Source organism: Hemiscyllium ocellatum, chromosome 22 (assembly GCF_020745735.1).
Source record: "Hemiscyllium ocellatum isolate sHemOce1 chromosome 22, sHemOce1.pat.X.cur, whole genome shotgun sequence".
NCBI classification, from domain to species: Eukaryota; Metazoa; Chordata; class Chondrichthyes; order Orectolobiformes; family Hemiscylliidae; genus Hemiscyllium; species Hemiscyllium ocellatum.
Genome location: NC_083422.1, coordinates 32,144,515 through 32,216,603, shown reverse-complemented (window position 1 = coordinate 32,216,603; position 72,089 = coordinate 32,144,515).

Sequence of the window (72,089 nt, the reverse complement as noted above, 5' to 3'; positions counted from 1 at the left end):
TCCAAGGATGAGCAGGCGAGGTGAATTAGCTGTGGGAAATGCAGGGTTACAGGGATAGGGTAGCGGGATGGGTCTGGGTGGTTTTCTGTTCTGAGAGTTGGAGTGGAGTTGATGAACCAAATGGCCTGCTTCCAGTCTGTAGGGATTCTAATATCAAACATCTTGTGCTTCAAGCCTTGTAAGGATTGTGATTAAAGAGAGTCATGGGCAGTGTCAGATTAAACATATTGGTGGAAGGTAGCCTTACAGTATTTCCATCACCACTTTTTAGTCAACTTTCTTTCTAGAACTGCAAGAGATTTTCAAGACCATTCATTTGACATTGAATAGTTTGCTACAAGTAGAAATAAAAGCAATGAAGATTTATACAGTATCAGTTGAAAATATAACATATTAAGATGTTTTGCTGCTCTAAGAATTCTTCCCTGATTAGAAAAAGGTGGTGGAAAGTGAGGGAAATAATGTTACTCCTTTGTTTGTCAAGTTCTAACTATGAATTTGTACAGTTGCAATTAACTCCAGCATCAAATGAACGTTTCATGCTTTGCTCCTGGTTAAGGGCTGGCTGTAGTGAGTTTAAAGGGAAAATCTCAGCAGCACATAGCATCAGGAGTCATCTTCCCATAAGGATGGGTGTAGACATTATAAATGAGTACATCAAAGTGCAATAAGAACAGACCGTCACATAGGAATGCGAAGGAAACAGATGGTATACCATTCATCAGTCAATTAGTAAAACGTCAGCATCATTCACAATTCCTCAGATACTCAAGCAACTTGTGTCTGCAGTAAGACCTGAACAACATTCAGGTTAAACTGAAAATTAGCAACTAGGTAGAAGTGTTTACTACAGATGCTGGAGATTAAAGTCAAGATTAGAGTAGTGCTGGAAAAGCACAGCAGGAACCTGATAAAGGGCTTTTGCCTGAAATGTCGATTTTTCTGCTCCTCGGATGCTACCTGACCTGCTGTGCTTTTCCAGTACCACTCTGATCTTGACTGAAAAGTAGCAAGTCACATTCCTACCACACACATGCCAGGCAATCACCATCTGCAACAAGGGACAATCTAAATGTCTCCCCTTGACATTCATTTACAGTACCAATGCTTGAATCCCCTACTATCAATATCATGGAACTTATTATTGACCAGAAATTGAACTGAACTAACTATATAAATGCTGTGGCTACAAGCACCAATCGGAGGCTAAGAATTCTGTAGTAACTAACTTCCTAACTTCACCCTCTACAAAGCAAAAGTCAGAGTGTAATGGAACACTCTCCACTTGCCTGGATGAATGAAGCTTAACCAATGCTCAAGAAACTCAGAACTAAAGGAACAGGAGAACGTCAATTCTCCTGTTCCTTTGATGCTGCCTGACCTGCTGCGCTTTTCCAGCAACACATTTTTAAGCTCTGATCCCCAGCATCTGCAGTCCTCACTTTCTCCTAAACTCAGAACTATCCAAGACAAAGCAGCCTACTCAAGTGGTAACTCATCATCATCCCCAACATTCGTTCCCTCCACCACTGACATCCAGTGACAGCAGTGCACTGCATCAACTCAATGTGGCTCCTTTGACAGTCCCTTCAAGATCCATGGCCTCCAAGCCCTAGAAGGACAAGGGCAGCAGCTGCACAGGAACATCCCCACTTTCAAGCCACACACCATCCTGTCTTGGAACTATACTGCTGTTCCTTCACTGAAACTACCTTCCTAATCGCACTTTGATGTATTTAGTGGACAGTAACATGTTCAAGACGTCAGTGACACCCGTAAACAAAATAAAAGCAAGCTATACTTGCACTGAACTCACTCCTTACACTGTTTAGATCTTTATTGCACCAATAGGGGCTAGATCAGTGGTCATACAATAGCAGCTCATATTTCAGTAATACCGTTTAGTAAAAGAATCCAGACACTCTACAAGAATGTGGAAAAAATAAATAAGAGAAAATTGCAGCTGACTCAGTTAAGGTTGCAAAATCTGATTTGTCAGTCATTCTATTGTAATATCAAGGTTATTCTCAGTTAATGATAAATATTGATGTAAAAGGTATCAGCTTTCTTTATTCTTTCCAGGACTCAAGTTAGCAGAGGTTTCAGGGTTTGATAAGCAATATTCAGGTGTATTCAGCTTACTCTGTTTTCTGCAATCATTCAAATGAATAACAGTAATCTGGACAAATCTTGGACACTTTGACAGATACTGACCAGTGCCTTCAACTTTAAAGTCTAATATTTGTCTGTGCAAGTATTAGCAATGTTAACCACAGAGAGAACTTTAACAAGGAGAAATCCAAACAAAGTTTTTTGCAATGATAAGCCAAGTTCACAGCATTTACTGCTTGCCTTGTGATTATCATATCTGTGACCTTGATCAGTAAAAAGAATAGATACCATTTATAAAAACTTTAAAATGAAAACAAATGCAACTCATATTTCATGCAGCTGTTCCTGGATGTCTTTTCATATTTTGCTAATATCTCAACTCAATAAATTGTTCCCCCCGTCCCAAGAAACTCTGAAAGCAGACACTACATCGCACTTCTCAAAGATAGACACTCAATTTGACCTAAAGTTGTCGCTTTTCCCCCTAAACAAAAAAAAAGACAAGAACACAATGCTGTTTTTCTGATGGAGTGGAGTTCAGTTCCACCCAATTGCGGGAGGACTAACCTGTTGCAAGTTTTGGAGTCAGATTCATTCAAATATGGTTACAAACAGCTTTCGGGGAGCATTCAGGGAGACACTGTGCTGTTGAAGGATTTAAAGGATTGCAGCAGTTTAAAATGTATTAAAATAATTAAACTATCACATTTATCTTTGCTGTGCAAATTTGCTTCCAGAAAATAAAAGACAGATGCTCACATTTTCTTTGTTGCACATTTGGAGAGACAAAGAAAGAATGCTATGTTGAAATCATGAGCTTCAGACTCCCAGGAGGCACAATAAGCATGTGTTTATATAGCATATTTTGCATTTTTAAGACATTTCCAGCCAATGAATTTAACTTTGATTTAACTTCAATACTCTTATTTGAATTAGCAATGTAATACCCAGAAAACAACAAAAAAGTTGCTTATGGACAATCATGAATTGGGGTAGTTTGTGACTATTAGGTGAAAAGTTCCACATTTACCTACATAAAATGTTTAATAATCTAACCGGGTCAGCTAAATTCAGAAAATAACAGCCACACCTTCTAATAATGTAGTATGCTTAACATAAACACCAATTACAATACGTTGTTCCCTTCCCTGCAAATTTTGTGTGTGCCTTTAGAAAATCTTTCCTCTAAATACTGAGCATGTGTTATATACGAGCCATGGGGGAACTGGCCAAGTCATGAAGGGATCTCAAAGGGGAAGGCAGTGAGGATGGAGGTAGAATGTGGTGCTAGGCTGCTTAAAACTCATGTATAAAACTGGGCTGATGTCCCAGTGAATGGAGGCAGACCTTCCAACCAGTTCAGGTAAAAACAAAGACTGCAGATGCCGGAAACCAGATTAGAGTGGTGCTGGAAAAGCACAGCTGTTCAGGCAATATCCGAGGAGCAGGAAAATCGAAGTTTCAGGCAAATGGCCTTCATCAGGAATACAGGCAGAGAGCCTGAAGGGTGGAGAGATAAATGAGAGGAGGGTGGGAGTGGGGCGAAAGTAGCATAGAGTACAATTGGAGAATGGGGATGGGGATGAAGGTGATAGGTCAGAGAGGAGGGTGGAGTGGATAGGTGGCAAGGAAGATAGGCAGGTAGGATAAGTCATGGGGACAGTGCTGAGCTGGAAGTTTGGAACTGGGGTGAGGTGAGAGAAGGGGAAATGAGGAAACTGGTGAAGTCCACATTGATGCCCTGGGGTTGAAGTGTTCCGAGGTGGAAGATGAGGCGTTCTTCCTCCAGGCATCTGGTGGTGAGGGAGCGGCGATGAAGGAGGCCCAGGACCTCCATGTCCTCGGCAGAGTGGGAGGGGGAGTTGAAATGTTGGGCCACAGGGTGGTGGGATTTATTGGTGCGGGTGTCCCAGAGATGTTCCCTAAAGCATTCTGTTAGAAGGCGTCCAGTCTCCCCAATGTAGAGGAGACCGCATCGGGAGCAACGGATACAATAAATGATATTGGTGGATGTGCAGGCAAAACTCTGATGGATGTGGAAGGCTCCTTTGGGAAGCCTTCCAACCTGCTCAACATGGTACACTCACAACTCTGTTCCCACTTTAGCCTTGCTTTAGATGGGAACAGCCCTGACTCCAACTCATCTCTGCTACCTTACCAGGACAATAGCATTGGCAGTCACTGCCTTGCCCTGAGTGACATTTCACACTGGCTTCACCTCACTGTATCATAGTTGTATAGCAGTGGGAGATGCATTCACTCACTGAATCTGAAAAGGGCTCTTGATAATGGCAGCAGATAAGCCCAGGGTTACTAGCATTAATTGCTGACAGCTTTCACTATCTCTGGTATGGAATTGGCGGATCTCCCATAACCATCATAATAGAGAGGGGGACCATTTCTCACTAAGAGGCCGCTAGGAAACATTATTGAACTATAGCTAGTTAGCCTGGAATTTTGGGTCACCAAAGCAACTACCTGCCAAGTTCCCTGTCTGATCCTTAAAGTCTCAGTTGCAGCTTCCATTCTCTCCAGATGCTGCTCGACTGAAGTGGGACTCATCTGTATACCTCTCCTTGCCTGCCCCTTCCCCTTCATGCTTACAATGGCAATCACAGCCAGTGGCAGTGGAAACAAAGAATGTATGTACTTCCTCTTTGCACAAGATTTGGAGGCAGCCCAGACTTCAGACTGGGTGAATCTTCTAGGAGAAAGTGAGGACTGCAGATGCTGGAGATCAGAGCTGAAAATGTGTTGCTGAAAAAGCGCAGCAGGTCAGGCAGCATCCAAGGAGCAGGAGAATCAACGTTTCGGGCATGAGCCCTTCTTCAGGAATGAGGAGAGTGTGCCAAGCAGACTAAGATAAAAGGTAGGGAGGAGGGACTTGGGGGAGGGGCATTGGAGATGCGAAGGAGGTTAAGGTGAGGGTGATAGGCCGGAGTGGGGTGGGGGCGGAGAGGTCAGGAAGAAGATTGCAGGTTAGGAAGGCGGTGCTGAGTTCGAGGGTTGGGACTGAGACAAGGTGGGGGGGAGGGGAAATGAGGAAACTGGAGAAATCTGAGTTCATCCCTTGCGGTTGTAAGGTTCCAGGCGGAAGATGAGGCGCTCTTTCTCCAGCCGTCGTGTTACTATGGTCTGGTGATAGAGCAGTCCAAGGTCCTGCATGTCCTTGGTGGAGTGGGAGGGGGCAGTTGAAGTGTTGAGCCACGGGGTGGTTGGATTGACTAGTCCGGGTGCCCCAGAGGTGTTCTCTGAAACGTTCCACAAGTAGGCGGCCTGTCTCCCCAATATAGAGGAGGCCATTTTGGGTGCAGTGATACAGTAAATGATGTGTGTGGAGGTGCAGGTGAATTTGTGGTGGATATGGAAAGATCCCTTGGGGCCTTGGAGGGAAGTAATATCAATATTGTGTTACTGAGTTTCATAATTTCTTTATGATGCAGAAAAGAGTTTGTAACTAAGTGACCCAATTTCTAACAGTCTCATGAATTCTGCTGTTCTCTTTCTGTAACTATTTAATTGGCTAGTAGTTGCTGAATTTAATCATACACACATTTTAGAACAAGAGTGTAACTTTATAAATAAAGGTGTCACCCCTGCATTTAAAGAGGATTAGAAGATCTTTGGTAATTTCTTCATCAATTTTCACCTTTACTTCCTTAAGCATCCTCAGATGCAGCCTATTCATTTCTGGGGATCTACTAACTTTTAAGTAAAGTTAGCCTTTATAGATTAGATTCCCTCCAGTGTGGAAACAGGCCCTTCAGCCCAACAAGTCCACACCGACTCTCCAAAGAATAACCTGCCTAATGCACCTAACAACAAGGACAATTTAGCATAGCCAATTCACCTGGCCTGCATATCTTTGGAGTGTGGGAGGAAACCCACACAGACACAGGAGAATGTGCAAACTCCACATCAACAGTCGTCCAAGGCTAGAATCGAACCTGGGACCCTGGCACTGTGAGGTAGTAGTGCCAACCACTGAGCCACTGTGCTAGTTAACAGTCTAGTCAATGCTAACTCCCAGTATGGACATGGTGGAAGATTCAGTTACCACTGAATCTCAAGGAGACATGGTTAGTTTCTCACTTGTTCGAAAGACAATTGAGTTGAACCTGTATGAGCGGTGGATAGTACATACTTTTTTAAAAAATCAATTTCCAGCCAAACAGTGTCTCAGCTCCGTCACATTTTTTATGTCTTTGACAACACAAACTTCTTTGAAAAAAGAACAGATGCAAAATACTCGTTTAGTACCTCAACCATACCATCTGCCAACCATGGACAAAAAAACCTGACATCCCTCTGAAAATATGTCCAAATCTTCACATAAGCAAAAAGGCAATTTCCACCCCCATTGCAGCTTCAGCCTCTTTTTTTAAACTTGCTGGGCTGGAGTTTTGAAAGCTGCAGAAAACCTGATCTCCACTTTCTGTATATTCATCAATCAGGCAACAGCTTTTCCTAGTCCTCCAGACCTTGAATGTTTAAAGACCTAAAAGTGACCGCTTGATAAAATCAATTTTTTTCACATCTAAATCATGGAGAAGCATCAGAGATTCTGAGAGTTAAATTAAAGAAGTTTATAGACCAGATAGCTATCATTTTGGATCCATTTGCTCTGGAGTGGCAGACACCTTAAGATAGTTTGTCACAAATATTGCAATAATGTGTACAATCCCAGGTGTAAGGATTCAGATTAAATTAAGATCATTTGTCATCTTCAGCGTTTTGGCAGACCTCATTTACTTGCTAATACATCTTTATATTTGAGCTTGAACATAATCAGGAACTACCAAGGAGCGTGTTTTTGCTGATGACTAATTCACCATATTACATTTTTGACTTTTGTTAAATAAGTTACAATAGATACAGGCACTTTTCTTTTAAACTGACCTGAAGCATTGAGTCTCTATAATTTTTCAATGTATTCACAATCTACTTCATACTCTAATAGTTGCGATCAGTCAATTGGAAGGACTTCCTCACTCACTTGTAAAAAGAATTGCGTTCAATGCTTAATGGCAGGAAGAATAAAAAATGTAAATTGCTTTTCAAGAATTGTATCCTATTTAAATTGAAATTACAATTTCTAAGTGACATTAACTCAGCTGTTACACATCCATAACAAGATTAGTTTCACAAAGTTTGAACATAAAGATTGCATAGGGCCCCCCTGCTGAACAGCTTGTGGGTGTGAATGATAATGTGAGAAGTCTTTGGACCTCCAGGAGGGGAGATGGTGGCCTGCCTTCTCCAATAAAACACTTAAAGCCTCAAGAAAACCAGTTTACCTTCTGTCACAAGTTGTTGCAAATTGATCATTTTAATCAATAAGTCAGAGACTTTATCATTCATGATCTAGTTACTCAAAGCCTCCCAAGTGAGAAAACCTGAAGGAAAAGGTCAGAGAACTCAAAGATTCGGGATGTAAAAATGGTATACGGTATCAAATCCTAAAGATTGGCGCTATTGAACTGTTTCCACAGTGTTTTTTTTTGTTTGTGCTCCTACCATAATATCAATGTCTTTTTGTATGTTGCTGTTTGTTTCTCTGGTACAGCTTTATTTTGACATTTTGTAGATATTTACTGTGGTTGAAATCTATTAATTTGCAATAAATAATAGTTCTTGGGAGTACAGGAACCTAGTCTGTGTTTTCTGGGAACATTACATACTTTGATTTAATTTTTAACTTGTGTGAGCACTGGTAATAGCAGGGCTTGATTTTGAACCAGTTACCCCAGTGAGGCATGATAATGGGAGCACACTCCTGTTATGTGAGTATAAAATAACCTTGGATAACCTTGAATTTGGTTTCAGAATGATGTGAGGTGTGCTAGAATACACTTGCAGAAACTTCATATAAATTGGACCTCAAATGTTATTAATATAAAATTATCTTTAAAGTTATTAGGAATCAGAAATATACTTCACGAGTTAAGAGTCATAGGGTTCATACAGGATGTTGTCAGTAGCATCTGGGGGCTAATAATCCCTGTCCTCGGACACCAGTGGAGGAGTTCCTCAGGGCAGTGTCGTTGGTCCATCTTTCAACTGTTTCAAAGTCCTTCCAACCATCATCAGATCTGAAGAGGGAATATTTGCTACTGATTGCACAGTCATCAGTTCCATTTGTAACTTTTCAAATAGTAATGCAATTAGGTCTGCATGCAACAGGACCTAGATAACTTTGAAACTTGGGCTGATAAGTGACAATTCGCATTCGCATCACGTAAGTTTGAGGGAGAGACAGAGAAACAGACAATAATATGGCAGGTGTAAAAGCTGAATTTGTGCATTTTCACGGAATAAATCTTATAACTTCCAATGGTGAGTTTGTGAATGTGGGAAAAATATTTCATCAATATTATCATGACAAAATATTATACATTAATGGTGCGATTAGTTGGTGCATTATCACTAAATGCACAATGCAACATAAGCCTTAAGTAATCACAAAAGAATTTAAGCACACCGCCAAGAATTAACCACGACCGGTATGCATGCACTTTGTGGTGAGATCCAGCCTAACCATGAGAATAGTAGAAAACTACAATTGAAGTGTTTGATAAGGCTGTTGACTGTGTTTAGAGGCACACTGACTGCAGTCTTGAGGTTTTTGGCCAGACTACATCTCTGGACCAGTTAGATCAGTTTAACCATATCAGCATTGATGGCAACATGCATGCCCAGAGGCATGGTACATTGGGGAAACCGAGCAAAGACTACATACAACAACAGATGAATGGGCACCGCACAACAATCGACAGAGAGGAGGGTACCCTCCCAGTTGGGAAACACTTCAGTGGTCCAGGACATTCTGCCTCGGACCTTCGGGTGACCATCCTCCAAGGTGGGCTTCGGGACAGGCAGCAGAGGAAAGTGGCCAAGTAGAGGCTGACAGCTAAGTTCGGTACCCACAGGGAGGGCTTCAACCGGGACCTTGGGTTCATGTCACAATACAGGTGATCACCATTGCACTACACACACACACACACACACACACACACACACACACACTCTCACATACACACGGACACAGGTACACACAGACGCGCACACAGACACCCACACACACCCTTATAGACATACACGCTCCCACACTCACACATGCACCCCCTCACAGACTTAAGACACTCTGCACTCACTACATTCACACACTTTCTCACACTCACAACCCCCACCCAGACAGACAGACACACACACAGACAGACAAAGACCCACATGCACACATATATTTTGTGGGGTGAATTTGTACTTGCAGAGTTACATTGTACTTTGCTCAAAAACTGCATGCATTCATGTAGAACTCTGAGCTCAAACATTGCATGAATTTATGTAAAACTCTGTTATCTCACTTTTTAGATTAAAATCAATCTAAACATCATGGCATAGACAGAGAACACAGGGGGCCAACACCTTCAACATATTGTCGAGCTATCACCATTGTTAACAGCTAACCCGAGAATGCAACTTTAAAAACAAGGTTTTGTGATTTACACTTGAAAGAAGTGAAACTATCACTGTATTCTAACAGATGAAAGGCTTAACAGACAATCAATTTTTCAATGTATAATCTCAGTTACATCACACTGTAAATTTTTGCTATAAATTCTGTGTTACGATCAAGCCCTCCACTATCACCTGATGAAGGAGCATCACTTCAAAAGCTAGTGTGCTTCCAATTAAACCTGTTGGACTATAACTTGGTGTTGTGTTATTTTTAACTTTGTACACCCCAGTCCAAAAATCAGCATCTCCAAATCCTTCTTTCGAGACTGCAATTTCCTTCCCATGTGGTTAAAGATGCCCTCCAATGCATCTCCTCCACATCCCATACCTCCGCCCTCAGACCCCACCCCTCCAACCGTAACAAGGACAGAACGCCCCTGGTGCTCACCTTCCACCCTGCCAACCTTTGCATAAACCAAATCATCCACCGACATTTCCGCCACTTCTAAACAGACCCCACCACCAGGGATATATTTCCCTCCCCACCCCTTTCCGCCTTCCGCAAAGACCATTCCCTCCGTGACTACCTGGTCAGCTCCACGCCCCCCTACAACCCATTCTCCCATCCTGGCACCTTCCCCTGCCACCACAGGAAATGCAAAACCTGCGCCCACACCTCCTCCCTCACCTCCATCCAAGGCCCTCAAGGAGCCTTCCACATCCATCAAAGTTTTACCTGCACATCCACCAATATCATTTATTGTATCCGTTGCTCCCGATGCAGTCTTCTCTACATTAGGGAGACTGGACGCCTCCTAGCAGAGCACTTTAGGGAACATCTCCGGGACACCCGCACCAATCAACCACACCGCCCTGTGGCCCAACATTTCAACTCCCCCTCCCACTCTGCTGAGGACATGGAGGTCCTGGGCCTCCTTCACCGCCGCCCCCTCACTACCAGACGCCTGGAGGAAGAACGCCTCATCTTCCGCCTTGGAACACTTCAACCACGGGGCATCAATGTGGACTTCACCAGTTTCCTCATTTCCCCTTCCCCCACCTCACTCCAGTTCCAAACTTCCAGCTCAGCACTGTCCCCATGACCTGTCCTACCTGCCTATCTTCTTTTCCACCTATCCACTCCACCCTCCTCCCTGACCTATCACCTTCATCCCCATCCCCACTCACCTATTGTACTCTATGCTACTTTCTCCCCACTCCCACCCTCCTCTCACTTATCTCTCCACCCTTCAGGCTCTCTGCCTGCATTCCTGATGAAGAGCTTTTGCCCGAAACGTCGATTTTACTGCTCCTCGGATGCTGCCTGAACTGCTGTGCTCTTCCAGCACCACTAATCCAGAATCTGGTTTCCAGCATTTGCAGACATTGTTTTTACCTATACTATCACACATACCAATGCCTGCACCTAGGAAATTTTAGCCTTCAATTTTGACAAGTATTTCTCAATGTCCTGCTCCTTCGGCTTTACAAAAGCTTGTGATGAACTTCTTTGGGCATCAGCTTGCAACACTCACTACCGCAACTAGTGGGCGGCACGGTGGCACAGTGGTTAGCACTGCTGTCTCACAGCACCTGAGACCCGGGTTCAATTCCCGACTCAGGTGACTGACTGTGTGGAGTTTGCACGTTCTCCCCGTGTCTGCGTGGGTTTCCTCCGGGTGCTCCGGTTTCCTCCCACAGTCCAAAGATGTGCGGGTCAGGTGAATTGGCCATGCTAAATTGCCCGTAGTGTTAGGTAAGGGGTAAATGTAGGGGTATGGGTGGGTTTCGCTTCGGCGGGTCGGTGTGGACTTGTTGGGCCGAAGGCCCTGTTTCCACACTGTAAGTCTAATCTAAAAAAAACCTTTCTAACTCCTTGGTTAATGACAACAGTTACATGGGGACCTACCACCTGCAAACTCCCATCCAAGCCCCACACTATCCTGGCTTGGAAATATATCACAATTCCTTCACTGTCATGGGTTAAGATCCTGAATTCCCTTCCTAAAAGCACCAGCAAGTGTACCTTTATCCCAAGGATTGCTGTAGTTTGGAAAGGCCATTCACATCCACCTTCTCCAAAGTGGAAAATGCTGGTCAAGCCAGACAAACAAATACCTCAGAAGCAATTTTTTAGAAGAATAATCAGTCCTACCACTTGTATCTTCTTACAAATACAAAGACTGAGTGGTAAAATTGTGGTCAAAACTCAGGGGATTTATATTCAATACTCAATGCTGATCGATACAGAGCAAGTTGCCTTTAGCAGGATAATTCAGGATCACTGCCATCCAGAACACAAACAATCTGTTTGGGATAATAATATTTCTCATTGAAACAATATGTACACATCAGGAATTAGGTATAAATAACTGAATATGTATTACCAGCTACAAACCATATACTTATCATGACCTAGGGAAATTATTCTCCAGAAAAATTGATTTCCGATTAAGCTCTTCTTTTGTTTTTGCACTGAGAGTGTTTCTGGCAGCAAGGATTAGATTCTAGAGATGCACATTAAATATTCTCAAGTGATGTGGTGTGAAATCAAGCAAAAGAATGTAAAATATTTTCTCCAAGTATTTTTTTAATAATAAACATATTAAAATAAAGGAGTTATAAGAAATTTAATAAGAAACTGCATGGAGTATGATCTGAAGCAATTTAAAATGAAGGTCTCATAGATTACAATTCAGGATGCTACAGATAACAAAGGTCCTCAGCTCAATGCTGTCTGTATTGAGTTAACTGATCCAAGCCCAGACACACACTGGGACATCTATAATTTGCCTTACTACCTGGTGCTTGATAGAGAAAAAAAATCAAAATGTTTCCATGCCATACTCTCTCATTCAGCACTCCAACCTGAGCAATCCATAGGTTGCATAACCAACTGAGAGTTAATGAGAACACCTCCCTGCTCTCTAACAAGGTAAACAAATGATTCAGCAACCACCATTGAGGATTTTATTGATGTTTCTAGATTGTAATCCAATCATAGAGCTGAGGATGCATGTTGGATATGTGATCTGAATCCATACCGAAAGAGGTGGCAAGTTGTTTCTACATGCTGCATGAACATTGGAATATTAAGAGATGGAGTATCTGTGAGTCTGCTAAAAATGAGAAAAAAAACACTTTCATTCAATATATTATTAACATCCTAAGAGGAAATGAAATATTTAATTGATGTAAAGTTTGTTACTATAGTGGTAAAAATGAACAATCAATTTTTGACTTCCATTATTTGATTTTAATACATTGTAATTGTCATGGACTAAAATAGCTTTTAGAAAAATGGAAAGCACCAACTTAAGATGGCTGCAATGGTCACCTGATCAGGTTGCACCAAGCCCATTAAATCACTAAATTTGATGAGAAAGAAGTAGATGCCTTTTCCATCTCTATTGGGTGTTTGGCACAGCAGTTAAAGTAGCCAACCCAACAATGAACAGTGCTATTGTAGCACAGGCGAAGGGAAAGCTCATGAGGTAACTGACAAAGATAGAAGTCAGCATTCTCCATGACACTGGTGCCCACAGACCTTATTCTGCAAAGATTATTCCTTTGATGCAAGCTAAATTCCAGCATGCTAACAAAAGTGTTCACAGAAAGAGGTGTCACTGGTTAATATTTAGCTAGAGTGGGAACTTGTTATGAGCTTGGCAACACAGTGTGAGTAATCCCAAGCTTCCATTGCTAAGGATAGACATGTTATTGGGGACAACTTATCTGACAGGAAACGGTTACCCTCAACTACAAAAGACCAGTCCAGACAGACTGCAAAAGCTGGAAAAAGCCAGTAGCAAATGTCAAAAAAGACCAGGAACAGAGAGACATTCAGTCGTCTGAAAGGGGATAATAAAACCGTTACTTTTATTGGTAGAGGGATTGAGTTTCAGAACCATGAGGCCCTGCTGCAGCTGTACAAAACTCTGGTGAGGCTGCACTTGGAGTATTGCATACAGTTCTGGTCAGTGCATTATAGGAAGGATGTGGAAGCTTTGGAAAGGGTTCAGAGGAGATTTACAGTACAGGATGTTGCCTGGTATGGAGGGAAGGTGTTATGAGGAAAGGCTGAGTGACATGACGCTATTTTTGTTAGATGAGAAGAAGGTTAAGAGGTGACTTAATTGAGACATATAAGATAGTCTGAGGGTTAGATAGGCTCTCACTGTCCAACCTTTCTCCTTGGATGGTGATAGCTAGCACGAGGGGAAATAGCTTTAAAATGAGAGGTGATAGATATAGGACAGATGTCAGGCATAGTTTCTTCACTCAGAGAGTAGTAGGGGCATGGAACATGCTGCCTGCAATAGTAGTAGACTCGTCAACTTTAAGGGCATTTAAATAGTCATTGGACTAGAATGGAATAGCGTAAATTAGATGGGCTTCAGATTGGTTTCACAGATCGGCACAACATCGAGGTCCGAAGGACCTGTTCTGCGCTATAATGTTCTATGTTCTAATTAAGCAGGCTGAAGACAGTTCCACAGAATTAGAATGGAGTTAAAAGGGTTGGAGTTAGAGTTACAGAAATAAAAGAAGGCAAGAATATTGCACAGCAGGTGACAGAAGCTGGAAAGACAGAGCCTGATATCTGATAAACAAATATTTCCATAGACAATTTACAAGAGAGCAGAGAAGTTCCCAGATGGACCAGGAAGATGTGAAGGTGGATCTTCACTTGGGAAAGAGCCGCAGGGGAGCATAGCAAAGACTGAACATGCACCCAACAGCAGATATACTCCAAGAAAAGTGGAAGAGATTAAGGGAAAAACCTATTCCCAAAACAAAGAGAAAAATGAAGGGAACTTCAAGCATACACTAGCAGTGGTAAAAACAGAGTCACCAGTTGGTGGATCAAAGGAACAGAACTAAGGTTCAAACCTCTATCAATCCACCCAGGTGGATATAAAGTTCAATGAGAGAGAGAGAGAGAGAGAGAGGTGCAGGATCCAAGGCCAGACACTTAAAGGGAGCCAAACATCTGATCATCCCTCACCCTGAAATCATAGAAATCATATTTGTAAAAATGCTTGAATGCAGTGCATAAATTAAACAACTTGGCAGGGTCAAAACTTGGAAAGCTGAGGCACCCAGGAAAATTGTCTGGCTGCCAATCCCAAAGAAGATTCTGAGCCCAGATTAGGTCAAAAAGATGAAAGTGGAATGTATGCCTGTTTGTATCTCAATGTTTGTATTATTATTTCACACCAATGTTGGAACAGACAATAACTTTAAACAAAATAAAAAATATTGTTTGTGTTTGTTTTGTGCGGCGATAAGTGTTCCAACAATGGAAAAAACAGATAATTAATTTTCAACTTCTATTAACCTTCATAGATCAAAATGTTTTTTTTTAAAAGGTAAAACATTGGCTTAAGACAGTTGCAGAGATTTCCTGAGGTTGAGCTGAACTCATGAAACCATCAATACACAAGCACCACTCTGAGCTGAAATTAACATAATCACCAAAATAACTGAAACCAATCTTTGAGATTTCTAACTCCCATCTGATTTACCCTTTTTTGTTGGAAATATCATGTATTGAGATAAAACTCACCTGCAAACTAAAAAGCTTGAGAAAAACAATGAAGCCAGACAGAGAAATACATAGAGGAAATGTATTTCAAGCAATCACTTCTGACACAGAGCAGAGGGAATTAATTGCATTTGTAACAGTAGAACTGAAAGCTTGCTTTCTCACACTTGGTTCCTATCAGCTTCTTGAGAAACAAAACCCAGTGGTAAAATAAAAATGGTAAAACATTCACCACTTCTGAGGGCACAAGTAAATCTTTGCAATCTCAGGTTAAAACCCAACACCACAACGCTTCTAAGGGTTTTTTTAATGGGCAATCCTTGATCTTCATTTTGAACAAGACACCCTTCCCTTTTTAAAGGTTATGGTAATATTCATAGAACATTACAGCTCAGTACAGGCCCTTTGGTCCATATCACCTGTCATTATATTCTTTTCCTTTTCCTCGAGGAAATATAATTTTTACAGATACTATGTTCTAATTGATGTATGATATAGCTTTGCATTTAAAAAAGGTTAAAATCTTTACAGCAGCGAACCAAAGAGGGTTTGGGGTTCAAGGTGAGGGTGAGGGGGAAAGTTGTTACTCAAAAGAGAGTGTTTCCCTCATTCTCGCCTGGATTTACCAAAATAAGTTGTAAAAGATAAACGCAAATAGAGCATTCTACAGTTACATGATCCTTGTAACTACCAGGTTTGAATTCCATAACTGATTTCATATGTTCTATGCCTGTTCACAGCTGTTACAAGGCATTTGACCACAATATATGGCCTTTAAATTTCAGTAGTTATGGTTTTGGCACACCCACTTTCTCTATTCTGCAACCATTTTGGTCATTGTAAATTGAAAGGAAATATGATGAAACACTAATATGTACTGTACACTTATTTAATTGCTAATATTTTCATCCTCTATACTTTTAATTAATCCAATCTTTTCGCATGTTGTTTTGAACCTCTCTGGTCCAATTATTGGGTCTAGAAATGCATCTATGCCTTGTTAATAAAAGTCTCCAAAATCTCTAATACAACAAGTTGGAACTATACATTTCCTACATGCCTTAAGGGTGTACTCTATTGCTTCCCCAATGCTACTTGTCCCTCTACCTATCTTTGTATCATCTGCAAACTTTCAGCATGAGATGCCCACCTTAAATGGACATTAGGCCTTTTACATATGAAAATAAGGGTCTGCTGCTTGACTGGAATCTTTATTGCAACAATGACTTGCCACAAGGAAAACTAAGCCTCTATGAGGTCGAAAACTTATACGACCATAAGACCATAAGAAATAGGAGCAGAAAGTAGGCCATTCAGCCCATTGAGTCTACTCCACCATTCAATCATGGCTGATATGTTTCTCAACCCCATTCTCCAGCTTTCTCCCTGTAACCCTTGACCCACTTTACAATCAAGAACCTATTTATCTCAATCTTAAATATACTCAGTGACCAAGCCTCCACAGCCTTCTATGGCAGTGAATTCTACAGATTCACTACTCTCTAGCTGAAGAATTTTCTCTTTATCCCCATTCTAAAAGGTCTTCCCTTTACTCTAAGACTTGGGTCCTAGTCTCTCCCACTAATGGAAACATTTTTCCAACATCCACTCTGTCCAGGCCATTCTGTGTTCTGTAAGTTTCAATTAGATCTCTTCTCATCTTTCTAAACTCCATCGAGTATAGATTCAGGGTCCTCAAATATTCCTCACATGTTAAGATTTTCATTCCTGGGATCGTTCTTGTGAATCTTCTGTGAACACACCGCAGGGCCAGTACTTCGTTCCTGAGATATGGAGCCCAAAACTGTGCACAATACTCCAAATGTGGCCTGACCAGAGCCTTATAGAGTCTCAGAACTACATCCCTGCTTTTATATTCAAATCCTCTCAAAATAAATGCCATCATTGTATTTGCCTTCCTAACTATTGACTCAACCTGCAAGTTTACCTTGAGAGAATCCAGGACTAGAACTCCCAAATCTCTTTGCACTTCAGACTTCTGACTTTTCTCCCCATTTAGAAAATAGTCCATGTCACTATTCTTCCTACCAAAAAGCATGACCTCACATTTTCCCACATTGTACTCCATCTGCCACTTCTTTGCCCACTCTCCTAACCTATCCATAACCTTCTATAGCCTCCCTGCCTCCCCAATACTACTTGTCCCTCTACCTATCTTTGTATCATCCACAAACTTAGCCAGAAAGCCCTCAGTTGCTTCATCTAGATTGTTAATGTATAAAATGAAAAGTTGTGGTCCCAACACTGAACCTTGTGGAACATCACCTGTAACTGGCTGCCACCCCGAGAAGGATTCTTTTATCCCCACTCTCTGCTTTCTGCCAGGCTTCTATCCATGCTAGCACCTTGCCTCTGACATCATGAGCCCTTACTTTACTCAATGTGGCACTTTGTCAAAGGTATTCTTGAAATCCAGGTAGATTGGTTCTCCTTGGTCTAATCTGCTCGTTACTTCCTCAAAGAAATCTAGCAGATTTGTCAGGCATGACCTACCCTTGATGAAATCATGCTGACTCTGCTCTAGTTGACCATACACTCCCAAGTATTCAGAAATTGTGCAATTCACAATGGATTCTTGGATTGTACCCAAGACCGAGGCTAGGCTAATCGATCTGTAATTTTCTGTTTTCAGCATTATTTCCTTTTTAAACGGTGGTGTTATGTTAATGATTTTCTAGTCCTCTGGGACCCTCTCTGATTCTAGTAACTCCTGAAAGATTGCCACTAATGCCTCCACTATCTCTTCAGCTATGTCCCTTAGAACTTATGGGCGGCATGGTGACACAGTGGTTAGCACTGCTGCCTCACAGCGCCAGAGACCCGAGTTCAATTTCCGCCTTAGGGAACTGTCTGTGTGGAGTTTGCACATTCTCCCCATGTCTGAGTGGGTTTCCTCTGGATGCTCCGGTTTCCTCCCACAGTTCAAAAATGCGCAGGTTAGGTGAATTGCCCAAGGTAAACTACCTATAGTGATAGGTGAAGGGGTAAATGTAGGGGAATAGGTCTGGGTGGGATGCTCTTCGGAGGGTTGGTGTGGACTTGTTGAGCCAAAGGGCCTGTTTCCACACTGTAAGTAATCTAATCTAATCTAATCTAATCAAAAAAACCCTGCGGTGTAGTCCATCTGGTCCAGGTGATATATCCACCTTCAAGCCATTCAGTTTTTCTAGCACCATCTCCTTGGTGATGGCCTCAATACTCAGCTCTGCACCCCCCCCCCCCATTCTCTTGAATTTTTGTGAAATTCCTAGTGTCTTCCACTGTGAAGACTGACAAATTAATTATTCAGTTCCCCAACCATTACATTGTTCTTCACTACTATCTCTCCTGCATCATTTTTCAGCCTAATGTCCACTTTTGCCTCTCTTTTGCCCTTTTATATACCTAAAGAAAGTCTTACAGTCTTCCTTTATATTGTTGGCTAGCTTACCCTCATAGAGGTAAAAACAATGACTGCAGATGCTGGAAACCAGATTCTGGATTAGTGGTGCTGGAAGAGCACAGCAGTTCAGGCAACATCCAACGTGCAGCAAAATCAATGTTTCATAGAACATAGAACATAGAAAAATACAGCGCAGTACAGGCCCTTCGGCCCTCAATGTTGCGCCGACCGAATCCTACCTAACCTACACTAGCCCAATAACTTTCAGGCAAAAGCCCTTCATCGGGAATTCCTGATGAAGCTTACCCTCATAATTAATCTTGTTTCTTTTTTTTTGTTGCCCTCTGCTGGTCTTTGTAAGATTCCCAATCCTCTGGTTTCCGATTGCCCTTCGCTACTTTGTATGCTTTCTCTTTTGCTTTTATGCTATCCCTGACTTCCCTAGTTAGCCATGGTTGCCTTCATCCTCCCTGTACCATGCTTCTTTTTCCTCAGGATGATTCTCTACTGTGTCTCCTGAATTAGACAATAGACAATAGGTGCAGGAGTAGGCCATGCTGTCCATTACTCCCAGAAACTCCTGCCATTGCCGTTCCACTGTCTTTCATGTTCGGCTTCTCTCTCAGTCAATTCTACCCAGCTCCCCCCTCATGCCTCTGTAGTTGCCTTTATTCAGCTTTAATAGTTACCACTGATTCTATCTTCTCTCTCTCAAATTGCAGAGTAAATTCGATCATGTTATGATCACTACCTCCAAAGGGTTACTTCACCTTAAGCTCCCTTATCAAATCTGCTTCATTGCACAACACTAAACCCAAAATTGTGGTGGCCTCCACCACAAACTGCTCCAAAAAGCCATCTCGGACACATTCCACAAATTCCTTTTCTTGTAATCCACTACCAACCTGATTTCCACACACCACCTGCTTATCAAAATTCCCCATGATCACTGCAACTTCACCTCTCCCACACATCTTTTCCATCTTCTGGTGTATCTTGTGCCCCAGCTCCTGACTACAGTTTGGAGGTCTGTACATAACTCCAACTATGTTTTCTTTTTACCTTTGCGATTCCTCAATTCTACCAACACAGATTCTACACCATCTGGCCCTGCCTCGTTTCTTACTATTGATTTAATTTCATTTCTTACTAATAGGGCAACCCCATTCTCTGTGCCCACCCGCCTATCTTTTTGATAGTATGTCTATCCTTGAATATTCAGCTCCCAATCCTGATCCCCATGCAGCCATGTCTCCACGATGCACACCAAGTCATACCTGCCAATTTTGACCTGCGCCTCAAGCTCATTTACCTTATTCCTTATACTGCGTGCATTCAGATATAACCCCTTCAATCCTGTATTAACCATCCCTCTTCTCATTGTCATTTGTTTGTTCAGTGTACTTGAAGTTTGACTGCTAACCCTTTCCTATTTGTGCTGGAGAGTTTAATAACCTGTCCTGAGATCTGCACTCTTACCTCCTCTTTTAATTCAGTTTTTCTAATTTCTCCTATAAGTGAACTCTCCTCCTTGTCTCTCCACAACCGCCCCACCCCAACCCCCTAATTTAGTTTAAAGCCCAGTCTGCATCCCTGGTTATGGGCTTTGCAAGGTCTCTGATCCAACACGGTTTAGATGAAGACTGTCCCATTGGAACAGGTCCCTCCTCCCCCAGTACTGGTGCCTTTGTCCCATGGATTCAAATCCATTTCTCCCATACCAATCTTTGAGCCACACATTTACCTGCTTAATCTTATTGATCCTGTGCCAATTAGTTCATGGCTCAGTAGTAATCCAGAGATTATTACCTTTTCAGTTCTGCTTTATAATTAAGCTTCTAGCTGTTCATACTTCCTTTGCAGAACCTCTGCCCACATTCTATCTATGTCATTGGAACCTATGTGGACCACAACCACTGGATCTTTACTCCTACTCCAAGTTTCTCTGCAGCCCAGGTGAGATATCTGAGCACAAGGCAGACAACCTTCAGGACCTCAATCCTGGTCACAGAGAACAGTCTATGCCCCTAAACTATATTATCCCCATTTACAACAACATTTCACTTCTCTCACCCAACTTGAATGGCTCCCTACACCATAGTGCTGTGGTCAGTGGCTCATCCTCCTTGCAGTCTCCATTCCCATCCACACAGGGAACAATACTCTTGAACATGTTGAACAAGCATAAGGGCTGAGGCTCCTGCAACCATACCTCTGGATGCCTCTACCTACCTCACTCACAGCCATACCGTCCCATCCCTGACTACTGGCTGAATTTGAGTTAGTTAATCTAAGGGGTGTGAATGTCTTCTGAAACACAGCATCCAGGTAACTCTCCCCTCCCTGATGAACCACAATGTTTGAAGCTCAGATTCCAGCTCATTGACTCTGAGCCAGAGTTCTTCCAGCAACCAACATTTATTCCAGACATGGTCTCTGGGAACTACAATGGGGTCCACCAGCTCCCACGTCATGCAGAAACAACGCATCACCTGACAGTCCATCCTTATTTTATTTTATTACTTCTGAATTTAAAAAAAATAACTGTTTTTGTTTCTCTGCTTATGCAAGATGTAACCAATAAATTAATAGGATTCAATTCGCACAGATTCAAATCAACCAGATCCCTTATTAGCCAACCAAATCACAGCCTTCTGTGACATTACCTCTCAGTTTCCCACTTAGATTCAAACAGAATCACCCAACTTCCCAGACTGCTCTTTGCTCAGCTCCTCTCATGAAGTAAAGGCCCCATGTCCACGCAGCACATTTTTGTACCTCTCACATTCCCAGACTGCTCTCCACTCAGCTCCTCTCCTAAAGTGAAGGTCCAAAGTCTGCACAGTAAGATTTTATAACCCTCACCTCCTTATACTGCTGGCATTATTGGTATTAAATTACTTGAGACTTCATTTCAGCCTGCACTGCTTTGGAGATTGCTGAGCTAACAGCACCTTTGCTGCCACAGACATCCTATCCCTCTGACAGACATGTGTACACTTACTGACCTTCCAGATGGTTCCATCTTCCAGAAAGAACTGGTTTCTTATCACTGCTCCTTGGATGCTGCCTGGCCTGCTGTGTTTTTCCAGCATCACATTTTCCAACTCTGCAGTCCTCACTTTCTCCTGGTTTCTTATCGCTGTCTCCTCTCTCATAGGACACCTTGGTGCTAGACTCTTTGCCTTCTAGAGCATTGAACCTTAATATTTTCTTATGTTTTGATGTATTAGATGCTTGTTATGTAGTGTATTGTCTGTGTTCATTTTAGTCTGTTTGTGACAATTAAAGCCTTAACACAAGAAATCTTGTTCACTAGTTTATTTCCAATGGGCATTTGGAAATTAATTTCTTTAAAACTGTTCAACGTCACTCTAGGGACAATAACAGAAGCAATAAGAGCAAAGGCCAAGCAAGTTCCTTCATCTCCTGTTACTGGGTTGCCCATCCCACCATTAGCTGCTAAAGTGTATGGGCTACATTCCAATTTTCACAAGTCATTGTGAATCAGATCAGCTGACCCTAGAAACCTTGCATATATCGCATGTCAAGTCAAAGCAGTCAACACAGAAATTCAAGACCCTTATTTTCCATTTATAGTTCACAACTTATTTAAAACAAAGTAAATTATGTTGTTGTTGAGAATATTAAAACGGTGATGTGATATGTTGTGAAATGATAGATGATGGATCTGTGCCATTGAATCACGACAGTATTTGTCTCTAATCTCAGTACTGTCGCCATGGTGATATACAACTAACAGTTAGGTGTTTATCCAGTGCAATATGTAAAAATCAATAGTTACTTGCCAATGCTGAGATCAATCAGTACATCAAATTGTTTTGTGATATTTACTGGACAAGGTCTCCTATACTTCTCTTGAAATGTGAGGGAAAAGGAAGGGGCCAAGATGAGAAAGTAACTTAAATGTATTGTCTTATTTTTAAAATGAACTGGAATTACACATTGAATTCAGAACCAAAACCTTTCCCTTCAACCTTCAGGGCTGCTATATTTCAATATTTCTTCAAGCATTTCTTTGATATTGACACCAACAGGAATGGTACGAGAGAGATTTTTGAATTGTTGAAATTCACCATTGTCAGCCAGTGATTTTTCTACTGTTATAGATGACTGAGCCTGGCACTGCATGTAGTAATACAGCGGAGGCTAGGTGAGAGGATGCAGAGGCAATTTGAGGTTCTAACAATTGCCCCATTCGTATCTTGGAGTCAGGGAGCCTTACACACCATCATGGAGGAGCTATATCAGCTAACAGCCTGAGGGACATCACCTCAGTGGACAATAAGTTTGAAATGCCACTCATCAACCCATGTGCCAATGCATGCAGTAAGTGAGGCCAAGGAGGGAGCATTTGCACTGTGTAAGACACGCAGCAACCCAATGGATTCCAAACCTTAGACCACCTGACAACAGCCACCATAACTAACTCATGCAATATGGCTCTGCAGTAAGCAGCCTGCTGCACCACTGATAAGCAGGTCAGTGTCACACCACAACACAGTGTAAGGTGTTATGAAAGCACAAATGTGGCACTTAATGAATTCCAATGTAATGTGTCAGTAATTTATTTCAATTATTTTATTTGTATGTGGTGATTGGCCAGGTTATTGAACTTCTGAAAACACTGATGGTTTGTAAGTACTTATTTATTTTCTAAGCATTTATTGTGTACCTGGCAATCATTGGTGATTAAGAGGAATTAATAATGTCTCATTTATTGGGCTGACAAGGATGTAGTGGCTTGCCTGTGCACATTGTCAAATGGTAATCATTTCATTTCTCAAGCTTTATTATTTCACTGGATTATCACTGGGAAGTCAGCATATTGGAATCCTCTGTTATTTCACCAGAGCAGATGTTGTCACAACAGAATCTGCTCTGTTACACATTGCTATGAACCCAATCCTGAAAATATCAGCTTTTTGTTATGATCTGGTTTGATAAACCATAATTGTCTGAAAAACAAAATACATGGAAAACTCATGCACAAGAAAATATGCACCAGGATTCCAGGATTAAACAAACACTGAAAGACTCTTTACTACACAAACTGAAACAAAATAAACATAAGCAATAATGATGACCAAGTAGACTGGGCAAGTAAGAAAATGATTCTAAACTATATACAGGTTGGCTTGAATCATACGTTTTTGGGCAAAGTGAGAGTTGTGTTGGCTTCTTTTGGAAAAATTTTCACTTCAAGACCTTTCTCTCCATATTTCTCTCCATAACATATCAAGCATGTCTCAGTAACAAATACAGAGTGTGCAGGAGAAACACAGCAGGCAGCATCTAAAGAAAGAAAGACATAGTCAACATTTTGAGTCCAGTGACTCTTTGACAGAACTGGAAATAGCTGGGATAAGGTGGCATTTATGGCGGGATGTGAATGGAGAATATGGAGATAGGACTCAGAAAGGAAGTGAGAGAAAAACGGGACAGACAAACAAAGAGATAACTGATGATAAACTGAAAGAGAGACAAATACTAAGTGGGGTGCTAACAAGAAGTGTGAACAGTTGAAAATGGGTTGGCCATGCAGGGAGAACCCTTACACAATAGCACCCTAAGGATGTGGGGTGAGTAACAAAGAGGAGGTCATCACATCTTGAAATTGTTAAACTCCATTTTGAGTCCTGAAATTTGTAAGATACATAGATGGAATATGAGTTGTTGTTCCTCCAACTTGCATTGAACTTTGCTGGAGCACTGCAGCAAGCCTGAGATAGAGAGGTTGGCACAGGAATACAGTGGTGTGTTGAAATGACAGGCAACAGGAAGCTCAGGATCATTTTACAGACCAAACATAGGTATTCAGCAAAGCGATCATCAATCTGTTTTCCATCTGTCTAATGTAAAGGAGTCCACATTATGAGCTGTGAATACTGTAGACTAGATTGAATGAAGTGCAGTTAAATCACTGATTCATCTGCGAAGGTGTGCCTAGGGCCTTGGATATTGAGAAGGGAGAAGGTGAACAGGCACATTGCATGGGAAGATCCCATTGGGGTGTAGGGAGATCTTGGGAGTGGAGGAGGAGTGGACCACAGTGTCCTAGAGGAAATGGTCCCTGCTGATTGCTAACAAGGGAAGGGAGGGCAACATATGTCTGATATTGACATCCCACTGCAGATGACAGAAATGACAATATATGAAGCATCCATTTTCAATTATTCACACTTTTCATTAACATCCTGCCCAGAATTTAGCATTCTCTCAGCTTTTCATTAGTTATCTCTTTGCTTTCCTGTCCCTTTTTTTTAAACTCTGTCTCTGGACTCCATTTCCATGTGCTGTATTCATCCCACCCCCATCCCATCACCAACATAAATGCCACTCTTTCCCAGCTACAATCAGGTCTGATGAAGAGTCACTGGACTCAAAATGTTAACTGATTATCTCTCTGCAGATGCTGATGCACCTGCTGTGCTCCCTATCACTCTCTGGTTATGTTTCAGATTTCCAGTATCACCTGTTCTATGTTTATTTATCCCTCATTAACTACTTGCTCTGGCCCAATGGCATGCCTCATATTTGATTGTATCTTGACATATTGTACCATTCCTGAAACAAACCATCTCTCACTGAATATCTGCCAAAAGACCTCAAAGAGAAAGAAAATCTCAGAGTAAGATTTCTTGCAAAGATTCATATTTCTCAAATAATGGTCATCGACAAAAGCACAGAAGTGGGCTTCCACCCCCAGCCTGTTGCCCACAAAATGGAGCCAAGGAAATTAAAATAATAAGCAGTACTCCCAAAAGTTTCCTATTCAATTTGACATGAATTAAATATATTGTCATTGTTACATACAAACATTTTGCAACATTTAAAACCCCTAATTCACACCAGTTGCAGAGTTTAACTTACAAGGTGTACCATTCATAACTCCCACATCAACAAATCAAATTGAACAAAATGACATTGATGCAATTAATATTTAAATAGGTATTGTAAAGCAAGTCTCTTTTAATTTTCTCTGGCTCGAACTTTATTATTAAAATGTTGAACCTAATGTATAAGTTATTCCCTATCTCAAATAGCTTTGCCTTACACACAGCCATTCTGGCTGGTATTCTTCACAGAACTATAACGTAAATGAATGTTCATTAGGACCAAGTAATTTATTTTATTTCCTCATCACTCACTTCACATTTTCATTTGCAGCTCATTCACAATAATTTGAATACTGTCCTTGCTTTGTCCGTGACCGGAGATTGAAATGTGGGAGTAGGGTGGAACTTGCACTTCCTGTTTCGAACACAGAATATAGTTTAAATTTAGAATGAACGACTAGACTGACTTTTAAATGTAAATCACAATAAATTCAATTCAATATTAATTAATATTTTTTTCTGAAAGAGAGTATGATGCAAGTGGAACTATATTTAACAAGTGACTGAATACAATTGTACCACCCTCTTTGGTTTTTGCAATTTGACTCAGTCTGTAATCCCAAATGAGAGAAATCACTGTATGCAGCTTTTTTAAAAATACATGTAATACCTTTTTACTGACTTTAGGTCTACAAAGTATAATTCAAACTGAGTTTTTCATATTTTTCCCACATTATATAGGGTTCTTGTAACATGGCATTCTGAAAGGCTGCTCTGTAAGTGATTTGTTCAGGCTGTCCTGACATCTAGCTTCTGGACTAATATGGAGTTTACCTGACGACTGATAATACTGTTTTTACTTCATTAGGTGTATTTACAGAAAGTAAGTCAATTTCTGAACTGTATCCCGACTACTTTAAAGAAAGCATTATTTGTACATTTTTTGTTCATATTCAGAAGTAGTTTTAAAATAATCAGTATGAAAGCACAAATAAACCTTGTTACAACATGGCAGTGAACCCCTCTGTTAATTAAACCAAACATCCAGAAAAGCTCACCTCACCTCATAATCTGTTAAATATGAATGGTAGAGAACTCCCAAATTGCACTATTTAAAGGAAATAGTATCAATTTATTCTTTAACTCTAAAAGTGAACTCTTAAACAACACTACTCACTACTCTAAGCCCTCCTTTCTCGTAACTGCTTATTACCTGCCTCCAACTCTAAACAATATGCTTTCCAATAAGACACTTATTAAAATTGCATTAACTTAATTTAAAAACTACACAGCAGCTGTCATCGTTGGTGTCTATCTTCTTCCACTGAAGATCTCCCTGGGTCATCTTCTTTCTTTTTACTACTGATATCTTTCATATGAAGAGAGAATATTTCCTAATTTCTTGGATCTATGGCAGTTGCTCTGCCTGCAATTTCCAAGATGTCTGGCTTTTTATATCCTCCACATCAGATCATCTCATTTGTTCGATATTGGTAAAAAACAATAAATTCAAATTTGATTGGGTTTTGGTATCCTAGGGCATAATTTAAACTGATTGGTTAAGTTGTTGTCAAAACAGCAACCACCTTAGGAATCCATTTCACAGCCTAATGTTACTTACTTTCAATTTTCTAGTATACTCTGAGATTGCCATCTAGTCATATCTCATAGATGCTTGTAATCTCCCAGTTCACAACAGCATTCACTCTCTCTTAAAGATAAACTACACACCTTCAACTTCATAACAATCTGACCAAAGCCCAAACAAACAGGAAAGTGTTACATTCCATAAAATCATCTTCTATTTCCAGGTTTTACATTTGGTTATTATTCCAAGCATTTTCAATGCATTTTTCTTTCAACACTTTATTGTTTTAAATTGTCATGAACAGTAGGAGACCATGTTTTGATTATTGCAGGTTTTGGATTCACCATTACAGAAATTGAGTTCTTCAAGTTTAATATTGTCAGATTCCAATTGACTCCAACAGATCAGTTGAATGACTCATGATCAGAGTTGACCATTTTATCTTAACCAGAGCCTGTTAGATTGATGGAAGGGAGGTGGGGCTGCTTTGACACAACCTATTCAAAAATGGATTCATCAATATGAGCCAAGAATTCAATAGTCAAAATAAGGATGCCTAGACTTGATCAATCAGCTCATTTGTTTCTAATATTGACTGTTCCACCAATACCTTACACTATTCTGACCACTGTTTGTCATGTGATCACTTTAACAAGCAAATTAGGCGGGTAGTGAGACTACTCCAATTGCTGCAACAGCACTAGGTTAGTTAGAGAGAAGGTGGAAATCTACATCTCTAATCACCATCTTGGAAATGACAATGCATGCAAGTTTGGGGATATAGTGTGGGCCATGTTAGAGGTGTCCACTACAGAGAGAAGCTAATCTCTAAAATACATATGCAAAGAACCATTTGGACAAGGCACCAAAGAGTCAGCTTTTTCACAAGAGCTAAACCATAAAATAAGTTGTGTTTCTAACAAGATATAAATACACACATATACACATTCAGACACACCACACCCACTCTTGCCTGCAAAAGTCACCACATAATTGCTGTGTTTACAGGAGCCCCACTCAGCGGAATTTTCTTTATGAGCAGTAGCTAGTGCCAACCCATGACAATGTTCTTAAAGTTGCACTCAATTTATGTTTCCATGCATATGTATGTAGTTTTAAATGAATTCAGTTCTCAAAAATATACGAACTTACATTTTTTTATCATTATCACATCCTATTTCAGCCAAGAACTATTATACACAAATAAAAGAATTTGCTTGTCTTAATAAGCCTATTAATCTTTCAGTGTCAGCTAAACTGCCATTGTGATAACAGGAAGACGATAGATAACAAAGAACTTCTTTTCCCTATACCCTGCAGAGACTGTCTCTATCAGTGATAATGAACTCAAAATGAACTGTTAACAATGTTCTAACACATCAGTATCTATTCTAACATTTGGCATTCTACCAAACTGAGAAGTGATTTAGTTGAAACGATTATCTATATTCTTGTTTTTAAAATGGCATAAATAAAACGCACAGATGAGTCTTTGCTGTTAGAAGGTAGAGCTGAACATCTGTGTGAGCAAACAGTACAGTAGTTGTAATTGAGAAATTTTCCAATGAGTTTCTCTTAGCTGGGCGGAGTTTAAATATACCAGGAGTATTTCATGAAATATTAACTCTTTACAGATTTGAGCAGTTTGTAACTAAACTGCTGGAGTTAGCATGAGAGCCTTATAAAAGATCATTGCTTTATCCACCATCCTGAGCTAAGTTCTTCAATTAGTTAATTGTTCTAACTCAGCCAAAAAATGAGAAGAGTCAAGATTAGAGTGGTGCTGGAAATGCACAGCAGGTCAGGCAGCATCCAAGTCTTCACATTCAATAGATGCAGCCACATTTAATAATCAGATTGAGATATTAACTAAGAGATGGAAGTAAACTCATTCTGATTTTCATGATAAACAAATATTGGATAATATCTGTTGAGTAAATTAACACGCTGGCCTCTTTAGTTGGAAGCATAGGACTAAAGAGCCGATAACCACCATCAATGCTATCTCGCTCTGCCAGCTAGCAGGTCTGACTGAGTATTGTAGAAAATTGTACCCATGTCTTCAACATTGTCTGCCCATTTAGCTACTTATTTTTTAACATTAAAGCATGGGTTAGCACGGCGTTTATCCATCTCCTCCACACAAAGTAGTAATGTATTGAAATTCTATTAACAATAATCCGACTATAAGAATGTCTCTTTGTCTTTCTCTTCCTTGACTTTGCCTCATGTATAAAGGTGGCACGGTGGCCAGTGGTCAGCACTGCTGTCTCACAGCATCAGGGACCTGGGTTCAATTTCAATCTCGGGTGACTGTGTGGAGTTTGCACATTTTCCCCATGTCTGCGTGGGTTTTCTCTAGATGGTCCAGTTTACTCCCACAATCCAAAGATGTGTAGGTTAGGTGAATTGGCAATCGTGTTCTGGGGTGTGTAGTTTAGGTGTATTAATCAGGGGAAATGTAAAGTTATAGAGTAGGTGAATAGGTCTGGGTGAGGTGCTCTTTGGAGGGTTGGTGTGAACTTGTTGGGCCAGTGTTTTTGCACTGTCGGGATTCTGTTATGATTTTTGTCACTAGCTGATTTCTAATTGGCTGAAGGTTAAGAGGGAATGATGGTGTATAGGTAATGTCACTAGGTTAAATATCCAAGTGTAAAAAGTTAAATGTTTCAGGAATGTGAGTTTGACTCCCACTATGCCAACCGGTGAATTTAAATTCAAATATTAAAATCTGGAATTGAAAATTTGCTGCAGTGGCTATGATAATATCAACTGTTGTTTAAAAAAAAAGCTGCTCTACTTCATTATTGCCCTTTAGGAAAGCAAACATGCCATCTTTACCTGGTCAACGTGTGATTCCATACTCACAGCAATGTGATGTTACTTCTCTACTTTCTGAAATGGTCTAACAAGCCACTTTGTTCAAAGACAATGATCAATGATCATCAAATGCAGGTCTCGTCAACCATGTCTACATCTCATGAAAGAATGAAGGAGGTTAAAAGGATTAAAGAAAAATGAAATATCCGCCATTACTTACTCAAATTTGTATGGAATTTCTTTTGTATTAAATTATTTTAATTGCCAATTCTGTAAACTAACTATTACAAGTAACAGGTTGAAAGCATGTAGAGAGGCAGGACCAATGGAGATAGGAAGAGAAAAGAAAAAGTGGAGATCTGAAAGAAGTAAGGAGAAATTAAATGGCAAATGAGGTGATGGTGCAAAACAAAGAGGATGGTGATTGCACAGAAAAGAATAAACAGTGGATTTTTTCAAGAGATGGATACAACAGATTCATTACTGACAGCTGCTATTTAGAAAATGGGGCTGAGGTTATGATCTGAAACTGATGAACCCAGTATTGAGTCTGAAATGTCTCATTAAAAAGTGAGGTGTCAGCCCTCAAGCTTATGTAGATTTTCATGGGAACAATAGAGGAGGTCAAAGACAGGGAGGTCAGAGTTGGGCAGATTCAATTAATTGACAACCAGAAACCCTGGAAAGTTTCAAACTACTGTTCATCCAAACTGGGTTTGTGCTTCCAATGCAAAGTGAAGACTATATCATGGACAGTGAATACAATATTGTACAGGAAATTAAGTACAAGTAAATCACTATTCAAATGTAATATAAAACTCTAAATATCCCGAGATTTAGAGGAACTAGTTCTGAAGTATCTTCCTGCTGTGCACTGCTGTCACCCTCCTCCTTCTCTAGCATCAAGTCCTGGTCTGCATAACCTCTTTATATTCCCTTAGGCTACTTTTGTTTGGACGCATGTATATATTGTCAATTGTCATTGTTTTTTAACTTAAGAGAAACAGGCATGTTCGAGGCCAATTTCAATTATTTCTTTGTTATGGAGCTACTGAGCGACCACTGAATGGCTAAAAACCTGTAGCCCGTCCAAATAAACCATTACAGCCTGATTTGCATACATATAGAAGGGGTTTGTTGCTTTTTGCATAATTCTTACTTATGAGTATATTAAAATTTCACCTTGCAGGAAGCCAACAAGATTGAAAAGCGTAAGTTACTGCAGCAATTTAATCACCTTGTTTCACTGAACTAAAGTCTTTGCTGCAATCTGCAAAATTGATGCTAAACACTATGTTAAATAATCTGTCACATAGATATTTCACATTTGTTGATATGTACAAGTACCACGATTTTAAATATTCTATCAATAATTGTCTTTTATTTTTCTATTTTGTCGCAATTTCAAATATAAAGGAAACCCTGTTGACTCCAAACAGTAGGGGGAAAAGAAAATCAGTTTTATAATGGCATAGATGGTATAAAATCAAACTTCTAAATAATTACATGGTATTCTAATATTCAGAAACAGAGCATACAGAGGCTTATTGCTTCTACAGATTGAGATAAAAGCCTCATCACGTTTTTATAGCAGCTCAACTAAACTAGCAGACTAACATCAGATATGTTGGTCAAACAGAAACTTAACCAACACAATACTCAGAGACAATTACTGCTGTGAAATGTAGTAAAGAAATCATTTACAATGCTGCTTCCAAAATGATTTTCCTTTAACATGCCGATCCTTTTGGCTGTGTGTGCCAGCACTGAAATTACTTGGCATGAATCAGATTGAAAAGTATTGATGAGTATATCAAAATCAGCACAGAGCTGCCTGCTCAGACAGTAGTCTGTCTTTTTCAATTTGCTTTGGCATTAATCTCTACTTGAACTCTCTAAACACTATGTTCTGGAGCATTTGCTTAACACTCATCATATGATGGAATGTTAGCAAGAAACAAAAAAAGAGGAGAAATTATCACAAGATACTTAAGAAACACAAATATAGAAGAAATAGACCTTTAAAAAAAATTGAATTATCCTCCAATGCAAGACATTAAAATCAGCAGATTGATGATTTATGCTGGCTGTAGAAGCAATGACTGCAATAAATGAATGTCATTATTAAGCTAAGGTAAAATGAAATCTTGAAATGAAAGTGGGTGGGAACCTAGTAATGTAATGAATTAGAATAATGGCTTAACCGGAGTTAGATAAAGCAGTCAACTGGGCTTTTGAACACTGATCCGTATAATTCACTCAGAGGTATTATGATGATTCAGGAAACAATGCATTAAGGATACTCCATGACTAGATTTAATTTCTTGTTGCCATGGCAATTTAAAGAACTCTACCTGCCATTTAACACATGCTTCAGCCAATTTGGAGCACACAATAGTTAATGTTTGTACAAATGTTTACTTGTAACTTCTGAGATCCTATTACTCCAATTACATGCCTACCTAATACGAATTCAGTAGAGTAGGATTATTTTTCTTAATAAAGTGTAAAGTAGAGTGCATAGCCAAAAATTGTTATTCCTCTGGTATTTCACAACTAATTGTGAATTTCTACAAGTTTTTGGAAGAACTTATTCCAGACAATGTACACATAATTTTCTGCTAGTTCTATATGGCACAAAATTGTGAAAACCGTGTAAATAATAATGAGTAAGCAGTGATTACATAAATACTAGAAAAGTCAGAAACTTGGCAGAATTCTGTTCCCATCTCACATTGCTGCTGTTTATTGGTGGCAAAAGGAACCAAGTTATTGGCTGTGCAGAAGAATTTGTCTGTGACCTCCTTTATTTAGCTGTCGGGTGCAAAGTGGCAACCAATGAATTAGCAAAACAGTGGCACAGGCAAGCGGAGGCAGGCCATTCAGCCCTAAAACCTACTGCTCTATTCAAGTAACTTGTGGTTGATTTGTCACTCAATATCAGTTCCCATAATTAGACCCATATCTCAATATACTTGTCAACTGAAAATCTGCCCACCAAAATCTTAAACATTTCATTCAACCATTCTCTCAACATAGCTTTGAAGATCTTTATTCTTCAACCTGATATATTTTCCAGATTTTTGCTCCTACTATTTTTTAAATCACTTGTTACCTGTTTTTACATCTTTTTATTGTTGTTATTTATCTCTCTTTCAATCAGCTGGATTCCAAGTTCTTTTGCATTTGTGTAAAACGTGTCTTTTATTTAATACTGTCTCTTTCTTCATTTGTTGACTACGCCACATTAGTGTACCTGTTTCTTTTAAATCTATAGATAAGATTTGTATCGTACAGAAAACATCCTTCAAAACTTAATATTGTTCACCTATACATTTGTTAGCTTTGAGAAAATGGTACCAGTACAACTTAACATTACAAACACCAATGCCCTACTGCGACCTTTTTCCATGACTCAAATAATAACAGAACATTAATTAAAGTCCTCATTGTTGTGAATTTTTGACTAAGTAATTGATTGAAACCTTGATGCAGGTGAAAATCTTATCCATTAACGTACATTTGTACATGTTGAAGAATAAGAAGAGCATAATGTGCATCACGAGTAAAGTGTGAAGGGAGTAACATTGTGAGTTCCTAAATTACAAGCAGTATTTCCCAAATAAATACAGTCCAGGATGAAATTCATCAAAGGATGTCAACAAAACAAAAGCAGATAGAAGTCGCGTTTGTTATCTACCCATTTTCATTATTACTGAGCAACTGAACCACTTCTATATAATATAGAACACTCAAGCCAAAGCATGCAGTGAGAACGTAAGGCAGGAAATGTACTGGACTGGAAGCATAGATTCACAGGGCTGAATTGTGCGCCTTTTTTTGCTGAATATGAGTTGTTTAGTGTTTTTATTATGAGGGATATCGCCACAAGGGCTGGCAAGATTTCTCATTGGATCTTGCCAAATGCAACTCATTAACAACCTACCCTGCCCTTATGGCATCTCTCATGTCCAAGTCCAGCCCATTTTATCACCAACTTTTCCTGGAACAATTTACTATTCAGCAGATATCCACTGAACTATCCACCTTTCCACCCATGCCACCTTTAAAAGGCTGTGTACCTAGCAGGTGAGCAGCAGTTGCACGAGTCAAGGACATTTTCTGAAGATATTGGAGAAGATGAAGCCAACATTGCAATTCTCTGACAGACCCCTGGAGGATTTGTTTGAGGGGGTAGTGCAGAGGGAGGGCTTCGTTTCCACGTATGGACCCAATGGACTGACCATGCACACTAACCACACAGACTGATGCCTGTACATCTCCAAGATCATGTTTGCCTCACTACTTGGACTACATGACTGTGACCCGCTATCAGATGACAGAGATACAGACCAGGAGAAACTGAGGTCTGCAGATGCTGGAGATCAAAGCTGAAAATGTGTTGCTGGAAAAGTGCAGCAGGTCAGGCAGCATCCAAGGAGCAGGAGATTCGGCATTTCGGGCATAAGCCCTTCTTCAGGAGGGCTTTCCTGAAGAAGGGCTTATGCCCGAAACATCGAATCTCCTGCTCCTTGGATGCTGCCTGACCTGCTGCGCTTTTCCAGCAACACATTTTCAGCAGAGATACAAACCACCTGACCTTGAACACCCAGAGGAAATCCTGACCATAGCCAAACCCCTATTGGAGGCTGCCCCTGACTCATTGTGCCAGGACCCCATGACTGACGGAGGCCTCCACAGACTTTGGTGCTGAATGCTATCTAAAACATTGAGGCAAGATTTCTTACTAGCTGTACTAGCTACAAGATCATGGTGCAGATGTGATTTTGATGTAGTACACTGGCCAGATGTACACCCTCTGACTAAAGACTGTTGACCAGCAATACAAGATGTCTTATCCTGTGACTGTATTAATTGATATGGTCTGCAAGGCATGGATGGCAGAGCACGCAGATAGATATGAGGTTTGCAAGCAAGACAATAGCTAGCATGCAGCTTTTCCAATATCTGAGCTGGGTCCTTGCTCATACACACAATGTGTTTTTAGAGCAACCTTTCAATGCCAGTTCCGAATGCCAGACATAATCTGCTATTGTCTGAGAGGTGTCATGATGGTTGTGAGGTGCTGGCTAATGTTGGATGCCAACATCCATGGAAGAGAGCTGTGTGTGGCTGGTGCCGTGACTCATGCCCGGAGATGCTCTTTGATCCCAAGAAACATGCAGACCCTTCGGAGCAAGAGATAAGCTGAAGTGTTATGGGCCAGATCAAAGCCCCTCAAAATATTCAGAAATGGGCTAGACCATACCTTTTCTGATTTTAAAGGTAAAGGTAAGGTATTGTGTTCTAGATGAAATTTGATTGGCAAACCACCGGATTAAAAGCAAAATGCACTTTATTCATCCACTATAGTTAAAATACAACAAAAGAAAGAAGGAGTTGGAATAACTTCAGTCTATTGGAAAATTTAACAGAATAATAGATACAGTAATTGTTACTAATTAACTGTTCCAATACAGTAACATTCCAAAATCCATTGGCTAAAGGCAAATTCAAAGCAGATTGTCCTCACATACAACTCTCATGGCAGTCAGAGATCCCCAGATTTTGGTTGTCATCAAGAGAGGGAAAAAATAGCTTCCACTTTTTCAAGCCCCCAACAGGAACTGTTGAAAGCTAATCTAAAGATCCTGGTTCTGTGATAGTTTGGCCACACCCAGTCAGGCTGCTTCTATTGCTGTAACTTTAAAAAAAGCACCAAGGCCTCACAAGCTCTTTACTATAGTGGTTCTGGTAGACTGATCACTACCTCTGTCTTAAAACCTCTCTTCAAAAAAAAACAAAATAGCCTCTTGAAGCCACGGCATCGCAGAAGTCAAGAGGTATCTGCTCTGCTTTCCATGTACAGCTTTCTCAAGGTTCTTCAGAATGTTTAGTACAGTAGGAATATGAATACTAATGAGATGAATTGTGTCATGACTAGCACAATGTTCAATTAGCAATAAATCCCCTTAATTAGAGCACGCTCTGCCTGGCAAGAAGCTGGCATTTCACTTGTGAAAAATAAAGTAGATGGAGTGTTCCAGACGTCAAGATAAGCATTGCTGGATTTCTCAATGGATTCTGCCACAAATCTTGCCATAGGCTATGCCATTCAATGGAGAGTGCAGGAGGACATGGCAAGAACAGCACCAGGCATACCAGAAGATGAGGCATCAAACATGGCGAAGCTACCAAACAGGGATACTTGCATGCCAAACATCACAAGGAGCAAGTGATAACAGATCACATCTGCACCTTGAGCTAATGGCACTAACACACTGTATAGTCAGTAAGAAACCATGCCTCTGTGATTTAGATAGTATTGAGCCCCGAAGTCCATGGAGGCATCCATCAGTCATGGGGTCCTGGCACAATGAGTCAGGGCCAGCCTCCAATACTATTTAAGGGGTTTGGCCATGGCCATGGTCAGGATTTTCTCTGGGTGTTCCGGGTCAGGTGGTCTGTATCTCTATCATTTGACAGTGGGTCACAACAATCCCACAATCAACGGATCTAACCTAAGCTCCAAAGTCCTGCCATATCCAGTCGTAAATGGCACCTAACCCTGCAACTGCTGAAGGTGTAACACCTGCCCATTAACTTCCTCCCTCCTCAGTATCCAAGGACCCAAACATACCTTCCAGGTGAAGCAGCGCTTTACCTACACTTCACACAATCTATTCTACTGCATTCACTGCTCACAGTGTGGTCTCTTCTACACTGGGAAAATGAAGTATAGACTGGGTGACTGCTTCGCAGAACATCTACATTCTGCCCGCAAAAAAGACCCTGAGTTTCCAGTTGCCTGCCACTTTAACACATTACCCTGCTGCCTGGCCAACATCTCTGTCTCAGGCTTGCTGCAGTGTTCCAGTGAAGCTCAGCGTAAGCTAGAAGAACAGCAACCCATTTTCTGCTTGGTAACCCTACAGCTCTCTGTACTCAATATCAAGTTTAATAATTTTTGGGTCTGAATTCTCCGATGTCAGACCCCCTTACCACATACACCAGGCCTTGTTATCACACAGTCTGCTATTACGCACTACCTATGGTTAGCCACTAACAGTCTTCATTTACAGCTATTCACCCTCCCAGTCAAATGGTTATCAACACCTTCACCTGTCCAACTGTTCTTCTCTCTCTTAAGGCTCAATCCCTAACTATCATTTACTCCTTACCCATTCCCCACCTCATGTTCTGCATAGAAACCGACATTTTCCTAACTACTATCAGTTCTGAGGAAGGGTCACCGGACCTGAAACATTAAATTTGATTCTCTTCATAGATGCTGCCAGACTTGCTGAGCTTTTCCGGCAACTTCTGTTTTTTGGTTCTGATTTACAGCTTCCGCAGTTCTTTCGGTTTTTATGTACGATCTACAATTGCGCTGCAGAAATCCTTCAAAGGTCCTTATACTGTACACTACTTTCCAAACTCATAACCACTTCCATCTAAGGGCAGCAGAAATAAAATAACAATCAAAAGCTAGTATACTAAGAGAACATAATATTCAGGGTACACTGTGCTTCAGGGCATGTTCTATTTAGTTATTCCAAAATATTAATTAGATGTAATTCTGTCTGGAAATAGTGGTGAAGCTGGTTAGAAGGTTTTCAACAAGAGAGACAGACAGACAGACAGACAGAAAGAGACAGATTGATAGCAACTCCATGTTAGACTGCTTTTGGCTGTACTGCTGGGAAGTCAATTAAACTGTGTGCTGTGCAGAGAACTCTGAGAATTACCAAAGGTAGTTGGAAATCTCTATGCTATTAAAACTCAGGTGCAGGTTCTAAAGTTAGTGGGTAGCTAAGTATTCGAGTCAAGGCTATAGAAAATCTGGGAGTTGTAGAGGCTCAGGAGAAGCGGTGCACCATTAATAATTCAGTCCAGTTGGGATAGTTCTAGCTTAGTGAGCCTAGCTGTCTGTAAAAAGCTAGAGTTGTGCCAGTGAGTATGAACTAGATTATGGAGTCCAGGAAAGTGTAAGCCCAGGATAAGAGGAAAGGTAATTGATTGGAACAGGAGCAGTCATTGTGGCAATCAAGGGTTGGTTGGATCAGTTGGCTGGATAGCTGATTTGTGACAGAGAGCGATTCCAAAAGCAGGTAATCAATTCCCACACAGCCTGAGGTTTCTATCTCAAACTGTCCCCTCACCTAAGATGTGGTGACCCTCAGGTTAAAACATTACCAGTTATCTCTTTCTAGTGAGAGAACAGACCTATGGACAAGTCAAACAATGGTAAATTTGCAACTGCTTTACCATGACAGAGTGACTCCTGAGAGGAATTTTCAATGCCAGATTGGCAAAAGTGAAGATGTATAATCGTTTGTGAAGTTTAATAAGATTGATAACCCAGTATGTCATTAACACTCAAGGGAAAAGTGCTGAGAAATCTGTGGGGCCTGCTTTGATTGCATTTGATATTTAACGTGCAGCATGTGATGTCTAATCACAGTCTATTTTCACGTATTAATTCTAGGTGTTAGTATGTATGTTGTATATAAATTGTAGATTGTATTACTGCTCTAATGGTGTGTTGTAACATATATTGTTCAATTCAAAACCATGCAATCTGCAGCTTTGTTCTCATCATATGTCCCCTCGATCTCACACTTTGACAATTTAAAAGCAAAATTACTGGTCCCTACCCAGAATTTAACCAAACACATGGTCTGAGACCACAACAACACCTGCACACATCTCTACCTCTGTGTACTCAGCTGATATGTTGCTAAATCCATCAAATACAAACACCTTCAGATACCAACACTTCCATGTTATTCTTGCAGGCATCCCCATCCTCTATCTAGACAAACTTAAGTTCATTCAAAACATTACCATTGAAAACTATTCTGAACTAAATCCCATTCACCTATCACCTATCCTCTCTAAATCTTGAAATCCCAAATCCTAATATTTTAAATTCAAGCCCTTATGTAGTTCAATTGCACTTGAACTGACAATTGGCTGCCGTACCTTCAGTCACCTGGTTTTCACTCTTTCTGGAAATCCTTCCCTAAAACATTCTCCTACCCTAAGACGGATTCCCTTAAACCCTATTCAACAAAACTTTATGTTTCCATTGTAATCTATTTCTCTCCTCTGTGAAATGCCTGTGCCATTTTGCTACATTGAAAGCATGTAGTTGTGATAGTTGTTTTGATGTGCTGTCTACCTGGCTCAGGTGGGACAACCCACTACAATGGTAATTCTTAGAACAACCATGCTCTGGACTTGAAACTGTAGCTCACTAATCAGAGGCTTAAAGTGAAGAGTCCCTTATGGAGAAAATAATAGTGCTGGTCCAGTTTGTCACATAAACTGAATGCTAAGCACACCCAGCATTCTTCTCTTTAATCTCAGAAGAGAGATTGGATTCCCAACAACTCGGTTAAAAATGACCAATTTTAATGAGAAATCCTGGACAATTTGTTTTACTATGAATTCATAGCCACTGGAATGAGACTAAAAATAGAAGCTGTTTCCCAAGCAACAACTGCTGTGACTTTGACATATGTATCATTTCAAAAGCTTATTTTTTTTTGGTATATATAGAGACTGTTGATTAGAAAAAATTGCTATGGATCTGTGAGCTGGGCTCTAAGCCAACTGAGACATATGTGATTAAACTCACCCTGCCTGATAGCGAAAAGCCCTCAGCTTAATTAGTTTGAAAACGTTCAATCCAATTCCCAGGAAAGTGCAGGACTGCTGTTACATGTCACATTGGCTGCCACCCTAAAAACACACAGATTAAGAGTCAACAAATAAAAATTCCTGCAATGGGAGGGAAAAGCCCTTCAATATGTACTACTCTGCAAATGCTGTTGATTGTTTCAATAATGTTCATCCTGGCCCATAATGAACTCAGGTAACAATTTGTATTTGTCACACACATACAATGCTTGGAAACGGTAATTGTGTGATATTTTAACAAAGGTAGTCCGAACATATTTGGAATGGTGAGGAGGAAATAGGGAGGTCAGTAGTCCCACTAGGAGAGAAAGTCAGAATTCTGGACAATGCAGAGATCCAATTGAATTTAATGGAAGAACCAGGTTTCTATTCTTTCCTCTGTTTCCCATCGGTCAGCCAGACTGAGAAGCTGGTTAACTGGAGATGAAGCAAGAAGGATTCAGATTGTGTGGTGGGGGGTAGCATTGCAAGGCAGTGAAATTGCCCGGGAAGATCTTTCGAATATAGGTTGGCTTCAGATCACAGGATGAGGCTGTGACAGGTTAGTTTTGGCAGTGTGGACTGAAGCATGCTTGCTCCTCCTGGCCCCCAAACACATGCTTGAAAGATACTCTACTGCTCAATCCCACTGTCCTAATTTAGCAGTTCATTAAAATGTGAAATATACAGCCTCCTCAGCATATTTAAATTGCAGAGCTACCTCTGAAGAGCACCATTACTACTGGCTCCCAAATCCACCCTGGTTAAACCATTTCAGAAGTTGAATCTAGCTTTCAAAAGTATTGGAACTTAAACTCTCCTCTGATAGTAATTCTGCTACCCCATGTCCTATCTTTTAATCAAGTTCCATCAGCCCATCAGATCTACTCTCATTGTCTGTATTAATTTGCAGTGCTGCAACACCTCAGTACTTAAAATGTCATGATTGTGTTCAAATCTCTCATGACTTTGTTCTTCACCAGTTCTGACACAACCCCTCAGCCTTTCATCAATCCTTTATCTCCAGCCTTATTTGAATTCCACCCACTCTTCCTATGCCACACTATTGATAACACTGCCCTTAACCACTTATCCCCACTTCATGGGACATCTTCCTAAAATTTCTATACTTTTCCAACTCATATTCTTTTTTTATAATCATGGTTTTGATCAACATTTCTGATTCACATCATCTTTGGTTTGGTGTCTATTTTTCCTTCAGTTTGGTCCTAAAGCCCCTGAAATATCAGTCTCTACTTTTTCAGCTCAATATTATGATGTTTGTTGTAAGAATAGCTGTGTGGAGGCTTGGAACGTTCAAATAACTAATCAGGTAGAATTGAACGCCCTCCCTCAATGCATGTTTATAAGCAGGAAGGCGTTTCATGGGTATGAGGGTGTTGGGCAGGGACACCACACTCAAGCTACTCTATCCTGATAAAGTTTAGGCCCAAAAGTCTCATGGCCAGTCTTCCTGCTGGATGCCAATTGAGAAAATTAAATGGGCAGTTAATTCAGGAAGCCTGACAAGTAAAGCACAATGTTGTTCTTGGCAGCTGCCCAGTTGGCAGTGAGACATGAATTGCCTTGATTAGATTCTACCCTCAGTGTTTGGACATCTTTTTGGTAGAATAGCCACAAAGCGTTGTATATTTTCATGATTCATGTAATTAAGTTTATCTTAAAAGAAAGAATAGACTCCTGTTTCAATTATTTTCTCTGGCAAAAACATTCCATACACAAAAAATCAACCAGGCTAAAGAAAAGTCTCTTACTCCCTCTCCTTCCTCTCAGTGATAATTCACAATTAATGAGCCCTTGCCATTGACTTGCCAACCAGAGGAATCTGTCTTTGCTTTATGAATGCTACATTCAGATTCCACAGCTGAGCATCCTACGTATTTTCATTAAAGGAGGCTTTACAGAGGCTTTCTTTGGCTTACTTTCATTCCTTTTATTACAGCATGGTACTTCTTATTCTGTATAATGCTGACTCAAGCAATATTTCCAGTTGATACATACATATGAACGTATCATTTAGGAGCAGGTCTAGGCTACTCAATGCCGCAAGTCTTTGAGAAATGTTCAGCCCTTGCTTATCGAGAGTATATCTTTTCTTTATTCATACACAGGATGAGGGCATCGCCAGCTAGGTCAGCATTTGTTGCCCAAAAATCAGTTAAGATGGCTGTTAGTCTGGAAGCTCATTAGGCCAGATCAAGTAAGGATGGGTCTTCAGTTTCCTTCCCTAAAGGACATGAGTGAACTAGATGGGGTTTCTCCCAACAATTGCTTCATGTCCATCATTAGAGTTTGAATTCCATATTTTATTTTTATTGAATTCAAATTTCACTGTCTGCTGTGGCAGGATTTGAACCCAGGTTGCCTGACCATGACCTGGTTCACTAGATTAACAGCTCAGCAGTAATACCAATAGGCCATGACACCTCTGTCTCAGCTCATTAAACATTTTCAAAAGCTCTGTTTGCACCATGTTTATTTTAAAGTTTCAAAGACTCAAAACCTTCTGACAAAGAAAATTCTCATCGTCTCAACTTTAAATGGTCGATCCCTTACTTTCATGAGCCTCTTGTCCATGAAATTTCCACAAGTGGAAATATCTTCTGGGGCTGGATTTTCTGTAGAGTATTTTTAAGGTTTTTGCAAAGATTTGCTGCTCATGCATCAACAAGCATGTGGAAATAGATCCCACTGCAGAGAAAAACCGGAAATGACAACACCCACCTTAACAGACCAGATCATGTAAATATCAAACAGAGTAGAACAACAATGCTTCATGGAAGTCACACTGATGAGGTTACCTAACATGGTGACAAAATATCGTCATGACAATCCACCAGCTCGGTGAGCAAACCAACAACCACTTCTGTAGAGAGGCAATCATAATCAGTTTGTCATTGTGCTCCTATATTCTTAAATTAAGAAAGTGCTGCATATTTCTGGCAGGAGATTTTGATCAAGGATCCTGCAGAATTGCAGAGTTTGATTTTAATCCAACAGTGACCAGTAGTACAGAATCACCAGGAGAAGACAAATTACCTCTGCTTTCTCATAGCCTCAGTCAGCATGTTCTCTGATTAAAATGTCAGCAACAGCACAGACATCTTTTACACTTCCTGCGAAAAGAAAATTATGTAAGGGAAGTTTGAGGTTAGATTGCCAAGTGGATAGGTGCCAGGGTGCCTGGTAGATAGTTGGCCAGAGTGTGCCAGGTAAGCAGAGTGCTCAGTGAGTACACACCAGGATTCCCAATGTGCAGGATGCCAGGTAGCAGGACTGCGAATTGGCAAGTTACAAGGTGGATAGGGTACCTGAACACAAGATGGAAAAGGGACTGATAATTATGGAAATGTCAAGGTCACCAGTGGGTGTGTATTAGGTCCAGCAGAGAGGTGATGGGTGTCAGGTCCCAAGTGAGAATGGAGTGTGGTGTTAGGTATTGGGAGAAAGGGAAGGTTTTAGGTACAATGGCAGTGGGGTATTTATTTTCTATAATATCCTTTGATGTGGCAACGTATCAAATGCCTTCTGGAAATCCAAGTCCAGTAAATTCATATGTTGCCTCTTACACCTGCACATGTTAGTTCCGAAAGAGCTCCAATAAATTGGATAAAAATGCTTACCCTTTCATAAAATCATGTTGACTCTGCCTAATTATCCTACATCTTTCAAAGTGCCCTGTTATAACATCTCTTATAGTAGCTCCTTACATCTTCCAATGACAGATGTTAAGCTAAATAACTTGCAGATTCCTGTTTCTTTTACTTTTGAATATTTGAATTGTTTATACTATTTTCCAGAATAATTAAATTATTTAAATTAAATATTTTCCAAATTAATGGAAATTTCCCTGAATTTGGGGACGTTTGGAAAATTAAAACTAATTCATCAACTATTTCACTAGTGACTTATTTTAAAACCCTGGGATGAAATCCTTCAGGATGCAAAGACTTGTCAGTCTACAGTTCCAACAATTTACACGGTATCGCTTCATTGGTGTTTGCAGTTTTCTTGAGAACCTCCCTCCTTTCCATTTCTTGATTTAAAGCTATTTCTGAAAAGTTACTGGTATCTATATAGTGAAGACAAATTCAAAGTGCCAGTTTAATTCATTCACCATTTCCTTATTTTGCCTGATTAACTCCCCAGTCTCATTTTCTAAAGGATCAATGTTCATTTTTTTAAGTAGATTTATTACCTTTTAAATATCTAAAGAATCTGTTACTGTCTGTTGTATATTTTCAGTTAATTGTCTCTCAATCTCTGTTTTGCCCCAAAATTATCAATCTTTTACTTAATTTTTGCTTCCAGAACAAAGAACAGTACAGCACAGGAACAGGCCCTTTGACCCATCAAACCTGCTCCGACGCATGACACCTTTTTTAAACTAATAACCTTTTGCCTCAACACAATTGATATCCCTCCATCCCCTAGTTATTCATATATCTGTCAAGATTTCTCTTACATGTTGCTATTGCATCTGCTTCTACCATCCCCTCTGGCAGTGCATTCCAGGCACCTACCACCCTCTTGATGTCTTTCAACTTTTCCCCTTTTACCTTAAATCTATGTTCCCTACTGATTAACATTTCTATCCTGGGAAGAAGACTCCAACTATCCACCCTATCTGCGCCTCTCAATGTTGGAAACTTTTATCAGGTCACCCCTCAGCTGTTGTTGTTCAAGTGAACATAAAACAAGTTTGTCCAATCTTTCCACAACACCCTCCAAACCAAACAGCGTCCTGGTAAACCTTTTTCTGCGCTGTCTCCAAAGCCTCCACATCCTTCTGTAGGTATGACAACCAGAACTGTACACAACATTTCTGATGTGGCCTAACTAAATATCCGTGCAGCTGCAAATGACTTCTCCATCTTTATGTTCTATGCCCTTTCCCTTGCTAACTTCATGTTCTTTATGTATACATAAAACACTTTGGGATTTTCCGTAATCCTGTTTGCCAAGGACACTTTGCGGTCTCTTTTCGCGCTCCTAAAACATTCTTGAATTTCTTTCTTGCTTTCTTTATATTCTTTAAGGGCTCTATCTTCAATTTCCCAAACCTTGCACATGCCTCCTATTCTGACTAAGCTCGTATCAGGTAGGTAAAAACAGTGACTGCAGATGCTGGAAACCAGATACTGTCCTACTCCCCCCTAGTCCAGGAACTCCTCACATACGTTCAAGACACCACCCACGCCCTCCACCTCCTCCAAGACTTCCGTTTCCCCAGACCCCAATGCCTCATATTCACCATGGATATCCAATCCCTCTACACCTCCATCCGCCATGACCAGGGCCTCCAAGCCCTCCGTTTTTCCCTCTCCCGACGTCCCCAACAGTACCCTTCCACCGACACTCTCATTCGTTTGACCGAACTGGTCCTCACCCTGAACAATTTCTCCTTCGAATCCTCCCACTTCCTCCAGACCAAAGGGGTAGCCATGGGCACATGTATGGGCCCCAGCTATGCTTGTCTCTTTGTTGGCTACATAGAACAGTTGATCTTCCGTAATTACAATGGCATCACTCCCCACCTCTTCCTCCGCTACATTAATGACTGTATTGGCGCCACCTCATGCTCCTGCGAGGAGGTTGAGCAATTCATCAACTTCACCAACACATTCCACCCTGACCTTAAATTTACCTGGACCATCTCTGACACTTCCCTCCCCTTCCTGGACCTCTTCATCTCCATTAATGATGACCGACTTGACACTGACATTTTTTACAAACCCACCAACTCCCACAGCTACCTGGATTACATCTCTTCCCATCCTACCTCTTGCAAAAATGCCATCCGGTATTTCCAATTCCTCTGCCTCCCCGTATCTGCTCCCAGGAGGACCAATACCACAGAACACACCAGATGGCCTTCTTTTTTAGGGACCGCAATTTCCCTTCCCATGTGGTTAAAGATGCCCTCCAAAGCATCTCGTCCACATCCCGCACCTCCGCCCTCAGACCTCATCCCTCCAACCGTAACAAGGACAGAACACCCCTGGTGCTCACCTTCCACCCTACCAACCTTCGCATAAACCAAATCATGCGCCGACATTTCCGCCACCTCCATAAAGACCCCACCAACACAGATATATTTCCCTCCCCACCCCTTTCCACCTTTCGCAAAGACCGTTCCCTCCGTGACTACTTGGTCAGGTCCACGTACCCCTACAACCCATCATCCCATCCTGGCACTTTCCTCTGCCACCGCAGGAACTGTAAAACCTGCGCCCACACCTCCTCCCTCACCTCCACCGAAGGCCCTAAAGGAGCCTTCCACATCCATCAAAGTTTTACCTGCACATCCACTAATATCATTTATTGCATCCGTTGCTCCCGATGTGATCTCTTCTACATTGGGGAGACTGGACGCCTCCTAGCAGAGTGCTTTAGGGAACATCTCCGGGACACCCGCACCAGTCCACCACACCGCCCTGTGGCCCAACATTTCAACTCCCCCTCCCACTCTGCCGAGGACATGGAGGTCCTGGGCCTCCTTCACCACCGCTCCATCACCACCAGACGCCTGGAGGAAGAACGCCTCATCTTGCGCCTCGGAACACTTCAACCCCAGGGCATCAATGTGGACTTCAACAGTTTCCTCATTTCCCCTTCCCCCACCTCATCCTAGTTCCAAACTTCCAGCTCAGCACTGTCCCCATGACCTGTCCTACCTGCCTATCTTCTTTTCCACCTATCCACTCCACCCTCCTCCCTGACCTATCACCTTCATCCCCTCCCCCACTCACCTATTGTACTCCATGCTACTTTCTCCCCACCCCCACTCTCCTATAGCTTATATCTCCACACTTCAGGCTCTCTGCCTTTATTCCTGATGAAGGGCTTTTGCCCGAAACATCGATTTTGCTGCTCCTCGGATGCTGCTTGAACTGCTGTGCTCTCATAAGCTCATATCAGCCAAGGTTCCCAAATCTTGCCATTCTTGGCTGCCTTTTTCACAGGAACACGCTGGTCCTGAACTCTAATCAACTGGCCTTTAAAAGATTCGCGCATGTCAGATGGAGTTATCAACAAAGAGCTGCCCCTAGTCTACATTCTCCAGTTCCTGCCTCAATATTGTGGCAAAAAAAACAAAAGACCTGTAGATGTTGGAAATTAGAAACAAAAACAGAAATTGCTGGAAAGTCTCTGCAAGTTTGGCAGCATCTGTGGAGAGAGATCGGAGTTTGCATTTTGGGTTCAGTGACCTTTCTTCAAAACTGATGGTAGCTAGGAAAATGTTGGTTTATATGCAGAAGATAGGGTGAGGGGAGAGAATAAAGAGTAAAAGTTCAGTGAAAATAAAACCTAAAGAGAAAGAAAACAATTGGGTAAACAAACGACAAGTAACAGTCAGCCTGGGAGAATAAATAGCTACTACGGGGGTCTGTTAGTGGCTAACAATGAGTACTATGTAATAGCAGACTTTGTGGGGGTTGGGGTAAGGACATGAGAGTAGATGCCTCAAGCCCTAAAATTGTTGAACTCAATATCGAACACAGAAGGCTGGTGAGTTCCCAAGCAGAAAACAAGGTGCTGTTCTTCAGTTTGCACTGAGCTTCAATGGAGCACTGCAGCAAACCTTAGACAGAGATGTTGGCCAGGGAACAAGGTGGTGTGTGGAAAGTGGTCCTAGCAACTGGAAACTTAGGGTCTTTCTTTTTGTGTTCTGCGGCATCAGTCTATGCTGTGATTCCCCAAAATAGAGGAGACCACATTCTGTGCAGCGGTTGCAGTAAACTAGACTGAGTGAAGTGCAGGTAAAGCACTGCTTCACCTGAAAGGTGTGTTTGGGCCCTTGGATACTGAGGAGGGAAGGAGGTATATGGGCAGGTGTCATACCTTTGACTGTTGCAGGTGAGGGTACTGTGGTGCTGTGGGTGGCTGTTGGGAATGAGGTTGGAATGGACCATGGTGTCCCAGTGGGAAGGGTCCTTGCAGAAGGCTGACAAGGGAAAGGAGGTTAATATGTGTCTGGTAGTGGCTGGAGGAGACTAAAATGGCAGCTAATGATCTTCAGGATGTGGATGCTGGTGGGATGGTAGATGACAACTCTATTGCTGATGTGGAGAGAAGAGAGGGGGGTGAGGGCTGAAGTGTGGGAGATGGGAGCACCAGGCTGAGGGCTCTGTCAACCATAGTGCTGGGGAATCCTAAGTTGAGGAAGAAGATGGACATTTTGCAGGCCCCTTTGTTGAAGTTGGTCTCATCAGAACAGATGCGTCCGAGGTAGGAGAATGGAATAGAGTCTTTGCCAGAAGCAGGGTGTTAGATTGTGGTAGTTAGACTTCCCCAAGTTTAGTACTTTCACATTAGTACTACTCTTATCCTTATTTAATGAATTCATGGGATGAGAGTGTCATTGTCTAGGCCAGGATTTATTGTCTATCCCTATGGCTGTGAGATCAGAATGGGTAAGGAAGACTTTCCTTCCCTAAAGGACATTAGTGAATTAGATGGGTTTTTCCAAAAATTGATAGTGGACTCTTAATTCCAGATTTCCATTGAATTAAAATTGCACCATCTTTCATGGTGGGATTTGAACCCAGGTCTCAGAACATTACCTGGGTCTCTGGATTAGTAGTTTAGCGACTGTATGACTAGGCCATCACCTCCCCTATCTTTATCTATGTGACTTAAAACTTGCAGAATTATGGTCACTGTTCTGAAAATGATGCGCCAAAACTCCAATCACCTGGCCACGCTCATTCTCCAATACCAGGTCTGGTATATCCCCTTCTCCAATTGGACTATTTACATATTTCTTCAAGAAACCCTCCTGGATGCATCTAACAATGCCAATCCCACCCTCAGTCCCCTCATCCAAACCGCTGGCACTAAGTGAGTCCCCGTCAATATGGGGGAAGTTAAAGTCACCAACCAAAACAACCCTGTTGTTTTCATATTTTTTCATAATCTGTCCACATATCTGTTCCTCTATCACCTGCTGGCTGTTTGGAGATCATTAGTACAATCCCATCAAAGTGATTGCACCTTTTCTATTCCTGAGCTTTACCCATATGGCTTTGCTGGATGAGCCCTCCAAGATGTCCTCCCTCGGTACAGCTGTGATATTCTCCTTGATCAGTAACACAATTCCTCCACCTCTGTTACATCCCTCTCTATCCCTTCTGAAACATCTAAATCTCAGAACATTAAGCTGTTAGTCTTGTCCCTCTCTGAATGAAATATCTATAATAACTACAACATCATAGTTGTAAGAACTAATCTAAGCCCTAAGTTCATCTGCCTTCCCTGTCATACTCCTTGCATTTAAAAAATCCTCTTCAGATTGCCACTTGCACCATGTTCAGTAACCTCTCCCTTGCTGCATTTCCTCTTAGCCTTATTGGCCTTAGTCTCAGACCCTTCCTTGGTCATTTCACTTGCTGACCTGCTGCTGTGGTTCCTGCTCCCTTCCCACATGGCACTCCCTACTATCCCTATCACCAACATAAATACCACTATTTCCCAACTGCATCCTATCAGTTCAGATGAAGGTTCTCTACAGTCAAAATGTTAATGCTATGCTTCTCTCTGCAAATGATGCAAGGCTTGCTGAATTTTGTCAACACTTCTTGTTTTTGTTTCAGACCTTCAGAATCCACACTTAGACGGGACAGGATGTAACTAATGACAGGTTAAAATGTGTGTCTAAGCTGTGACTAGTGTGAGAGGATGGGGTGTGTGATGGAATGTCAGCCATGTTGGTTAGGTGCTGTGAGCCAGATGGTTTTGTGGCCATAGTGCTGTGAGACTGCCAGGAGGGGATAACAACAGATTGCCAATGTTTGTCCCAATGCACATCAATCTTTTAAAGACTATGCTGGTGTTTTTTTCAGTGGGTGTCCATTAAGTGGCATGTTGTTGTAGGAATGATACTTAGTAAGATTGGGTTGTCATCAGAAGTCAGGGTACCATAGGGTTGAGGTAAGTAGTTAATGATGTGAGCTTGATAACAAATGGCAAGAAAACTCAATAGGGCTTTGTGGTGTAAATCCATTCAAAGAACTTGACACAACTCGCACTTAGCCAAAAAGGGTTTAACCTAAGTCTATGCTACACAGCTACAGATTATAGAATTAACTAACAACTAACAACAACCTGACCAACTCCTCCCAAAGGCAGAGGCAGTCAGGTGCAGTTGTTCCAAAGTTTTCAAGTTAGTCTTTTCAGACCAACTGTCTTAAATAACAGGCTCCATTTTCAGCTTTTCATTTCTAGCGAAAGGCTGTGTCCACAACATTGAAAAGATAACATTGTGCAGTGAAACAGCAATGGGTGCCTCATCCGCTGCGGCTGAGACTGTTGATTTTACCTTGTGTTCAGAAGAATTGCCAGGGAAACTTTGTGCTGTGTTATGGAGGAATTTGGCACTAATTTAAAATCCACAGAGTCTGTGGTGGGCCAAATGGCCTCCTTCCATAATGATTCTGTGAACACATCATCCTGCAAGGAAGCTTCAAGCTACACTTGTTTCATTTACTCAACTGACGGCAGAGCAACATCCATTCCCACGGGAGGGACCTGGGAAGCACAGGATTGATTAGGAATAATTTCACCTTGAATTAAACAGCTTGGACGCACTTCAGATATAATTGCTTCCATCCACAAATAAATACCTTTTGTCCTGGAGTTTCTAAGGCTTTTCTTGGCTCTTAACTTTCCTGCTGAGCCTCGGAATAGTGGAACAAGTGGAATTGCCACTCCCTCCACCAGAATTCAAAGGTAGTTTATAAATGGAGCAAAAATCCAGAGTAAATAGATCTTGGTCCAAATTTCTGCTCCCCCTGGAGGAAATCACTCTCAGCTGTTCCAGGAATGTAGGGGACTCTCTTTCTTGCCAGAGTTCTGCCCAGAGTTTAAAACTTTATGTTAAAATTCAAATTATTTAACCATTAGGAAAATCACTTCACATTTTAACCTTTCAATAAGGAAAAGCAAAACTCAGCACTGCCTACACAGTGGGGAAAGTGAGGTCTGCAGATGCTGGGAATCAGAGTTGAGAGTGTGTTGCTGGTAAAGTACAGAGCAGTCAGGCAGCATCCGAAGAGCAGGAGAATTGCCGTTTCTGGCCAGAGACCTTCATCAGGAAATTTCCTGATTCTGCTGCTCCTGGGATGCTGCCTGACTGCTGTATTTTTCCAACACATTCTCGACACTGCCTACACAGCTACAGCTGGAAAGTGTGAATCAGAGGAGCTGGACTACAGTATTGTAGAACTTTCACGGAACCACATCCAAGGTGAGAATGCTTGAACATCCATTGATCAAAAAGACTTCATGAAATCATCTAATAAAGCAAATGAGAGATTGGAATGAATTTTCTGCCACACAAAGGTTCATGTTACGACACTTCATGCAAACTTAAAGTCATGTAGGATTGTCCACTAGAAGGTTGCTAGTACAGTCATAGCAATCAATTAATTCCTAACTTATAAAGGTTTCTTCTCTGTTGCATATATTCTGTACATTCTGTAGGTACCTGAATTCGATAAAAAGAATTGAAGGCTCAAATCATTGATTCGCCACTTCTTATATTTGTTCCCAGGACTTTTCCATAGGGCAGAGATGAGACTGCTCTGCCTAAGGAGGACATAGGCCAGACAGAGCACTAGGAATAATAGGGGAGGTTGGAATCTCAGCCTCCTCGATCTGGTTCTCTCAATCGTGCTTAATCTTTGGACATACTTACACTGAAAGATAGACAGAAAGCTGGTGTTGCAGCCTTCCCTGAAACCAAATGACTAGAAGATCCTCAGGATCTCGAGTCAGGCATAAATCTACTGGTATGTTGCAATTTTTAAATATTTCTCCTCCTCGTTCCAGACATTTATATTCCATCGGCATGGTGACACAGTGGTTAGCACTGCTGTCTCACAGCGCCTGACACCCAGGTTCAATTCCCGACTCAGGCGACTGTGTGGAGTTTGCACATTCTCCCCGGGTCTGCGTGGGTTTCCTCCGGGTGCTCCGGTTTCCTCCCACAGTCCAAAGATGTGTGGGTCAGGTGAATTGGCCATGCTAAATTGCCCGTAGTGTTAGGTCAGGGGTAAATGTAGGGGTATGGGTGGGTTGCACTTCGGCGGGTCAGTGTGGACTTGTTGGGCCGAAGGGCCTGTTTCCACACTGTAAGTAATCTAATCTAATCTAATCTAATCTAATCTAAACAGTTATGACCACCCAGCCTAGTCAGCAGGCTTTGGACTTGATGGAGTTTCCAAACTCTGGTGCTAGGCTCGATCTGCACAGGGCTTTTACAGGGATATTTAATTAAGGAATCATGAGAGTCTCAGGGCAGGATGTGTATAGGATTCATGTAAAAAGAAATGGCTTTACTATGGTCACTTAAATATCAATGCGAAGCAAAGACATTTTCTCACTGGTGCGAATGTGGCAGCATAACTATGTCACGCTGATCGAAAGCCAAGAAGTATATTTGTATTTGATTACATTGCTTCACTGCTTACTAAATTTCTCTTGCCAGTTCTGTGTTCTAGCTTATTTATACTATCCAGAATTCATTCTGTTATTCTTGGCTGCTCAAGCTCTGAAATGACTCTGGTTTACAAGTGCAATAGCAGCAACAAAAACAACTGTACGTGCTTTATCTTGCAGCTGTTTAAATGCTATGAAGCAGGACTTCATTTTCAGGCTGTCAAAGGACAAAGCACTAACTGCTCAGCTCATTCGTATCCACATACAATTGACCAATAGCTTTCAGCAGGACCAGTTGTAACCATTTCTTTTCTGTTGGCAATACTGTGCCTTCAGCAACCTTAGGGAAATAAACTTCTTTGGGTAATTGCCCTCAGTTCCAGAAGCAGTGGAACCATCTGGTTCACTTCACACTGTAGCTGGGGGAAGCTGAGGGCTTCCACTGTTGGCAGGGTTATTGTGTGAGTGTCGTATTATAAACTATTTTGAAGTTGAACCTCATGATTACTGTTTATTCTGAACTTGTTCTTTTAAGGGAACAGAAATTAAAAGTAAACCTTAGTGAAATAACAACAAAGCTTACTTCTTATTACATGGCTATTTACACATTTTGTGTATAGTAAGCAAATGATTAATCCAATCTCTGTACAGTATCAAGGCAAGCCTCAGAAAAACACTCAGAATAGCCTGTCTGTTAAACAGTTCAGTGCTCAGAACATTTTACCTTTGAAGATAAATGGTCTGGAAGTTTTTGTAACCTTGTAAAGATCAATAAAAATGTTTTAAGCATTGATGAACAGAAAGAAAAGGAAACTTCTCTCTGCTTTCTAAGTAACTGGATGTACAATATAGAGAACATCTTCCATACTACATTATAACAAAGAGGAAAATCTTCTTCCAAGAAAATGTAATTTTTCCTCCAACAGAGAGACCTGTCATGCCCACTATCCTTTAAAGTCAGTTTATAAAATGTCTTCCTATTAACTTAATTTCACAGCTAATGTAGGAAATGTATAAAATATGCCCCAAGATTTTGGTCAATGGGTCAAAAATGATCAATTGTCAAAATAATAGTCACTGGTAATTGGTTAGACAATGACTGTTCTTTCAAAGAATCAGCACTGGCACAAAGCACTAAATACTGACAATTCCAACAGTCTGTGATTTCACTAACTAAAAGTTACAAGTTTGGAAGAAAGACAGAAGAGGTAGATGTCAAGAAGAAAAAATGTTATGTTGATTTTAAATCTTGAGTGTTTCTGAATGGTTAATCTTTAAATTATAATCAAGTCATTGCAGATATATTACCAAATTGTTCCATCTAAATGTAAAATCACTTCTTCGTGGAAAGAAATTGCTTACAGATGAGTAAACCTTCACTTATCCTGTCATGTGCCACAGACAGGATTGTGGATGTCATATTTGTATTTCTCTAAGTGTATCAGAGATTCAGTAACAGACAAAAACAGGGGATCTGAAAATCCTTGATTTTTTTTTGGTCTCCATAGAAGAAATTACATTGTATTTCTGCCATTTCCAGCTGCCTATATAAAGAGACATTCTCCATAACCTAACTTTGGGGTTCATTCTCCCAATTCTAGCCTTGAGGTCATTAATGAAATTCGAATAGATCAAAAGTTATAACACTAGTCTTAGCCAACTGCCACCACTAACAGATTTGCACTCATTGACAAGAAAATTATGCTTGAAGGCATTCAGTCAGTTCATAAGCCACAACAAATGACTCATATCATATGTTTTTAATTTTGTAGAGAAACCTAACTGGTTTCCATTTGGTGTCTCAGAGTCATACAGAACAGAAACAGACCCTTTGGTCCAACCAGTCCATGCCACCCATAATCCCTAACTAAATTCATCCTACCTGTTTGGCTCATATCCTTTCAAACATTTTTTATTTATGTACTTACCTAAATATTTTTAAATGCATCCATCACTTCCTCTGGAAATCCATTCCACACACAACTCACTCTCTGAGTAAAAAAATTGCCCCTTGTCATTTTTAAATCTTTTTCCTCTTACCTTAAAAATATAGCATCTAGTCTTGAAATAGCCCATCCTAGGGAAATGGCATAGATGGCATGGTGGCTCAAGGTTCAATTCTATCCTGGGGTGGCTGTCTGTGTGGAATTTGCATACTCTCCCTGTATCTCGATGAGCTTGCTCTGGTTTTCTCTCGCAGTCCAAAGATATGCAGGTTAGTTGGATTGGCCATGCTAAATTGCCTATGCTGTCCAGAAATGTGCAAGGTAGATGTATTAGCCATGGTAAATGTAGGGTTACAAAGATAGGGAGGGTCTGGGTGGGATACTCTTTGGAGGACTTGATGGGCTGCTTCCATACTGAAGGAATTCTATGGCATGTGCAATTCACCTTATCTATGCTGCTCATGATTTTATAAGGTCACCCCTCAACCTCCTACATTCCAGTAAAAGAAGACCCAACATATCCAGCCTTTCCTTATAATTCAAACCCTCAAATGAAAAAGTGAGTTTAATAGTACACTGTTCTTGCTGCATCTCCAAGCCAGTCAGACCCTTGTCTTCTGCTACATAAATTACTGTCCCTTCATTTACATTTATTTGTCTTATGCCCTGATCCTCATACATGCAAATTGAAAAGCTTTGATTTCTTGTCTCCTTTTAGCAATGTTCAAATATTAATTTCCATATTTAGAAATTAGAACTAACATTGCCCCATTTCTGTTCTTGAAATATTCAGTTTAATTCAAAGTTAAGCGTTTCCTTCAGAGGATTTTGTACCTAACAAATGCATTTATCTCTCAGAGAGAAACTAAACAGACCGCCAGCATCAGAGTTATAGGCTAGCAGCTAATAACTTGTTTCATAATTCTGTGCTGTAAATTGCCCATAATGCAGTGTGTAGTGAGCAAATTAAAATGTTCACGCAGTGGCTGCAAGCACAATTCACAAATCATATGTCTTTTTTTACTGTGACCCAACCATCCATCTAGAATGGAGATTACCAGCTCTAAAGGATGGCATATTAATCAAGTCAGTGCCAGGCTGTCTGGATATAAAATGATGATTGTGTCAGTATAGGCTGAAGAAATAGCATCACTTGAAAATGGTTCATAAGGTCAAACAGAATTGAATTTCAGCCTTTGAGTCAGTTATGAAATCCTATTTCAATACGGTAGCTTAAAGTATAATAAACATATACATTTGTAGTGTTAGGCACAGACAGGTTTATGTTTGGTGAAAGTGAAGGGAATTCAAAAGGATCTATCATGTTTCCATCGTCAAGGCAGTTCAGGAATATTTGACTGGGCCTGCAGCAAGGATGTCATGTTTCCAGGAAAAATAATTATTTAGTAAGAGTCTAGAGAGGGTCACTGGAAATTTCCAACACTACAAATATAAAAACGCTTCGTTGAAGAGGAGTGGGAATGAAGGGATGGAATGGTTGGTGTGTGTAAAATTTGTACTCTATTGTCCTGATCTAGGATGTAAATAATACCATTGTTTCTACCTTCATGGGCTGAGACAGAACAGCTTTGGAATTTACTACATTTGAAAGCCTCAGCAAATTGGTAGATATGCCGATTTCTTCGCGAATGTAGTCTGCTGTTGCCATTGGTGTTGATGAAACTATTGACCAACACAGTGAATCACAGTGAGTTAGAATATCAGAAACCCCAGGAACACTGCTCACCCTGACTGCCAGCTCATAACCGCAATTGCGATCTACCAAGAGTCAGTGACATGATAAAGCATATCAAAATTTTTGAATTAACACCAAAACAGTTATTATTCATTGGACAAAATGTACATATATCTCCTAATGACGTTTTTTTAACTCATTCAGGGGATGTTGGGTACTGCTGGCTAGGCTAGCACTTTTGCCCAACCCTAACTGCCCAGGAAAAGGCAGTGGTGATCTGCTGTTTTGAACCACTGTAGTTCTTGAGTATAAGGACACCCATAGTGACGTTAGGAAGAAAGTGCTAGGAATTTGACCCAGTTCTCATTGTGTTAGCATAAGTGCATGAGAGAATTGATGACTACGTATTTATGTAAGTGGATGCGATGAACGAGGTAAGTGGGTAAGGGGTTAGGTTAACAGCTGACAAGTTTCAACAGGTGACAAACTGGTAGGGTGGATATGGAGTAGAATGTTTGCTCTGTTGGGTCAGTTCAAGTTGAGAAGATCATTGGAGAATCAAGGTGGGAAATTTGGGAGTGGGGTCAGTTGTACAGTTATCAAAGAGTTAGAGCTGGTTTTATCAGTTTAGCATTTCCTGGTTAACATTCTGGATAAACACATCCAAATCCATAATGTTTCCCAATCTAGCTCAGGATTGAGAATTTTTTGGAGTGCTCCAGAAACGTATTCCCCATTGGAAGTTTAAACTTCACAGCCAGTTTACATGTAGTCATTGCATTTAAAGTCCTGAAGGGGTTGTCCCTAGACATATCTGAAAGTGTATACCTGGTCTCCACCTAGTCAGAGAGCAGAAGATCCAGGCCTGAGTCAGAAAAGGGGTTAAAACATCAGCAAGGGCAAGGAGGGGGCCTATCCTATTGACTGCCCCAGCCCAAGTCTGTGTGCTGAATGCTGAGTCTTTCCATATCCAGCAGAAACTGATTAAAGACCCTATGATTTTTCAACTTTAAACGGAGGCTGTGGTGACAGTCTAGCAGTAATTACCAATACAGTGATTGAAAACACAGAATGGAAGCATCATAGAAAAAATGAATTAGCCTGGAGGGATGCTATATCATTGTAGATTAACACACATCTATCCTTCAGCAGATAAGAAGATATCCTAAAGAGAGAATGCCTAAGTCCTGGAGTTTCACTGAGTTGGGAGCCCTTTACAAATGGTGGGCAGGAGCCATTTTAAGGATTTCTGGTCACAATGCCACTTTGGCAGTAGTGTTTATATAGAATACTGGTGTGGGATAGTCCCACATTGCACTCCTGCACTTGACATCGCCGTTGCAGGGGTTTGACAATTCAAACTCCATACTGCCATTCTGAGGAAGGGTCACTGGACTGAAAATGTTAATAGAAGACCTCGGAGGCCAGATTTCTGCTTTAGGCTTGAGAAACACATTAGATCCAATCACAATTTCATAAGGCCAACTCACTCCGCATCCCAATACATCTTTATTTTTGAGAGCTTGGGCAGGGAAAGGTGTGGCCTTGTGGACCATGATGATATATGGAAAGAGTATCAGTAGGGAAATTAATTGGCTAGAAGGCTTTCAATGACTCTCAGGAACAGTAGCCCAGCTTTGAACAACATTCCTTAGCCACCCCCAAAGGGTCATCCCTTATCCCTCAACCCCAATCAGCTAAAATGCCTCTTCATAAGCTCCTCTTACTCCACGGACTCATTGTGCCCCATCAAATCCTTACACCTCCTCCATTCTCCTCATGCTTCCCATGTATGCTCTATAGCCACTCACAGTATCCACAATAGACGGACCTCAGGAGCTATATCTTTGAAATGACATTGTATACGAAGAACATCTAACAATCTCGTAGAACTACCTTATAAACAAACTTCATATTGAAAGGTACCTTCTTCCATGAAAAATTCAACAAAGTTAATGCTCTTCAACCAATCAATCTGTTGTGTTGTGTTTAAAGGCTTCCAAAACAAATACATATTTGTTTATCTTGAAGGCAGATAACACTTTAATGAAACTGTCACATGTACTGTGAGCGCAGTCTCCAGTTGAGATAAGTGATTTCGTAGCTTTTGAATCTCAGCCAATAATTTGTAATAGGCACAGCTATTAAAGAAACCCAATGAAACATAAACAATGGAGACCTTGAAATTAGAAACAAGACTGCATTTTTTAAGCTACATGAGATGTCCTGTCAATCCAAAACATTCCACAAGCAAGTGGCTGTTTTCCTTTAACCAAGGGAAAGCTGCTGATGGTTATTTTCTCCCTATTTTAGAAAGTTCTTTTCATACTAAAGTCACTTCAGGATGCTACACCAATGTTTACTAGCAGTTGTTTCTTCAACCTTTCATGCATTAGGACACATTTACCAATGGAAAATGTACTTTAGTGCATTTCAACTCTTGAACAATTGCAATTCATTTGTTGATCAACTTGTGTTTTCAGATCAGAAATCTTTGATGAATCACCGCAGTTCAAAAAAGCATCTACATTAATACACATTATCTAAATAACTTGTAATTTTATTAAGACGTACCTGTCAGAACGTTCCTGATTCCTCCTTTGGCTTCCCCTCACAAATTCTCCATTCAGGTGGTATATTTTAAAGCTTCCAAATCTCATACCAGAATATAGAAATAGTGTGTGTGATTGGGATGGGGGAAGGAAATACAAATCTACATTTTTTAATTACCAATCCCATTCCCACCTTTATCATCAGACAAATATTTGGCCCCATGTAGATTCAAAAATCAATGGAACAACATCACTTTGACTGTCAATGTATCATGCCATTTTACTGAAAGTAAAATCAATTTAAAGGATAGATACATAAACCTTTGGACAAAAGTAGAAAATATTGAAATTTCAATGATACCAAAATTTGTTATATCTTCAATCATTTGCAGATTGAATATCAGAGGACATGGGACCCCTATTCTACCACATCCCAATATGCAGTGCCTCTTTCCCTGTTGATGGACATTTAGTATGTTCTTTGCACTAACTGTCCCACTTAGGTAAATCATTTGTTAACATTAACAATTTGCATGAACGTATCACCTTAATTATAATGTTTTAAAGTCACTCATAAATACAAGTACTAAAAACAGATGTTGTGCCAAAGGAGATGACATTAGGAAAGGTCACCAAAGGTTACTCTTTGAGTGGGAATCAAGTTTATCAAGGAGAAGAAAAAGGTTGAAGGGATGGTAGTGGAAATTACAAACAGCTTTCTCTCAATGGCAATCTTAGGTTATATGCAGAACAGCATCAATTTTGTTAGCTTTCAGAAGAGATTTGGCTGTTTCCAAGCCTTAAACACAATACAAATATTGGAAGCACTCTTCATCACAGTAGAAGTTGACAAATGGAGTACTCTGGTTCTGGTATTAGTCAGTACATGCTGAGCTTGTGTACAGGAGTGAAACATAGATTAATGACAGACTTACTTCATACCCTGAAATCTAGAATTCTTTCCTTCAAACAAAAATTGAATCAGTTTGTATTTCCAAAGTATGAAAAAAATGCATATACCTGAGGGCCGTGCATGCATTCATGATCCTCAAATAACAGCGCAAACTATCCACACAAACCTTCGCATCCATGTACGGTCTTGCATTATATTCAAAGCCATACAGTAATTAGCTACATAATTCTACTTTGAAGAAATTGCCTCCCACTATGAAGTGAGAAAAATTAAGGCTTTATGTCAGCTACTAATGGTTTAATATTGAACAGCATGAGCTGTTATGCTTTTTTGTAAAGATTATTTCCCACACCTCAAATGCACCATTTTGCAACAGAATAATTGATTGTTATCCCTTACGAGTGCTTAGGTGGCAGTGGGATAAAAGTTCAGAGTGGTTGACACTTACATGTTCACCAATAGCCTTATTGACTTTGCAGATCAAACTGCATCAAGCAGCAGAACTCATGGGTTATTTCTATGTTCACATTATTCCGTGCTCTATGGTTAGTTCCAGCTGTTTTTCCATAATGCATCAATCTGGGGATAAGTTGATGAAACTAAGTAGAGTCTTCTAGAACCTTCACTTGCTTTGGAAGCTAACATCTCCTGTAGATCTTTCACAACACTACAATTTTGTTATTACTACTCTGTTTAATCAAATAAAAATCTCCTGTTTCAAACCAATTCTTACTTCAAAAAAGTTCCAAATGTTTCTAACAAATTGATTTCAACAAATAAAATTAAGATGTCAATAAGCAGTTAGCAAGTCCCTGACAAAACTCTACTTTTTCTCCAAGTAAAGTATTTGCATTTAGACAATTTTTGCAGATAAAGAAATCACAGGTGAGAATGACACATGTATATATTCATAAAACAACTAGCTTTCTTCAATTCTTTTCTTTAATGTCAATTCTTTTCTGTAATGCTTTTTACACTGTGGAAATATTCTCCAATATCACTGGAAATTAAAAATGTAAATAAAATAATACAGTACTTAGTTGAGCAATCTAGATATAGAAACAATATTTTTCAATATTTGAGCCATCAATCCAGATGCTGGAATGAGACATCTCACAATATGTTCCATGAATTGGAGTTTTTCATTTCTCACAGCTCAAAAATAGTTGTGTCATAACATGCTAGAAGCACCAGTTGAAAAGTATATAATGAAGACAGTCAAAGCAAAAAAGGGAAGCATGGATTGAACTATTTAATCTGTTCCAATTCTAGGCCAAAGGTTTGATCAGTATTGCATTAGCAATGATCACAATGTTGAAAGATATTTATGGTACTAAATTCTAGCTCTAATATTCTGTAATGAGTTTAATGGTCAACAAATGTGCAAATCTAGCAATACCTTGAGGACACTAAGGAGGCTAAGTGCAAGCTCCTGTTTGCACAAAGCTACCCAAGATATATCTAATAATTCCTTTAATTGGTGTATTAACAATGAATGGCATTACTTTTCCCAGGTAATCCAGTCCATTATTCATTCACAGTCAATGTACAAAAAAACATTAAAGTTCATCTCTTATTCAACTATCAATGGAATACAAGCAACAGGCTGTTGCAATTTTGGGCTATTTGATTTGTCTTAATAACAAGTGTTACTTTGAACATAGAGTTAGTTCATAGGGCATGCTGGATCTTGTGGTAGTGCTATTTTGCACCAATGAAAGATGCAATTAGATTCTTTAACTCACTATAAGAATACTAAATTGGATCCCATTGAGGTTGAGCAGCTGCACAGTAAGCACATTCCAATACACTTTTTATATGCCCTGAGGTGGAATATCAGTTTTTCTTAGCATCTTCACAAAATTGTAAATTCACTCAGAATTATGCATAATCTTGTCTCCACTAAAACCTGGGGTGAGAAATCATTAAGCCTATTTCATACAAGGAATTGACTGGCAATAAATTAGGTTATGCATAAGGCTGAAATTTCCCATTTTCAATCAAAGTCTTTTTTGAACTGAGATTCTTGGCTCACAGTAGTGTTTCTCATCCAATCTTCCACTTCTCACCTCATTAGTTATAAATCCAGGCAAGATGGCACTCCTCTTGAGGAATCACATAGCAAATGAGGCAGAAGTGTTTGCCACACAATTTTTGCACAGCTGGTGCCTTATTTAAAGCTCAGCAACAAATCACTTCTGATGCTGCAATTGAGGAACTGCCCTCACATTATGGCACTGGGGTGTCTACATTTAGCATATGGTCCAGTAAGGAAGATCTTAGTTCCTCATTTTGCCAACAGCCATCTGGAGGTTCTGTTTGAAGGGGTGTTGGAGAGGACATCAGTGCTTTATTCTGCTGACTGGTAAGTAGTAGTTTATGTGCTGTCTGTATGATATTGAATGGTAATGGGTTAATCACACATTCCTGCATCCATCTTTAAGGAGGATTAGGAGCATGTGCAGAAAATAATCATGGAGGCTAATGGAATGCTGACCTTCTGCAGTTATAGAAAACCCTAGTTAGACCCCACTCAGAGTAGATTAGATTAGATTCCCCATCGTGTGAAAACAGGCCCTTCAGCCCAACCATTTCATACCTACCCTCCGAAGAGTAACCCACCCAGACCCATTTCTCTCTGACTAATGCACCTAACACTATGGGCAATTTAGCCTGACCTGCACATCTTTGGATTGTGGGAGGAAACCGGAGCAAACCTGCACAGACAGTTGCCCGAGGCTGGAGTTGAACCTGGGACCCTGGTGCTGTGAGGCAGCAGTGCTAGCAGATCTGGGTGCCACAACTTAAGAAGGATGTTTTGGCCCTGGAGGAGTACAACACAGGTTAACAAGGATGATACCTGGACTTCAGGGATCAAATTATGAGGGAAGATTAAACAAATTAGCCCTTATTCTCTAGAATCTAGAAGGTTTGGGATGATCTAATCAAGGTCTTCAGGATAATAACCAGGGAAAGCAGGTTAGATAAACATAAATTATTTCCATTGGTTGAAGATTCTAGAAGCAGGGGACATAGTCTAAGAATTAGGGCTAGGCCGTTCAGAGAAGATGTTAGAAAGCACTTCTACATGCAAAATGTAATGTAGGGTTGGAATTCTTCCTCAAATGCCAGCTGATACTTATCAGTTGTTAAACTTAAATCTGAGATAGACAAACTTTTATTAAGCAAGGGTATCAAGAGCGGCACGGTGGCACAGTGGTTCGCACTGCTGCCTCACAGTGCCTGAGACCCGGGTTCAATTCCCGACTGACTGTGTGAAGTTTGCACATTCTCCCCGTGTCTGCGTGGGTTTCCTCCCACAGTCCAAAGATGTGCAGGTCAGGTGAATTGGCCATGCTAAATTGCCCGTAGTGTTAGGTAAGGGGTAAATGTAGGGGTATGGGTGGGTTGTGCTTCGGCGGGTCGGTGTGGACTCGTTGGGCCGAAGGGCCTGTTTCCACACTGTAAGTAATCTAATCTAATCTAAGAGATATGGGCCCAAGGCAGGCATATAGGGTTAGGCCACAAATCAGCCATGATCTCATTGAATGGCAGAGCAGGCTCGAGGGGCTGAATGGCCTTCTCTTGTTACTACTATGATTATAATTTTAGCTGGTGTTACATGAATCACATAGCAGATTCATATCAATGTAAAAATAAATTATGTAAGCTGCGAGCAGTATTAACTGAACCTAAGTTTCAATATGACCTAGGCAGAATATTTTAAACAGCAAAATAAGCAGTACGATACTGAGTATTTATTTTCAAATGAGTCACGCCCTTCTAAATATTTTCAATTAGTATTTTACTCAACTTGCTGCATTCGTTTATTTTCCATGCCAATTTTTCTCTATTCCTGTTTTCTACTGAAGGCGTTGATTCCACACGCATGAGCTAAACTTTCAGATCGCATCTAAGAAGTTAATTTTCCCCATTTGAGTTTGAATAGAAGAAAGACATGGAACTATAAGAGAAATCACAACCATGCTTGAACCTATCCTCAGCTGCTTCAAAACAGTATTGCTCCTAAACTATTTTGTTCTTCCAAAGAGTGTGATAAAATTTCTATCGTTCCTCTAGGCTGATTGAAATGAGATCAGTGAGTTATACATCGGAGATTGCAACTGAGACCTTTAGTCTGTAAGACTCACCAATTCACAGGAGAAGAATTGACAGTAAAGTATTACTGTGTCATTTGGGAAATTCCCCACGTAAGCTTATTATATTATGTTTAGCGCTGTGGTTTTATGAAGTAACTACAATTACTATAAATATGAAGCAACCTTCCTCTCTGGCAAGATATCACAGCTACACAGTATCAAATCAAGGATTAGCAGGCATGTACATGCTCAGTATATACATATGGGTTGACTGCAAAGGCTCTTTGTGCAGTAAAATAATTTTCAATGCTCAGCACCCAGAGTTTACCAAGTGACTTCAATCAGGCAGCTTGTTACAGCTTCTCGATGAAAAGAAAGCCAGCTTTAAAAAAACTAGTATAGTATATGGCAACCATTTATGATCCATAGTATAATCTTTAATAATACAGAAAATCATCATTTTTACCTATCCAATTACTTTATTGAGAAGTATAGAGGTTGCCCTGTTATAGTCTTACATGTATTTAATGCATGGTAAAAAGCTAAAAATGACAATATTCGTATTCCTAATCACTTAAGTGAACTATTATAAAATTTACCTCTGAAGTAAATATAAGTGGCTGTTTAATATTGCTTAACAAGTTTAAGACTGAGGCCTTAACATAGCTGACCCTTGGTACATTGGCAAAGCCATTTCTCAATCACAGATGCATGGTTGCAGGGCCTACCAGGAATTCCTGTCAAACGCATTACAAAATACTTAACAAAACAAATTCAAGAATCCCACTAGCAGTAACACAAGGTACTGAGGTACAGGTCATTCTGCTATAGCATGCATTTTGTTAATGCGAATTTGCTATAACATCATTGGCGAATTGGGGACATTGGTTCTAAAGCAGTCTGCATTGGTTATAAAGCAATTCCAGCCCCATTAGTTTAAATAGTGCCGCCATTATGTCATTTCCTTATAACACGGATTGCACAAAGATGGAACCACCGTTTTACAGCAGAACCAACTGTATATGGATGGGGAGGGAGAGTTGACTACAAAGGGTAAAAAGGAGATGGAGCTAGAGAACAACTATATTTTTAAAAGGCCTCAGTCAATTTGATAAGATGGAAATGAATATCTGATAAGAAAATTTGGCAGCTGCACGACACACATTCATAGAGTCATACAGCAATTGTCTTTGTCAATGAGATTTCCTAAACTGAAGTAGTTGCATTTGCCTACATTTGGCCCATATCCCTCTAAACTTTTTCTATTCATGTACTGTCCAGATGTCTTTAAAAGTTCTAATTGTATTCACCTCGAACACTTCCTCTAGCAGTTCACCCTCTGTCTGAAAAAGTTGCCTCTTCGGTCCCTTTTAAACCTTTCCTCTCTCAACTTAAACCTATGCCTTCTGGTTTTGGACTTCCCTACCCTGGGGAAAAGACCCTGCTGTTCATCTTATGATTTTGTAAATGATTGTTATGATTTAGGCCTCATGATTTTGTAAACCTCTAAGGTCATCTCTCAGCCTCTTCTGCTTTGGGGGTAAAGGTCCTAGCCTATCCAGCCTCTTCTTATAACTCAAATCTTCCAGTCTCAGTAACATTCTTGTAAATCCTTTTTGCACCTTTCCAAGTTAAATTACATCCTTCCTAACAATGAGTGATCAGAATTGTGCACAGTACTCCATAAGTGGCCTCCCTAATGTCTTAGATAGCCACAACATTAAGTCTCAACTCCTACACTCAATGCTCTGACCATTGACGTGCCAAATGCCGCCTTCACCACCCTGTATACCTGTGACACCATTTTCAAGGAAGTATGAACCTGTACCCTTAGGTTTCTCTGTTCAACAGCACTCCCCAGGACCCAGCATAACTGTGTAAGTCCTGCCCAAAGGAAAAGTTAGCTATGACCAATGCAAATGTTAAATTAAAGAAAGCAGTAGTTTATATTTAGTGAGTCTTTTGTGAAGGAAGCTTACTTGCAAGTCTTCTTTTTGAAATTGCTGTCATTATAGCTGAGTGCTTTTTTTCACAGTTTGCTTTCAAAGCAGCTACACATTTTGAAAAAGATGTTTCTGTTTTCATACACTCATGGGATATGAGCATCACTGGCTGGGCCAGCATTTATTACCCATCCCCAATTGCCTTGAGAAGGCAGTGGTGAGCTTTCTTCCTGAACCGCTGCAGTCCATTTGATATAGATATACCCACAATTCCATTAGGGATGGCTTTCCAAGTCTTTGATCCATCATTACTGAAGGAATAGCAATATATATTTCCAGGTGTGGATGTGGAGTGGCTTGGAGGGGAACTTGCAGTTGGTGGTATTCCCAATTGGTACTGCCCTTGTCCTCCTACATGATAGTGATTGTGGAGTAAAGTGCTTGCTTCAGAGCCTTGTTGAATTTCTGTAGCTGCTGCTACTGAGTGTCATTGTTGGAGGGATTGAATGTTTATGGATGTGGTTCCCATCAAGTGGGCTTTTTGTTGTGGATGGTGCCAAACTTCTTGAGTTATCTTAGTAACTTGTGTTGGGATATTACTAAGTTTCTGATAATTCTAGCACATCATGTTTTTTTAGATTAGATTACTTACAGTTGTGCCTGCCACTTCTATATCTTACAAAAGAACTGCAAGTCAACTCAATAACAATAAGCAATAATATTTATTTATTTGACACAATTAATACTATCACAACCAAATACAATATAAACTAACAATTTCCTCTACAAATCAATCTGCGCTTTAATTTAACCCTGGAAGATCATATCACACCACACTAGAACTTCACCTTGCTCCATCTGATGATGTCACCTAGTCTTCTCCCGATCATCTCAAGTGTGTCTTCTCTTCTCGGTGGGAGGTCTTAAATTGCCGCTCTCCAGTTACCACTCTCCAGTTACTGCTCGAGTTACCACTCTCCAGTTACCACTTGAGTTACCCCACCTGACAGTGGTCTTTCAGTGATTCTTATACTCCAAAGTATTCATGCCCTTTTGGGAGGATCTTGCGTGTCCTCCAATAGATCCATCAGGCTTGATCACCCTGATCGATCAGACCCAACCAGATGTTGACATGTTGATGGCAAGATGGTCCTTAGGGCTCCATTCCTGGAGGTGCTGGTTACACGTGGTCGCATCCAAATAAGGGTGTGAGGCACCTCTGTGTCTGGTATATAACTCGATGTTTCCGATTGGCCTGAGGACAACATCCAGTGCCTCCATTCAAACCCAAATTCCAGTGAGTATTGTTGGGTCTGCAGCCCGGCTAGTTGCAAACTCTGTTGGTGGCTGCAGCCAGTCTGAATTCCACAGTATGTTTATTTGCACAGTCAAGGCTGGGTTCCATTTCCTAGCATGCTTGAATCATTGTTCGTAACTCCATGAAACATTCCTCATTTTACATCAGAAGTTCATTATTTTGAGTGGCCCATCTGGCCATATTAATAAATTAAAATATTCCAATAACACCCTGAGTAATTAAATCTCAGTTTCTTAAACAAGTTTGACTTTTGTAATGGTTATGTTTATGAGCTCATCTGCCCATGTGTTGATATACTTGGATTATCGAAAAGCTGTCCCAATGAGGTGCTCAGAAGTACATGTTTTACTAGTATGTTTTGAAATTGAGACACAACTGTTCTCTACCTAATAGGACTGTGGTGTAACTACACCACATTGTATTTCATTGGACAGTTCACCACCACTTTCTCCTGAAAGATTAGGTAATTGATTCCAGCTTCGGCTGACTGCCTGTGTGGAGTTTGCACATTCTCCGTGTCTGCGTGGTTTTCCTCCAGATGCTCCGGTTTCCTCCCACAGTCCAAAGATGCGCAGGTCAGGTGAATTGGCCATGCTAAATTATCCATAGTGTTAAGTGCATTAGTCGGAGGGAAATGGGTCTGGGTGGGTTACTCTTCGGAGGGTCGGTGTGAACTTGTTGGTCTGAAGGACCTGTTTCCACACTGTAGGGAATCTAATCTAATCTAATTTTTTAAAAAAATGTGGCCACACCAGCAACACCTATATCCTGTGAATTAACGGGTAAAACCGCTAGGAATCGCATGATAACAAAAAGCGAAATTGAAATTCTTAGTAGTAATTAAATGAGAAAGTCAGTGTATGGGTTAACCTGTTGAGTTGTCCTTCTATTAATCTACACTGTCTTGTAGCAGTGCTGCTGTCAAAGTCCCCAGTTTTTACTTGCTGAGTTCTGAGTTATGCACAGAAAATGTCAATTCAGCATCTGTACCATCTCAAGTCAGCCACCAAGGATAGACAAATGGACTGCTGTTCTCCAGTTTGTAATAAATTTCTCATTGGAACTATTCACAGATTTTTTTTTAAAGAAGCATGTATGCCTTTAAGTGCACAAGCAAGTAGACTAAAGGACTCCAGTATTTCTACGTTCAGAAGAACTGTGAATAAAACAGATGGCCAATATCATCACGTTTATGAAAGTTATAGTCATGTTTCAAATAGTATTACTTTTTTAAAGGCTCACTTCATCATATGACTTTAACGTTCTCCAGGGTATTTTAAGACTGAGGTTTGTGTGCTCTTTATTTTTTGTTCACTACAGAACATAAAGCATGATAAATGGGGAAAAGAGTGTAGTTGGATTATATCCAAAAAGACACACAACCACCAGTTCGTTCAGGTCACGCCCTGAGCTATGCAGGAGAACTACCTTTTCACTTCACACTTTTGAGAAGATTAAAATTGTAAAGCTGACTTCAGTTAAAATTTAAATCCATGAATGATAAATTCTAATCCAGACCATCTTTTTTTTTATCCATTGGATCAATCTATTTGTATTTTCCAAAATAATTAAGTTGAAAGTTAGAAATTTCATTATTTATAATTACAAAGTTTACCTATTGAAACATATGTAAAAATTTTATAATTCACCAAAACATATCAGATGGTTACAAATAAAAATGTAGCTTCAGTTTTGTAAGTTTTGATGGCCAATGCCTATGAAACATGCCATAACAGCTGAGAGTGTGTTTAAAATTAAGTGTTGAGATGGTAAATCTATTTGCTCCGTGCTTTGAGCTGTTAGACCATTAGATTAGCAGGCATCTGACAAATTGAAATACGAGAGATGTGGTTTTTCAGCAAACTTAGTGTCTGTTCTGATCTTGGGGTTTATACAGCAGACCAGCCTTCAGCTGGAACTTGGCTTCAACTTTCCACATCATCCAATAACAAGAGGAAGCCCAGCCTCAAAGGTAGCACTCACCCTGAGCACTTGAGATACATTTGTCAAGGTTGATTAACTCTATTCCTGTTCCCTCATCCAGAAGCTACAGTACTTTTTTTCCTTCAGTATCATCAGAAAAGGGATGCTAACCTGCATCATTTCACAGAAAATTTCCAAATGTTTCTGAGGTGATGGCAGAGGCTGTCAAACTGATGAAATGGTTGTATCTGAAGCTGTGAACCATGAGATGAGGTTTGACAGCTCTGGGTATGCTGCTAAGTATCTCGTTGCTGGCTAAAAGTTAGGTGACTGACCAGCTCCGAAAGCAATGAATAAGCAGTGAGGCTATTGACAGACAATCAACCACAATGAGACAGGAAAAGTTCATCCTTCCCACTGTTACTGTCTTCTTTTGGAAAATAAAATCCATCTACTGACTGTGAATGTGCAGCATTTGACAATGAGGTCAAATATGGACATTCTCCCCATGTCTGCGTGTCCTTTCCCACGTGCTCTGGTTTCCCCCCACAGTCCAAAGATGTGCATGATAGTGGATTGGGCATACTAAATTACTCAAACTTTTCACAGATGTGAAGGTTAGATGGATTATCCAAGGGAAATGAAGGGTTACAGGGATAGGGTAAGGGAATGGGTCTGGGTGGGATGCTCTTCAGAGACGCAGCATGGACTTGCTGGACCTCTGGGGATTATAGTATCATAGATTATAGAATCCCTACAGTGTGGAAGCAGACAATTTGGCCAATTGAGTCCACATCACCTATCCAAAGAGCATCCCACCCAGATCCACCTCACCCTGTAACCATGCACATCCCATGGCTGATCCACCTATCCTGCTTATCCCTGGACACAATGGGGCAGTTTAGCATGGCAGTCCACCTACCCTGCACATCTTTGAGAAGAAATCAGAGCAACCAGAGGAAACCCACACAGACATGGGAAGAAAATGCCAACTCCACATAGACAGTTGCCTGAGGCTGGAGTCAATCCCAGGTCCCTAGCGCTGGGAGGCAGCAGTGATAATCACTGAGCCACCACGCCACCCCCTGCATGTACATTGTCCCCTCAGCTAGGAGAATGTAACATAATCTCAGAATTGGCAGGCACAGCGTGTTCTTGTTGGCCTATGTTCTTCTTTGCTGCACTGAGGGATTCCCTACCTCCTCTGTTCCCATGTTATGTTCCTCAGCCTCTGTCCCTCAGTGTCTATCAGTTGTGCCTCATTGCCTATGAATCACAAAGCTGTGGGTTTAAATCCCACTCCACAGACTGAAGTACAAAAACTTAGACCAACGCTTTAGTTCATTCCTGATGAAGAGCTTATGCATGAAACATCGACTTTCCTGCTCCTCAGATGCTGTCTGACTGGCTCTGCTTTTCCAGCACCATTCTTTTCTCTCTAGTTCAATACTGGGGGAGTGCTGCACTGTCAGAATTAGTGTCCGTTGGATGAGACATTAAACATCTGTTCTCCCACATGGATGGAAACAATATCTTTCACTGGTTTTGAAGGAAAGAGGGATAGTTCACCCCAGAGCCCTGAACAAATTTAATCTTCAATCAACAGCACATTATCTGGTAATTGCCACCCTGCTGTTTGTGAGGGTTTGCTGTGTGCAAATTAGCAAGTGCTCTTCTAACACTGTCACTAGTGAAGTATTCTTGAAGCATAGCAACTGTGGTAAAGTGCTTTGGAATGACTTGTGATTGTAAAGGTGCTAGATAACTTAAAGTGTTTTATGTTCGAAAGTTTGATTAGATTAGATTCCCCACAGTATGGAAATAGGCCCTTCAGCCCAACAAGTCCACACAGACCCTCCAAAGAGTAACCCACCCAGATCCATTTCCCTCTGATTAATGCACCTAACATTATGGGCAAGTTAGCATGGCCCATTCACCTGGCCTACACATCTTTGGATTGTGGGAGGAAACCCATGCAGGCATGGGAAGAATGTGCAAACTCCACACAGCCAGTCACCCGAGGCTGGAATCAAACCTGGATCCATGGTGTCGTGAGGCAGCAGTGTTAACCACTGAGCCATCATGCCACCTGTAAAACAGTACCTGCAAAGTGCGAACCTACCACGAGCAAACCCCAATCCTATACCTGGTCAGTGCAGAGAATGAACCCATGATTGGCATCACTAGCACCAACATGATGAACATGACTCCAATTGATATAAAAAAAATTCACAACTGATTAGTTTATACTTGAAGAAACATAATTTTTATACCAAACCTATTGAGTTTTGAGAGTTGCTTATAATTTATGATCATTGGGGTGAACCTTACTAATCTGACAGTTTGTTGAAAACACCAAAAGCAACATATCTTTACACATAGGATATGATTGTTTAACCAACAAAACCAATGAATAAATACTGGCTTTACTTACAAAATAAAGTTATAACACAAATGTTTGTCACACTTCTTTAGGTGTCAAATAATCATTTCTAGTTACTTATATTTCTATTCTTAGTTATGGTGTTTAAAAATTGAACATTCCACCCATCAAACATGCCCATTCTATGTGGCTATTTTAATCACACTTCCCCTCCTTTACAAACATTGTGATTTGCTTCCTCTTTACATGAATCAGAGAGAATCTTCATAACTCACTTCCTCCTTCAACAGATTGTGATTGAGTTGTTGTTCAAAGACATAATTATCCAGAAAATTGACTGGATTTTCTGGAAATCTGATAGTCAAACAATTAAAATAAAATAAATTCTTCTAATGTTGCTTGAAGTTTGTAATTGTTTATAATTGTATTTATTAGTTACCTATTCATCAGTCAGGTTGTGTGCATGTCTCTGTATTTCTTTACAAACTTTAACATGTATGTTCTCCAACTGGCATAAATTCATGGATATGCATCCATCCTGTTTGTAAATTATTTACTGCAAATCTTTTCAAAATAGCAACACTGCTGAAATAGAGAAAAGAGTCTTAAGTAGAAAATATAGCTAGTGGAAAGTGCATTAGGTCAAGTACAGAAGGTCCATTAACCTCACCACCTATAATTCACTTACTGGAGCAGATCATTATATACATCCAAAGATCAACCTTAGTCACAGATATATCTATCTAGGATGCATTGTGTCTGGGAAGAGTGCACTAGTGGTTTCCTTCTTCAGATGTTCTGATTGCGATTTACAGGAAGGAGAGAAAGGAGACTCTGCTCCCTAGGTCCAGTGGTCCTCTTCAGTTCTATTAAGAAGGCTGAGAGCAGAGCCTGATATTTTTTGTGAAACAATGGACACACTCCGTGGATTGGGTGATAAATATGAGTTGAATGCTGTTTATGTCTTCTCCCTTTCATGGCTGCAAGTGAAACATTCCAATATCATGGAGAAAAGCTTGGAAAGCATTGAGAGGATTCCTGGCTCTCTACCTTTGTGTTTATAAGCATTCGGGAACCAAGCATTTTCCAGCAGTCAGATAGATTGCTTTCGCAAGGCAACTTCATGACTCATTGAGGCTTGTTTTGACGACAATGTTTGTGTTGGAAAGCAAAATAGTTTTTCCTTTTGATGTGAGCAATAATCACCTCCAAGTCAGGTAGACATCCAGATGTTGCGAAAGTTCCATCTACTCTATTTCAGCAGTAAATGTCAGTACTTGTCTTGCTTACTTTGTACTTTTTATTTGTAAATTGATTTGAGTTGAATTGAAGTCTTAAAGAAACATCCAATATTAAACTGGGCAAAAATATTTCCACATA